The sequence below is a fragment of the Varroa destructor genome, unplaced genomic scaffold, assembly GCF_002443255.2.
Source record: "Varroa destructor unplaced genomic scaffold, Vdes_3.0 BEIS01000004.1, whole genome shotgun sequence".
NCBI classification, from domain to species: domain Eukaryota; kingdom Metazoa; phylum Arthropoda; class Arachnida; order Mesostigmata; family Varroidae; genus Varroa; species Varroa destructor.
In genome coordinates, this window is record NW_019211457.1 from 3,037,939 (window position 1) to 3,110,027 (window position 72,089).

The 72,089-nt window shown below is 40.1% G+C and overlaps 2 long non-coding RNA genes across 2 annotated transcripts; one reads left to right on the forward strand and one right to left on the reverse strand.

Moving 5' to 3' along the window:
• Positions 1 to 35,451: 35,451 nt before the first annotated feature.
• LOC147755742 (uncharacterized) lies at positions 35,452 to 42,403 on the reverse strand. The gene is made up of 3 exons (XR_015326995.1): positions 42,286 to 42,403; positions 37,129 to 37,178; positions 35,452 to 36,288 (listed from the first exon to the last, which is right to left on the reverse strand). It is a non-coding gene; the product is annotated as an uncharacterized LOC147755742 (long non-coding RNA).
• Positions 42,404 to 68,547: 26,144 nt separating this feature from the next.
• Positions 68,548 to 69,602, forward strand: LOC111249805 (uncharacterized). Its single transcript, XR_002673088.2, has 3 exons — positions 68,548 to 68,863; positions 69,015 to 69,143; positions 69,468 to 69,602. It is a non-coding gene; the product is annotated as an uncharacterized LOC111249805 (long non-coding RNA).
• Positions 69,603 to 72,089: the final 2,487 nt, after the last annotated feature.

Here is a 72,089-nt window from a genome sequence, read left to right on the forward strand (position 1 = left end):
TAATTACGAAAAAAACTTGATGAAGTTATTGCAAAAGCTGAGTAAGTTGAGCAACATGTAAGTAGCCACGGTATCCCCAAGATACCAAGCATCCATTACTAAACCGTACTAAATCATTTGAAGAAATCTGATTACAAAAAAAGAAAGCTCGATATTTGCGTGTCACACGGATTGACGCGGCCAAATTCATTCGATTATATTTCCCTCTACAAAAACGCAACGAAATTGTCCCATTTCAAGAACGGTGTATCACTGGCAATGGAAAATGGAGTACATACAACAATAGTGTGTAGATGAAAAAAAATCTATGGCAAAGCGCAGGCTAACGCCAAAGGAGGTGATACTATGTGTTTAGTGGGGTCGGAAAAGAATCCTACACTATAGATTACTGCCACTTGATTCGGACCTCTACTCTCAACAATTAATAAGATTACAACAGGTCATTGAAAAATCTTGACCAGAACTACTGAACAAAAAAGGAGTTGTCTTTCCTGTCAAACCACATGCGTCTTTGCCCACCCGGCAAAAATTGAAAGAGCTTAAATGGGAAACTTTAATGCATATGCCAGGATAGGTTCACTATCATACTATATTTCAGTCCCTGTGAAACCTCCTCAACGGTGTTAATTTAGCTTGAAGGGACGCAAAACCTCCTGTCTGAATTTTTCAGCCAGAAACCACAAAAGTTCCACAGTGGTGGGATTATGGTATTACCTGAAAATGGCAAAAGGTTATTAATTAAAATGGCGCATACTTAGTTCAGTAATCTTATTTCGAAATATAAAAAATGCTTTACTCTTAGCCTAGAAACGGTCAATACATTTTCAACAACTTCGCACATATAATTATTTATGTGAAGTTGACCTGACGTTTCTAGGAGGCCGAGTAAACATCGAATATTTTGAAAATGGGAGCTAGGCACTTCTCAGCATGGAAGCATTTCATGTAATCACCCGCTGATATTTCCTCCTTTATAGAATATAAACGCAACTTGGGCTCCCGTAAACTCTCCTATATGACCATTTTATTAAGCAGTACAAAAAAAGATGGCCGATAAAGAGACCCAGAGTTTCATCTGGAAAGGTTGGTCTTGAGCCTGGAGTAAAGAGGTGCATGCAAGACAAATAGGCATTTAAGTTTAAGATATTCAGTACACAATTTTTATACTTTGCGTGCTTTGCCGAGCTGAAAATTTCCATTAATTAACTAAATAACACATGTGTTTGTAATTATCGTGATTTCTTACATGTGAACGGTATTACTATAATCAGATTAGGAATTAAAACTGGATACTTCATTAAGATATTTTAGGTTTTATGTTGATTTTTTCATTACTATGGCAAAGCTCAATTAAACTGACAATAAATCTGGATTATACCGCCAACTCTCAACCAATCCTCTGTTGGCTGCCCATATTAATAACTTTATCCAACAGGCGTCTCTTTACCCTCATACTCAATAATTTAAAGGATACCCTTTTCTGATTAAAACAGCTAACTATTTAACTCGTCTTGTACACAACAACAGAAGCCCTGGACATTGCCATGAACACATTTACTAGAGGTAACTTCCTTAGAACGAAATCGATGAGAAATAAAGGTGTGCATGGCCAAAAATGACTTCTGCGGTACATACTTAATCATGTCTAGAAACACTCCTTTAAAAATTATAACTACAAACCCAACAGTGAAATTCAACATAACATTGCCATGCTTAAGAGATGTCCATTCAAACCTTGGGTTTTCCTACCAAGGATGAGTTCGAAGCGTAACATCAACTGTAGCACTCGTGGCACAGTTGCAATTACGGATTAATTTTTACTGGAAAATGTATACGACTACAATTTCTTGACGATATCGTACAACCATTTTTACGCCGTCAGAACAATAATATGATATGCGATCACAAAAATGTTGACGGTTTCCGAGGAAACTTTTTCTATTATCTTAAATAGCGCTAGTAAACTGAATATGCACTACGTTGATCGATGACCTTCTGCGCCACAATCCCATCACTGAGAAACTTCTGTGATTTTTCAGCGAAACAAGTGATTACAGATGATTTGTATATCTTGTTATTGAAACTTATTAAATTAGTACTGTTAAAGGGGTTCTTGAGAAACAAAAACGGACGATCGTTTGGCGGTTCAGAACCCGGCCACAGAGCGAACGGATTAAAATCTCTCATCTCAATTGTCTGAATTTTTTCAATAGCTAAAAGACTATGCGATCTGGAATTGTGATGGTGGATGTTTCTAGCTTACTAATTTCGGTCGAGTCTTTCAATGCCTAACTGTAACCCTGTTAGTATCCTGACGGTAGAGCTCCAAATCAGTCGCTTTGCTAGACGGCAGCATTTTACAGTACACGATAGGTTTCCAATCTCACCGAACATATAGGGTTACCTTCTTTGGCGTTAATCTGGACTCCACCACAGATTGACCTTTCTTCTTAACAAAATCTATTTCATGCACTATTATCATATATGATAGCCCCATAATCAGAGATGACTCGATCCTGTTTTGTTTCTATGGAATTTCACAGTTAGAAATACAATTTTTTTTTGGGGGTCAATTCGTCATCAAGCTTCAACATCGAGCTTTTTTTTAGATCATTGAAAAGCCTGACGATGCCAAAACCATTCAGATGTTGCTTTTGCCCAACCGTTGCTATAACTTGATCAACCTTTTTTTCGCAATTGGTCCACCGTTACAACGATCAGCTTCCACAGCCAGAACAAAGGAGACAATATCTTTTTAAGCCGGTTCCTCCAACAACGCCAGAAACAGCAGAAATTTTCTATGAGTTGAAGCAGCATGATCAAATCCATTTCTAAATAGAGACAATCCGATAATTTTAGCACATTGACTGTAGTCAAATTTCAGCTGTAAATAATATCGACGCCGGCACGATCTGCGATTCTAAGGCCATCTTGCTAGAAAATTGTCAATACTTTTTAACAACGCAATATTTCGTCATGAAGTAATAGACCCTTAATAGGCCAACACAAGTTGGTCCCTCCACTTGCGAACTCTGACTACACGGACTAAACGGCTTGAGTGGCTTCTAAACTGTTAGATAATGTGGTTATTTTCCTACGGTAACAGCCAACTGTCATCTTAATTTTGGACCTCTACGAATCGATAGGGTAGAAGTAAACGACGAATGCGTGTTGCTTCCAAAACGTGGATAGCCAAAGGTGGACACGCTCGATGCTAGCTCACTTGGTATTTTTTTTCAAATATGAACGATTCGCCGTAGGAATTGAAAAGTAATCGACGAGCTTTGGCTGTAGCTTCTTTTCTTTTTTTCATTTCGAGCCTACGCTCTATTGAACCGCACCTCATATTGAGTTGAAGTAATCCTGTAAAAGCTCGTGTGAAAACACCAAGTGACACGTAATAATTGAATCTGCTTAAAAAAAATGTTACAGAGTTTTTTTTAAAAACGATTCGGGAAAAACAGCACATGTATGCAATATTATCCCACCGGCTACTTTAGGCCGCTTTTGAATTCAGATACAGCTTTCGATGTGTGCGGTGATCAGTGTTATATTTTTTTTGGCCTTCGTCACGCTTGTTTGATGTCTACTGAATCAAATCTAGCTCACTGCCCCAATTCATTTTGTGTAAGTGACCTTCACTCCATATCGAGAAATATCCAGAAAACTTCATAGGTAGCAGCAGTCAATCTCTTGATACGCTTCGCAACAATGGGTTAATACGATTGGGGTCGAAGTCCTGACGAACACAGCCAATGGCTATTTTGGTAAAAACTAATGCAGGCTCCACACCGAACTACGAATAGAAACACTCAACTGCTGCCAGGCACACATATTACTTCTAAGCGAATGCTTCGGTAACTGAAGAGTCTTAATAGGATAGTGGAGAAACCAATGAACGAACCCAGCGTTAGTATTGATAAGTAACATCGATATGGATCCTGTGATATGGGTTGATTACTTGGAGGGAACACTAAGACGGGTCTTGACCACTCCAGCTGTACTGATCACTGCCGGAACGCTTGTGTTCTCGCATTGGTATAGACGTGCATTACGACGCTGTATTAGGGCCTTGGTATGTCTATATGCCATTGAGTAAACGTTGATAATAATGTGTAAAATAAGAAGGTTTTTTTGTTGATAGGACTTACGAAGATGAAAAAAACCACAAACAATCGTTATTATCATCATCGTTTTGTTATTATAACAATGCATATGTTAGTAGATGGTTAAAGCTTTAGCTTTGAATAATGTCTACCAGGACTCGAGTTGAGGTTTAACAATTTTAATTCATTGAAATTTCTTGAGTCCCAACACAGACCGTTGCAAATACAATGATCTAGGAAGATCACCTTTTTTTTTTTTTTTTTCCGGGTGATATATAAAGAAGTAGCGGAAAGAGAAAGGTATAGGTTACTAAGTAGATACTTGCTACACTTTTTAGTCTTTATAGGGAAAATCCTTTCTAATAAATCTAAAATAAAGGTTACTGTTAACTACCCTAAGGTTTTCCAAAGGATCGGATTAGCTTCTTCGTAAAAATGAATGTCGCACAGCATCATTATATCCATAATAAGCGGGTTGAATAAAGGGTTAGTAAAAGAAACACTGATAAATATAATCCTGATCTTCTCGAAAAAATAAAGCTTCTTTTGTCTAAACTAGGAGAACAATGATTTTCTAAACTAATTGAATCGTTACCGAGGTTAGAACTAGCTACGGGAGGCATTCAATGCAGTGACAAAGAACTCGATCGGGATAAAATGATTCCATTACAAATAGATTTGTTAATGATTGCGGGCTAGAAAACGTGTTGATGTTTTTTACCTCTTTGAGCAAGTTCGGCTTATTTAATACAGACAAGTATCGGCATAACTAAACTATATCTAAGCTTCATTATACCGGTAAGGTACAGAGAGTCCTAGATCTGCTATGATAAATGCAACGGTACAAACAAATGACAAATCTTCAAAAAACGTTTTATGAAACGCATTAAACTAATGTTCAGAGCCTCTTCAGCGAATGAAGCTCGGATTATTAAAATATATTTTAACAGTAGGACGCATATCAGTTCAACTATAAAGCTAGCATTCGCTGGAGAAGAACCAGACAAGGGATACTTATGTAAACTTGCTATAGAGATAGATTATGCGGACCCGTCGATTCTGTCCTACACCTGACTGGCTATTGATTGAACTAGTTTGATTTGTCGGTGTTATACCTAACCTAAAATAAGCTTCAACATACACTAAAAGATACCCAGCTACGATTATCCTGCCCCAGTTGACATGCCGCTCTTTGCAACTATTTCATGAGCTACCCTAACACGGGCCAATGTTATTTTCCTTACGTTTAGTCTAACGTGAACTATAGTTTGATTCTGGATCAATGACTATACATTTATCTTATTACAGTAGTCCTGAGATCCATAGTATCGAATCCGCTACATCGTGGCAGCTATTCCGTCACAGTAATTCCATATTTATGATTCAGTCATTCTACTAGTTACGTTCATTGCGTTCTCTAATAGGAGCGTTCTAGTAGGTCCGCCGCCGTTGTCAAATCAGCGCGTTTCAATATTTGATTTTTGTTATATCTGACCTGTTGCATTCATTCTATTACCCTGTTGTAGGCACCCGGTTACAGTAATCATAAATGTCTGATTGGGCCTGTTTATTACTTTGTATTTATGGCCTTACTACAGCATATTCTCTTGCCTTATTCTATTACCCGGTTCGAATAGTGATTATTTTCCTTGGAGTCATAAATAACACTTTTCCATTGTTACTTCGTAACATTGAATCATCTAAAGAAAGAGCAATTGAGCTCGATTTTAAGACTGCCAACATGAACCAACAAATTTTACTACACCTCTACGTAAAACGTAAATTTTCGGCGGTGCACGCAGCGTCGCTCTGGAACTTTGGCTAACTTAAACCCCTTACCCTTCTACCTCCACTTATTAGCTATCGTCCTTTGGGGTGTCCCTGTAAACTCGATATCCTGTTGCATTTAGTTTGCCCGTTCAACTTACCTAAATGAGGGTTACGCTTTTAAGAAAAAAGGATTATGCTTTCAGAAAAGATACGTGCACAGTTAAAAAATACATATCCTATATATCGCATAAAATACAGTCAATAATTTACCCCTAGATTGTATAAAAATTGCGAGCCAAAATAATTCTCCAAAAACTATTTTGCCTATATTGTATGGCTTGAAAGGCAAGCAGCTTTCTAATAGAAATATTTAATAGATTCTTAATGGTTATCAAATATATCGCCACAGAGGTCAAGATGCCAAAATTTACATATCTCTTCACACGAAAAACAAACTATAATCCGAAAAAAAAGAATCGAGAAGTATGAAACATACGTCATGAATAGTTGATATCTCATAAGTGACCTTGTAAATGTACTGAACCGGCACCCTATCCTCCAATAGAAGAGACAAGCTGCCCGCGAGAGATAACGATTCGCGCACCTGCAAACTATGAAATTGCAAGGGTTCTATTACAAATCATTTCGATAAAAATCATAATTTTACCGCGAAATTGTAAAAAAGCATCGATAATCAGTCTCCAAATCCTATGTTTCCAAATATAAGCTTTTAAAAGAGCGCCAATGATTACTAAGCAAATAGCGAAAAGTGACCATATTGGCCAGAAGAAAAAACCTCCACTGATAAGGGATACTCGTTCAATGAACGGCATCTGATGGGAAGCTACTTCGGAGATCGACCTCTAGCGAAACACAAAAAAATTAACAGACACAGTTTCAGCCGCTATAATGATTTCCCCATTGAGACGCTAGTGCATCTGCAACATATAGAGATTCATTAGCGGTTACTTTTAGAAGCTGCGTATGCTGTATTTTGATGCAATTCAAGAAAGCAGACTTCCTCCCGCTTGCGAGTCCTTGAAGTGCGGAGTCAACTTGAACTAGTCGGGACCCTCAAATAGCATGTTTGCTAGGTATTTTCGTACTTATCTTCGTCTCAAATGTTTTCTGTTGTTTAACAACATCTTGTTGTGCTCTTGGGTTGCTGAGGTTTCGCGTGCATGATTATTGTTGCATTTTTATAATCGCTATCTGCTCTTTTACACATATCGCTAATTACAGGTCTCTCTTTTTCCAACCGGCTATAAATCTACCCTTGCCAGCTTAGACTGATTTATAGACGTGCATCTAGCTGCAATTATTTGTGCGCCTATGCAACCGTAATAGCGTATAGTAAATAGAATAAACTGCTGGCAGAGGCCCAGTGCGAGTTTTGCATTTCATCAGATCCTTCAGTGTCCACCGTGGGGCAAAGTACATCGCATAATCAAGGGTTTCATTTCTTAGAGTTGAAATAGAATTACACTGCTTTTTAATGCTCGGACCAACTGTGAATAGCTTTCACGGATTGTGGGATTGTGAAAGAAGGTATTAGATAGAATAGCGCCATTTTATCTTCGCATAGCCTTTTTCATTGATATTCCTAAACATAGATATCAGGGACATCATATCTCAATGTAGACCGAATTGAGATACTTCCTTATGCTTTGTTTCTAAGAGTGTACTCAAAACAAAGTCGATATTTCGAAGAAATTCTGCGTGCCGAAAATCTCATTCGTAACGGTCGTGGGTACTCTTTATAACAAGCACCGTTTGCCACGGGAACAGCTTCGCTCCACGACGTGAACCACAGCGCTAGCTGTTGTTAGAATGTTTGTTTCCTTTTTATTTCGCAGAAAAACTTAATAATAACCTAACAAATGATATTCGTAGGTAAAAACTCGTCAAAACGTCGCTCGAATACGCTGCATGCGAAAACTTCTAATGGAATTAAATTTCAGGCTGATAAGGTGCTAAAGAGCTCAGAGAATTGACCCTAAAAGCAAACTTCAACGACCTAACTGACAACTGACAGTTGTCTCTCCAAAATGGATGCTAATTTCTGCATTATAAATCCAGGGGTATAAAAATGGCTATGTGAGCCATTATGATGCATTTTGCACCTTTTAAATTTGGACTCTATTGAGGATCTTCCGGTTTGCCATATGGAATTCTTCCTCAGCTTTTTCAGAAGCCGCACGGAACTAACGACAGTAACGTAAATCATCAATTTCAGGCAAAAAATGAAGCTGTTGGTCTTAGTGGGGGGCTCGTCCGGTGCGAAACAATTGGATAATAACGCGTTACGATACAACACAGTCTAATTATATAAATAGATAAATCGCTCGTCAAAGTTTGTTCCAGTTTTAATGCCCTACACTGGGACATTAGGATGAAGGTTTTGTGATGCGATATTTAGTTTTAGAAACTTTGTGTGTATGGAATATACAACACTCTATGTATGTATATATATATACATATATATATGTGTGTGATACATGATAAAGCTACTCAAACATGGAATATCGACTGGCCTTCTTTTGACCTGACGCGCCCAACGTTTCATTTCCATTAGCTCTCACGAAACACGACTCTAATGCAGTATTCACTACGAAAATTCTACTATCACAAACAAGGACACATCTGAAACAAATTCGATACTGTGGGTTGAATTTTTACAGCGTATCCAGCAGTTTCACTCTGGAAGTTTAAATAGTTTTTCTGATTGCATGGGTTGCTAACTCCGAGGTATATAGAGCGAGAATTAACTCGGTTTACTAAGACGTTCGCCTCTGTAGTAAAGCGTCTATGGGTTAGGTCGCAGGGATAACGGGACGAAGCTGTGGGGGCCTGTTGCTGGTTAAAGCACCCTTGGTTTGCGGAGAGAGTAAATACGATAAAAAGTTGAAAAAAAAAATGTTCTTACTCATTTAGACGTAGTCGTGCACGTTCATTAATGGTGGCTTACACCTGGATTAATGACTATTCAACTGCCAAGGCCTATGGAGGGGGCTTGGACAAGCTGTATAAGTCTACTAAAAATAGAAGCAGCATTGAAGACGTTCTTGTACGATAACCCCAGTTGAGCTTCCTGGTTAGTTTTTACCTACGGCCAGTCACGCAAAAATTTATCACACAAGCTCTGTAGTTTCATTATAGTAAATCTACTATATTAACATGCGTTTTAGAAGGAACTGTGCCGATATAGCGTGCTCCATCCTTACAAATCTACGCTAAATGCAAAGCGTTTATAAAGGTGAATACCTGATAAAATCCATGTTCACTTGAATAACTACGTGAACAAAACATAACGCCGCGTTTTGGCCTCAAGGGACTCGCAGCTGATAACGAAAAACCTTGTCCGCCGCAAGAAAATGACAGTTAAGCGCGCTAGGATCCGCCCACGACGTGCTTGCGGTAGCACGGAAGTGTAATTCTCAAAAGCTTTCTCTGATAAACTTAGGAGAAGCCGAAATTGTGTTCCATACAAAAACTCGAAAAATAGAATAGAACTTAATTTGTTCCTCCTTTTTCCTGTTGAGTGTAAATAAATGGAAAGGAGATTGCAGGACAGCTTCTATGGCTTTGATCTGCGTCCCTAGATGTTTTACTAGAAGCTGATTCAATATGAAATGTGTAGAATTGGTTCACGGTATGAGCATGATATTAGCTGTGCACTGAAATCGTGAGTTTACAATGAATAGAGATAGACTAAGCAGCGTTGATCCCGCACGTCCGTGACATCAATATCGGCAAACTTTCACAGGGTGAATGACTTGTACTCCTATTAATTGGACGTGCCCCAACGCGTCTAATAACGGTGGGCATTGCAAGCTGAGTGCTCACGTCGATTGGTCCTAAGCGATATCTTCGCAGGTACATAGTGTCTGATCATAACGAAGACAGCCATATTCGGTTAGCCACTTACCACCCGACTGCGAAGCCGCACGATGCGACCTTCGATCACAGCGCCACCTAGATTACATCATGCTGGGGTTACATACATCTGCATTTTCCCGAATGTCCAGAGGTGCGAAATATTATTTGAACCGACAATGAAAAGGTCGATCGACATTGAAGGTGTCTGTTTTTGAGTTTAACATGTAACGCCGACGAAAGTTGTCCCACATCCATCTCAGCTACTAAATGTGCGTGCACAGGTGCACTTCACTAGTACCTGGCGTGACTGCCAGACTCGCAGCCCAGATAATCGAATGTTTGTTTCATTCAGTTCAATTGATCTAAGCTGAAGTAGGAGCCAACGGGAGCCGGGCGGATCGAGGGACAATCGGCAGATACACTTCACCAAATTTTAGCTCAGGAAAAGCCGCGGACAACCGGGTGACGGCTTCCAGTTTTATTTCCGAAGCCTCTGATTTGTACCTACACACAACGTAATTTGTCGACGGCTCGAAATAGGCGGGTTTAACGGAGACGCCTAATTGACTAACCCGATCTTTGAAGAGCAACAAAAACCGTAATGAGGATATCTGAATAATACATGGACAGGTAGCTGTTCCGAAGTGTCATATAATACACACGACGGTACGTACGTCGGCGGGAAGAAAGCCATTAAAAGGACCACCGAAAAATATGACTTTATCTCGACTAAATATACAGTGTCTATCGACTTTACTAAAGTTATCTTGCTTGTCTTTTAGTTAATTGCTAGCGTGTACTGCTAAAATATCCAACAGAATATTAAGCAAAGGACTATTGATTTAACCAACATTTTACACTTTGGGATCCTCTACCAATCCAGAACTACTACTTCATCCTTCGACAAACACATCATCATGCCATATTTCTAGTTAAAGCACTTAATGTACCAGTTAATTTCCCTTCGCTTCTAGCAGAGACGTAGGCAAACAGGTATAGACGAAATAGAACAACAGAACGGGAGTCACTATATTTTTGTCAGCTATCAGAAATTGAATATAACTGATGAATCGTATACTCGTCTCGTTTTATGGCCTTGTTCTGTTTTTCCTATAGAACAAGACACAACTATCGTAACTGAAGGTTAAGCCTGATATCACCGATATGAAGGTATAAAAACTTTCCCGTCTGTTCATGTCGCCTTCTAACAAGAGAATCCATACAAATGTGCATTTCCACTATTCAACCACTAGACCGCCAGCCAAAAGGGCCACCACTTCTTTGCTTCTTACATAGACTATGCCGCCTCTCTTGTTAGTTTTACCGTTACGTGTACGGCTCCATAGTGTCAGTATGTTGTTAGATCTGCACACAAGGTGGTAGTCTAGCCTTTGTTGTGTAGGATCGATGTTGGGACGCTGTGTAATAGAAAGCCTCAGAGTGAAAAGGAGACGTGCGGGGAAAAGGGTTCAGGGAAGGGCAAGGGGGTGCGACGACCATATTGAAATGTACCGAAGGAACGACGAAAAACAGGATTTCTGATTCCGACAGAGGGTGGAACTTGCTTCTGTTGCTGTTACGGTTCTGCTGCACTGAGCTGCGCTAGTGGCCACAGTCGTGTTATCAGTGGATATCACTGCGTACTGAAAGCTATTACGGCAGCTGCTGCCGTTCACTGCTCACGTCCACGTCCGGCCGCACGGCGACGACTGTATGGAATCGGCAAAGAGCTAGAAGGAAGGCTCTGAGCAGGCAGATCGCGAAAGGCAGCAGGCCATTTTTTCCGTCATCATTTTCTTATTTTGCCAAAAGCCATAGGCGTTCATCACGGTGCTACCACTGTCGATGTAATGTCTGTTTGCTGGACGCATTGCATTTCCCTATTCTAGACCCTGTGCCTTTTTCATATCTTCCATAATTTACCCGTTTCCTTACCGCCTTTCGAAATTTCTCTTTATCTATTGATTCCCTTGTAAACAACTCGTCGATACATTTGGTTTCCGAGCTACCTTCGTTTGGTATCGGAGCTAGTACGGTTAATGATGTAGAAGCCAAAGAAAGGGCCAAGCAGTATTTAACAAAATCTGCTAATTGCATACCCAGGTATTCTTTAATACAATAGAAAAGCATCAAGAGCAGCCAGTAGCAACTTTGATGACTGAGATAAATTTTGATTTGAGACCTGCGCATGCCATGCCATGCCATGAGAATCGATAACAAGCAACCACAAACGAGTTCAGAGAGCCGTCACGAAGCCTTGTATCTCGTTGTGTACTTTGCCGTCAATGTGTGCACTCCTCAATACCCGGTGGTGTCCCGATGGGCGGATCGCACTTTTACCAAGGTTCCCTAGCACAAGCCGCGCACACAGCTTATACAATTAAAAAATTTCTAATTGGTTCAGGCAACATCCACCTTCTGAAGCAACCAGGTAGCTCGAGTCCTCATGAATCGATCTGCCATTCTACGTTATCATCTCCGGACCAAATGTTTCAATCATTGCAACGATATTCCAATTGCGCTAATAGTTCGATCATAATATTAAGCAAGCTATACCATTGTGGACCTTATACGATTGCTGAATGGACTACCGATAAATCTCAAATCAAACCCAATATTAGAATCACGCTTTACACTTAGAACACTCAGTTTATGTGCGGTCTAGCCATTCAACCTTTGACTGTATTAAACTCTGGTTATAATTAAACGTTCTATTAGGCAGAACTTCCTTGTGCAATTAACTGCTGTCTCCTGACGGCGCGCAATGAATGGTTCGATTTTTCAGACGACAAACGTTTGTTGAACATTCGTTACGAGAAGTACTTAGTCAGGCGACCATATAATTCTCCATCCTTATCACGAAATAAAATTGTGAGTCAGGTTGGGTCGGGCCACTTTGTTCGTCACGACTGATCAACCCATCAACTGGATCTTATTGTAACGCAGTACCCATCCGACAGATGACGTCTATGAGCGCAAAAAGCGAATGATCATATGTGTACCAACCTAAGCCCCATTAAACAATTCCACACTGTCTAGTTATTGGCAAATACTACGGCGTTATTTTCATCATATACTCGAATTTTCTTACTATCCAAAAGAAGGTCCTGACCACTGGTGTGTCATACCAACAATTTGAATGAACAATAAGAAATTAGATACAGGTTTTTAAAGATAGAAGAGAAGATCTAAGTTAACACGCTGAAACCGTCGGTAATACGCGAGCGAATCCCACAGAGAAAATTGAATCTCAACTTGAAGAACTTAATATTTCAGCTTGTTTGATCTTGCTCTTTGTCTACTCATTTGGTATTATCGATCAGACATCAATTATTAGGTCAGAGAACAATCTGTGCTACAGAAGTAAAAGTAGCCAACTAATCCGAAAAGAAAACACAATGAAGGCCAGCATTAGCGGAAAGAAGTGAACCGAAAAACTCTTTCAAGCAAAACAGATTTCAACAATCGGTTATATTCAATTTTTGAGATAAATCGTAAAAATGCAGAATTTCATTGATTCATGATTTTTTTTTACTAACTACGGAAGATTTTTTCACCCGAATAAATTAAGGTATGTATTTTAGTCAGATAAGTCTTTCGAAAGCGTATTTCTAGACTGAAGTGTGAGGGCGAGAGAAGGGTCAGGCTATAATTGACCCACCGACAAAATCCTCTTAATACAACCCCGGTGCGAGACGCTTACTGATTATATTTTAGCGGGTATTTTGGCACTTAATTCTGGCTGACTCGAAAAGGGTAGCAGTGGTTTGTTTGAACTGTTTGTGGTAGGACAGTTCAAGGTCATAAAGATGGCCTTCAAACGAACCCAGTATTTGTAGTATTCGCTAGTAGACGACATAATCCGGCTCAGACGATTTTTCGGAATAATTCGGTAACATGATGTTTTCAGTTTTATCATACGACGAGCTTTTCGATGAACTGCTAAAGAAAGGTACTCATTCATATTGTATCAGCAATATAGACAAACACTACCAGTTCCCCTTGCAGCGACCGTGAATAACTACCCTGTAAATGTGACGATTTTGTACAAATTCTCCTCCCATTGTGCCTAATGTACGCTTATCAATGTTAACATAAAGTACGCCATAAATAAACTACCCGAAGGCAAAATATTAGCGATTATTTTCGCCATATCCCGCAGACAGCCATGAAAGCATATGCGATTTATGCTGCGTCCTATAGGGTTTTGACCGTGTGCAGACCATGAGCAGCCGTCCTGGCTGGCAGTCGTCTTGGAAAATTGGATCGTAACCTTGTTGACATACCATTTCAGTTCAGATATCGGCAAATGTAAAAATTTAATTAGATGGATGCACCATCAGGACCAACAGCGAACAGCGTCACTGAACTAAAGTGTGTGTAGTACCGTGTCAGCAGGTCTATAGTTTGAGGGGACTCTAGTTAACTAGGTGGACAACGGAAGTCTGTGAGACTATATAAAGCCTTTCTTCCTCAACGGGTCCGCAAGTTCTACGAAGAAGGGCAGATAGATGGACACGACGATACGATCCACCGTTAAGAAATTGTTGTGTGCCTATTTCATGATCGTAATACCGCAACCACTGAACGATAGTATCTTGAAAAAACCTGCGATAAAAAATGAATAGTTGGCACACTCGTAAACGTATTGGCTAGCATTCGGCATATATGGTAAGTTAGCAGCCTTTTCAAGTCACAAAAAGCTCTGGGAAAGCTGAACTTCGAAAATGGCAATAACCGGTAAAGATATCGAATCGTTTTAATCTATAATTCGCATGTCCTGTGAATGAACAAGATCGAAATTGCTCCTCTACACCGATCAACCTAACAGTACGCAGCCTTAATCAAGGAACTCACCCTGGCCCCTTTCGCTCCTTGAAAATCAGGCGGTATTAGTCTCTTGCAAACTTTGACCAGATAAGTTGAGGAGTTTTACGCATGATTCATGTAACACATATATATATAATATACATACCAGAAAAAAACGGCCAAATCCATTGGGTATCTATCACGAGTAGATAACTGAGGATCAAGAAATACTTCTATATGTGTTTGCGTTCAACAATAACAACAACAACAACCAAAAGGTTAGTATATCGTACAACAAAACAAAGACGCGTCAAAACAAGAAAGCCACATTATAGTCGTTCATGTTTTTTTTTTTATAATGCATCTATCCCTAGCTGCTTTCATGCATGTTTGCATAAATTATTTCGCCGTTCGTTCAATATTCAGTTCTATTTGAGCTTCGCGTACCCGAACGCGAGTTCCGACAAGATAAGGAAGCCTCTTGAACGATTCTTCCAAACGGAATTGTTATCCATTTTCAACAGGCGACAAGATGAATTAATAACTCCCTTCAAATGCGTTAATTATTTTCAGTCGCTGAACGGCAACGTACTGGCTACGTTTCGGTACAGCTGTGACTCATCGCAGTTTGATTTATTTAGAGTGTTTATCGCGGTCTTAACTTAATCGTATAACTTGTACAACAATGGTACTGCTGACGACTGGGCGTACAGCTCATGTGTTAATGATTAGGAAAGCCCCTATATCAGCGAGAAGATATGGGGGGCGGGGGGAGGGAGGGGGAGCAAGATGTAAGACTCACTGTGAGTTTTTCTCAAAGCAAGCACATCCATTGTTCTTGCCGTAGTGCCTTTATTCTGTGCTGACCACCTTACGTTAAACGTAAAATAGACAAAGTGCGCCAACAATAACATAATTCAATGCGCCAGAGACCGTCGATACTATCAGACCTATCATTAAGTTTGTTGTGAGTAGCTAACCTAATAGCCATTCGTTTTGCAGCCAGTTAAACGCGGCGCAGTTCAGGGTCGTGGCTTTCTATATCCATTGAGTAGATACTTGCTACATACAAACAAATAGGCAAAGCATCGTAGTGCCATGCTTGGCGCCATGTTCGAACAACGAAACAGAATCATCCCAATATCCCGGTGTCGCGTAGGTACAGATGGACATCGAACGCAATTAGTGTCACAGTTTTGTACCGTACTGCGGGTATAGACACCGTTGCTTCGGGTACCGCCCATCTACATTGCCATAGTGAAGCGTTTTATATACTGACAGTCGCATGCGTCAACAGACACCAGGAAATGCTGACGAGTATCACAAGTGATAGTTTGGCAGAAAAGGATCTCAAACACTGAGTCAGATGTGGATCATTCGAAGCGACAAACCAATTATTAAAGTGGCCTCATCTTGTTATTTTGTTTGTTGTACGAATACGTTTCTTTTTGTTAAGTCCACTACGATATTAAAGTAAACTGTCTCACAATAAACTTGTGCCAGTCAACTCGTGAGCGTCATAGAGACGGACCAAGGAAAACTCGAACTGCGGGACGAAATTTCTACAAAGACGCTTGGAGAGATACGCAATAGCATTAGGTCGAAGTAGGATAACTTCAACCTATAATATTTAGGTAACTGTCGTTACCACCCCCCGGAATACTGGTCATTATTTCCACTCCACGGGTTTACTTATGGCTATTGACAATTACTTAACTATATCGAATTATATATCGATTAGTCGAAGACTGATATACCAAATAATACCGAGAAAAATGTTTCGTTCCAAAAGCTACAAAACTGATCCATTTTGTAGCTTGTTAAGTGCTACTGCTAGAAAAGGCACAGCCATTTTACAGAGTACCAGAGCAATTGCAGTAATTGCATCTTCTAGGCTCAGGCCATATATTCAAAACCAATAAACATATACACGCACACACGTTTCTTTTCCCTTTCACCCTTCTTCTTTTTTCTTTTTACTTTTTACTCAGAACTGCCAGGATCATCGTCGTCGTCGTCGACTGTCGCCGCTGCCTAGCGGCCCACACCCGCTATAGAATCCTCTCGATGTTCCCACATGTGGCATTTACTCGGCGAGTACCTCTGAAGCCAAGAGGTGAGTCATTGGCAATCCGTTCTCGAATCTCGAAAGACTCGTTAACTGGAAGTGGAACAAGCCCAATTTCTGTTACGCGATCATGATGATACTAGAGCTGGAGCTGGAAGTACGCCTGACTGGGGAGATAGCGAAAACGAGATGCAGAAGGCAGCGGCGACACGTGTTTCAGCGTCGGAACGCTGAGACCCAATGCCGTCTACTTGATGATGCTCAAATTGCTGACGAGTGTACACCGAAGTCGCTAGAGCGACGCGCGCAATTGCTTTTCGCATCCACAGCCTTCAGTCAGAGTTGCATAGTCGACATGATTTGTAAATATCCATTCATGATAAATAAATGGATAGCAAGTGTTGACTTGGCAATACCATGTATTTCTAGGCATAGTTGTAGGGGACATCTGGTCATATAACAGTGATAATACGTACGCAATGGCGTTATAATGCTTGCGGAATCGTATTGTGCATAGTAACGTGCTGTGCGGGCGTGTACAGGTGCAACGAAAACGCTCTGAGAGGAAATATGTAATAATAATCAGATTACAATATATATATATATTGCAGGTAACGTCGCCAAAGGCACCAAGAGGCAGCCTTTTTAGTAAATAATTTCCTAACAGCATATTGAATGCCTTATTTAGGCAGGCGTGCAGTGAACGTGCACATTACTGACAGAAAAAAAATGTGCCATGGCTCGCTTGGACTTGAAGGATAAGTTAAGCAAAATAGCTAGTAACGTAGCAGGTTAAATAAAAGAAGAAATTCCAAGGGCTAACTTCCATGGAACTCTATGCATTACGATCGAGTTCTATTACTACTTAACGTAGAGACACTTTCTAGATTTTAGAAATATTGATACGAAGACACAGCCATTTTACACCGACTGTTCCTACAGAGAAAGAACGTGCTTCGATTCAGAGAGTGTTTATCTTGAATATAAATAAATCGCTGCACTTTTTTTATATTGATGGCCAGGTTTTACATCGAGGCAAAAATTGAGCATTTTAGTGTAAATTATTTATTTGTTTTTTGTTAAATTACAACCTTGCACACAGGCGTGTGTTGCCGATTGTGCGCCTTCTTCCTAACCATCTTTCTCAGCATAATTCCTAAGAAAAAGGACGCATTCAGTAAGTAGGGTCAATTGAACAATCGAGACCGGCGCAGTAGAAACAAGATAGTTTGGCTTTAATGTTGAAGGGCCATTTCCGATTGCCATTCACTTAGGACTGTCCGCCGATGCCAAATAGAGGCTTCTAGATGTTGTACTCGTACAGTTGTCGCTCAAACGATGCGCCCGCCATATGTCAATAGGAAGTGCAATAGCAGCTCAAATCGCAGAATAGCAAAGTTTGCTGCCGGAAGTCACGTAAATGCGTGACAAAGCCGTGCCTAGAGGCTGGGATGAATTTGTCCCAGAGGTCAGCGAAGCCTACGTTATGCCGTACGGAGACTTGTGCCGCTGTGCTTCCCCAATGAACCTGACTGTATTGTCAAGAACAAGTTTACACACGTGTATATGAACTCGCTGCCATTTCTGTTTCGGTAGTGGAAGAACAATCGTCGTATTCCTTATCTGATAGTAGGCCCAGACGGACGAATCACTAGGTTACAGGCTAATTTACCAAGAGGCATTTTAGGCCGACAATTATAGCCGCAAAACTATGTCATACCATGCACGTCACATGAGAAACCACATCTTTGTTTTGACCTAAAAACTAAATGAAATAAGATTATACGGAATAATCATTTACATTGATTGCCTTCGAACACGTGAACGATCAATCGTTCTTTTCGAGTACGGCAAATCAATCTGTACCATCTTGTACGGATAGTATATACTGTGAGTCTTTGTAATACGTATATCTGTGTCCGTATCGAAATTTCCCAACATAACCATATTTGGCGTCTGAAAAAGCCAAAGGTCGGTGGTTCAAGCCCTGCCAACAATATAAACCACGCGACGGATGTAGTTTAACAAAACAACTGAAATAAACTTTAGGTTTCACCTGTGCATCTTCCAAATCCGCGATAATATCTGTTGTCTACTGGCCTGTCTAACCTTCACTCACTGATTACGTCAAAGACACACAAACAAACGCGAACAAACGAGGTGAACCGTATGCTTTTGTAGTAGGAATATAAACGTGCTGTTTAAACTTCGTTTATGACCGACCAGGGGGACAGCTTTACCAGAATAGAGGTGCTACCATACTTAGTCCAGTCTCAGTTTCTGTGAAAAGGGTCTAGCTTTCACTGGTCTCTACAGGCAGGGCCACAGGCCCCTCACTTTGTTCGTCTCTGTGCTTCGTCCGGTGAAAAGACATATAGCGCCGCCGTAACAGCATTACCTATACCACACTTAGCTATTCTAGATAAGGTTGCTTTATCCAATACAACAGCGCTTGTTCCCGTGTCCCACTAGCACAGCGAAGGCGCTCATACACGATTCTGCAGGTGACGTTTATTTAGGAACTGTACCACAGCCGGCCGCATCGTCTTAGTACGAGCGCCGGCCAATCCCATCGGCTTCTACAGTGGTTTCTCCTGAACCAAATACTTCTCTGTATACGTATCCAAAGGACTATGTACAACAAAAGTCGTAAGTGCTAGGCCAGGGGGGCTTGCTTTTCCATCGTACGTTTTTTCTCTCTACGATCAACTCTTCCCTATCTGTTCTTCCTGGGCGTTCTCTGTGGCGTGTTTCATGTTTGTTCTTTATGAGATACAAGAAAGACGAAGTGTGAGCTTCGGTGCTAGCTACGTTGTGTTGTTGGACCAGGAATGTAGAGAAACATGGAAAAGTATATGGGAATGAGGGTGCTATGGAAGGGCGAAGGGGTTGGGTAAAACGGACAGATGTGCTTTGTCGTATGGTAGAGGTCGAGGGACAATAATCACTAACAAGCGAAAACGAAAGAAAGACCGAGACGATGGTCATTTAGTCGACATAAGGCTGTGACACCGGCCAGAGAGATGTCCATCGCTTTTTTTCTGCCCTCGCTGGCTTAAAGTTTCTGAGGTCCGGAACCGCGCACGCCTGCTCTCGGGGGTTGTGCTCAAGCAAGAAGTTGTTTATGGCATCAGCACAAATGTGAAAGTGTGCATCCTGACTCTTCTAAACAAACGTGTCGCCGCCGCCGCCGCCAAAAACCCGTTCCGACTCCCATCGGCTATTCCTGCTGCAAGACAGTTCTACTTCGCACAAGCTTAGAGCCAATTTTCGCTGTGGTCTCGCGCCCCTCAAAAAAGCAAAGCTGGTTAGCGGCAAGCAGCGCTTACAAACAAGCCAGACCACACAAACAACTGTGTTATCCCCTTTTCCTTCCGAGCCCTCGATTTTTGTGTCACAATCGATCCAAGTCAATTCCGATCCCAATCGTGCGTCAACCATGCTTAGGCTAAAGAGGAGGACGGTGGTCAGCTGCGGTGGATCTGCAACGGCGAAGGTTTTTTAGGAATTGTTTGGATGTTTATCAGAGGAAAGCCGGACCTTCACTCGACATCCTATGACCATGTGAACGAGGCAATGGCCATAACTCTAAGCATCCGCAGGGCGTTTGACTTTACTGAGGTAGCAAGCGTGTTCTACGGACAAACTGCTAGCGAGACGCAGACGCGATCGATAAGTGTTAGGACGCTTAAATAGACAAGGGAATCGCTCGTGCACAAATTGTACGTTGTCATAACCGATTAACCTAGAACAACATACAAAATATTCGTAATGGACTCAGGTAAAATACGCAGGGTACTAATGCAGCCCTGCGAAAAACGTGAAACGAGTAGGCCAGTGGCATGATTAAAGAATTTTGTTCCTTATGTATTTAAGTATTTTAAATTCACAGCTTGTTCTATCGAAACAGCATTCTATTTACGATTAGTTTAAAATGTTCTGAATTTTTACCACTTGGCCATCACTGAAGGTACATTGGCAAAGTTTTTATTCTCAGAACTGCTCCTTGATTTTTTGACAAAAACAGTTAAATATCATTTACATTTACAATAAATACGAAACAGCATGAGCTAAACATGTGTTAGAAGGAAGCTAACTCACTTTCTATCGGCTCTACCAGCCACCCTCCTAATTGGATCATCTATCGTTACGCAATGCCATCACTACGTATCTATTGAGCTATATAATTCATTTATACAATGCAAAACTACTGGGTAATCATAGCAGAAATGTGGCCAGCTGATAGGTATTAATAAAAAAAAAAAAAAAAAAAAAAACAGGATTTGCTAACTCAGTGGCGGAAAAGTGTAGTCAGAACAGCGTGTGTGCACCAATGGAGGAGACTGATAGCAGCGATTGGTTTCCAGAGTGTTATTATGTGGTGAAGCAGCTGTGGGTAGCTAGTTTATTCTTCACTTTTGAAATTTATACGAACCTGAGGTACTAACTATGTAAGCGATTGAATGTAACAATGAAAAGTGACTAGGGCCAAGAACGATTGGAAAAACCTTAGAAATTTACTATGACTATCGTATTTTTTTTCCGCTGTATATAGGAATCAAATTATATACTCGTCTATTGAAGCGAACGATTCAGTTCTAAGTACCTTGTTCATGTCACCATTGTCCAGGATCATCTCGGCAATATTATGACTAGACAAACCATTTTATTACTACTACTTAGAACAAATTATCATGTACTCTCTCTTGTTTACAAAACCTGTGTAAGTAAATTTTTTAGTGTACTTAGCGTATCGTTTGCAAACGTGGTCCAAAAACATTTCTGTCCTTTTCAAATCTGGCTAATTTATAAGGAGAACATGCTATTTGTCCTTTTCGTCCTTACGATTCTCACGCAAGATACGGTCTGCTTTTTCATCTATAGTTTAGTCGGACATGAAGATATTTAAAAATCTCGCTCGATATTTGTATATCTATCTGGTTGTGCCCATTTTCAGTAGGTACGAAATCTATCGCGATTCATTGAACCTTGCTTCTACCCGTTCTCGTTCAGTAAATTTTGACCTTATCAAAATACGGCCTTCAAACTCCGCGGCAATAGATACGCTTGAATATGCCTAAATCTTTCTATCTAATCTAAAGTTGATAGAGACAGAGAAAATGAAATTTCAAGATTGCCGTCACAATATATGGTATATTATGGCACAATATATATATATATGATGGTATCTAGTCGCAATTTAGAATAAGGTTCCTTGAACAACAGCAAAGCATGACACAATATTGATATTAGAATGAAATTCCCCTATCCACGAATAGCATAGCAATCTCTGTTTTACATCAACTAGAGACCATATAAATATGAAGATGACCAAAGTATGGGTCAATGATTGATGTAAATGTAAGTCGATTGATTATTTGTACTAGTGAATATTGTGACGAAGTGATTGATGGTGTAGACATGAAAAGTGTAGAGTTTTGCTTATTTGGGTATCTTGCAGCCACCATCATCACTATTGTCCAACGGGACAAATCCAAGATCTTACCTGATAAGGTACTCTATTGCCGCCTCAATCAAGTCATGATTTATCGACGCGCTATTCTCGCGCACGATTTGTTGTTCTTTATTTTAGTACTATAGAATGACAAAAGTATCAGGGATACAGTGGCTTTGACTATTGTTAATACTGAATAAATGTTCCAGTCTTACATCCTGTACGACTTCAGTTGATCTATTTTGCTATTGTTTACTCGTCGCCGAGCTGTTCGTGAAGGGGCACCGTATTTGGCGGCCGGTACCGCTGCTATCATCACTGTCTCTTGGCCACTATAGAAGCATGGAAAACTGCAAGCTGTTACAAAAGGCCGAGTAGTGAAATTGTCGCGGCGGTTGTGCTTTTCGTAGCACGCATAGCCAATGATGGTGTAGAAAAAAACAGGCGCGTTACGTAGACGTAAGGCCTTATGAAAGGCTGGAATACGTAAGCGAACAAAGTTGCAGGTATATTTATAGTCGAAGATGGAGAAAAAGTGGGAAGATGAAGTTCTATCCAACGCGCGAACAACAACATAACATTGGACGGGTTGAAGCCAAAAGGATATAGGCCTCGGGAGCATATATTACGCAGCTGAAAAAAGTAAAAAGCCTTAAATGTTTGTCCGTTGGAAATTTGTCGACGGCTACGATACAACTTGCCTTTGTCGCTCAGACCGTGCTATCTGTTCGATGAGGGATAAGTTTAATTAGCATTTTGCCACTGATTGTTCTTGAAGTTCGTTGATACGAATAGAAAGGAACTTCCGCTAAGTTAATCGTTGGGTAACTGAGCTATTAAGATCTGGCGTAGACTATGATACGAAATTTCTTGATACTCCTGTCTGATAGAACAACGCAGATTTGAGGCATACATAACTGTATGCCTGCTATACCTTGATAAAACGCTTAATCAGACAACCATCTGCTATATATAAGCTATCTAACGGCCACCATCGAATTATGCCTTTTATCCATACCGTTACAAACGGACGCGGTTGCGTATCTTCGATACGTTCATATCTAGACTACATTGAACTTCTGTTCCTCCACTTGTATCTTAGTTAAATTTGTTTTATTATTAAATTACTTGTTATTATTATCGTATTGTTATGGTAATTATAGTTAAATAAATATGTAATATTTAGCAGGCAGAGACAGTCCCGGTTGGTATTTAGAGGAACTCTTCCTGAGAGTCTCAAGGCTCAGGACTGCTAATACAATTGACGAAGCCATTGGTGGTTGTAATCGTAAATACTGGGTAAACAATGACCCGTTTTTGACCCTATTTACTAACAATAGACGCGCGATTCTACTGTAACCAACTAATCTCTTTGAACCTTTAAAGCCAAATTTCTACATCGATGACCTGCTTTTCCGATAGCCGATGAACAAAGACTTCAGTATCATCACGTGCTGTTTGTCTTAGTTCCATTATATTCGATCTTTCATTAATAAAATAAATTCGTTAATATCACACACCGTACGTATAACATTCTCTTTGAACAAATAACAACGAAGGTGAGCGAGACCGAAATAATTTGGACTACTTTTCGCGGGTCTGTTTACATCAAACAGATTTCTCAAATCTGCCTTTGCTCTAAAGCGAAGCTTCGACTTACTTGCCATTTTGCCACACGCCCGACTTAATTATATACGCAATTAATGATATGTACGTATATTACAAAGACCTTTCTACGTTCGTATTGCAGCCACCGTCCATAGGTATCCAGTTTAGTCTGTCTCAAAGCCGTTAAGTTCTAATTGAGTTGCTCATGGATCTACAAAATCGGCTCCCTGCCTCTCGACAGGAAGTAGCAGACCACTATGAAGAAACTAGGTGCAAGAACAAGGCTTGGTAAAACACTTGACCGTTGCGGAAGCCTTCATAGGAGATTTCGGTAAGGTCGTTTGCGAGCTATTTTAGCAAAGGAAAAAGAACAAAAAGACTAAAAGGACCAAATCAAGGGTCAAGCAGGTGGTCCACATAACAAACAAAGCCGCAGTTACAAAATGAGTAATTCTGTGGGGACCGACTGAGAGCTGTGTGTTCAATGATGCTAGTGGACTATCTTCCTTAAATTAAACATAAACATGGGTATGCTGGCTGTTCCTGAAACTACGATCAACCTTTTTGCCGTGCAGCGCCTACTGAAGGTTTGTGGCAAGAAGTTGAACAAGAACGCAAAAGAACCTCTGTTGATATTGTTTGCAAGGAAGGTACAGATAAGGTTGCCAGAGGCTATAGTTACGGTAGAACTGGATGTAAAGCCCGGTATATTTATTAGGTAAATCATTCGTACCGTATATGCATTTTAGATTATAGGAGATTTCCAGGTAAGTTACTTTCGGTGGCTAGCAGAGGTTGTTTAGTCTCTTCTGGTTCGTTGTGGAACGTTCGGTAAATTCAATAGACCGATATAATACTCGTGCATTCAGAAATATAGGTCATGGATAAAAGCAAAAAAAAAATGTGATCCGAAAACCGAGACGGACTAATATCAAGAAGCCAAACACGCAATAACGCATGTACTTTAAAAGTTTTCAAGCCGCGTTTTATTAACAGTATGTTATACCACTATAACTCATGTTAAAGTTTTCAAGAGAGGTGCTTATAGTAGAAGCAATAACGATCAATCCCTCGGGATTTGATCTCCGCAATTGAATTCCCAACAAATTCTAACTGCAAATTCGGATCCCAATTTATTTGTTTCAACTATCAAATAAAAATCACGAAAAACGTTAAAAGGGGTTACTTCGCCAAGGAATATTTAAAATGATAACACGACTTGTTTCCATTGAATATATAGATGTGTACATGTACATATATGACAATATACACATCTAATCATATATAATAACTATCTTTATTTTCTTTCGTGTATCATTAACTTAGCTTTTATATCTTTTCCTGCATCGAATAAGCATACTCGTACCCAAGCTGCAGTAGAATCTATCGGTCGTTCCGGTCCAAGTGTATTGAAAAGGAAAAAGACATTATACATTTAGTGCATTCTACGAGTTTATTCATGTGTATCATTTGTCCATGAGTAAAATTCTTTTCTATACAACCAACTCTCGATTTTTCTGATCTGAGCAAGGAAAAGTTCAGTGGAGGACACCGATGAAATGACGCTCATTTCTTGAGTAGACGCGACATTGGCACAATACGAAGACTGGCTGGTCTTCTGGGGTCGTAACAATCCCAGGGAATACAACAAGAGGCTTTCATTGCGGCCTGTTCTTCTATTCCCTATGGCGTCTGTGTGCAGCTACATGGTCATCGTCTCATTAGGGTTAGTAGTGTCGTAGCAGTCCGTCGAATCGTCTTCCTTAGCCCCCAAAGCGGTCGAGATTTGCTCATCTGACTGCTATCATACGATCCATTACTGTTTGCTTAGACGAAACCAAACCCTTTTCACAGTGATTCGTCACTCAAGTGCCAGCATTGTTGCTCCTCACTATGAATAGTGCTGGCTAACTTGGAGCGTTTGTGACGTCCTGTGACATTCGCTGCAACTGGCGCCTGTAGCATCGTGATAGTATTGTTACGTGCACCTGTCCGCCCGCATGCAGTCTTCTACTTTTAGATATATCCGTCTTGACGCCGTCGTATATGTGTATATAGGAGTCATTCTGTGCTGTTTACGCTGTTCCGTTCTGTTGTGACAGACAAGCGTTGTACGCATGCTGTAACGAAAGTATTAGGCCACTAGTGACCGACAGGAAAACAAAAAGATAGAGGAAAAACGGTCATAGTAGTTGTATTTAACACTGATTTGTATAGAAGATCACGCACCGGGATCTGAGGGGGCAGCGTCGACATGCTGAAAGAAAGGTAGAGAAGGAGCGGTTTTTGGAGTGAGGCCTTGCATTCGCAACGTTAACTGGCTCGGTCACAGTGAGTAACCGATATGATTACCAGTGAGACGAGAGCTGAGGGTAGGCTTTTAAATAGAAGTTACTGGAGATCTGGCACCAAAGCTTGGGTCCGTTTCGGAATATGAGCGGGCACGTTGTCAGGGTCATCCGCCTTATTCGGTTTGAACGGAGCCACCGAACGACATAGGCCGACCTTGCGGGACAACATCAAGTTTCCTGCCCACCATGCAGGCTGCATGTGGGCCCTGCAGGAAAGGCCTTTGGTTGTGGGTAAGCTGCTGCAAATCAAGGTGGCTAGCCGCTATAGCACAACGAGCGACGGACGAAGAGGATGATATGGAGAATTGACAAATATGGTTAAAATGACACACCTACGCTGCCAGAAGTAATATTGATGGATGTTATATTGTGTACGTCAGTCGCCTACCTGGCCTGGTTTTTCTCTTTGCGAAGACTCTGCTTTGATTCTATCTATGACTACGAGCGTCGTTAAGCGCTGCTCGGAGTAGACAATGAGAAGGGCGTACGTAGGCGGGAAAAGTTACGCAACCATCGGCAACGACATTAGGAAAATAATAACAACAAAAACACTGATGGTGTGTCCAACAAGAAAATAACTAACTGGCGTTATAATTCAATGGCGGAAAAAAAGAAAATGAGCATAGGGACTCGGCCATCACAGCCGAAAAAGATAGAGAGAATCGTAAACGAATTTTGAGTTTATTTTTTTCAAATGGCTTGTTTCGTTCTTCACGTTATCGCATTACGTCAGTACTATGATTGGTTTTAATGGCTGGTAGGTAGCATACATTATTGATTGAACAATCGGATAGTATATATATATATACCGTGCCGAAATTAAAAGAAACTGTATATGGCAATTTATAGGTCAAATTATACCGCCATATTTTAATGAGGCCGGAATGATACGCAGGGAGGATGAATATATTGGCATATTGGCAACGAGGCAGAGTGCGCGCTTCGCGGCCTCCATGGTAACAGCGAGACGACTTTAGCATCTAAAGCTATGAAACACCTCAAGTAGAAGGTTAATCAAGCACTAACTAAAAACTTTTTTATTGCATTTCTTTTAAAGTTTTAAAACAACTTCCAAAAAAAAAAGGTTTTATTGCCTGCAGGATGGAAAAGAAAGTCGATCTAAAGTGAATCGACGAATTTGCCAGTAAAAATAGCTCGTGTTTCCCCCCATGGATCTATATACTTGTATAGAGAATTCCATTTTTGTGACTAACAAACAGATTCGACTGGCGAAGTAAAAAGACGAGTACTGATGTCCTCTAATTGAGTTTTATTGAATTTTCGGATTTTACATTTAAATATATCATGGAGCCGAAACTTTTGCTGGAACGCATGCAAACACTACGAGAAAAGTAGACCTAGCGTCATGGTGTTAACGTACTTAAATCGTTAACATACTTTGCATGCGACCGTACTTTCGCTAACGTGTGGGATCTATTTACGACGGAGTGTCAGAGATTTGACTAGGAAATGTGTGTCGATCTGAGACACACCTCAGCATCTGTGTGCTTTGTTTATATGCCCCAACTAACATTTACAATAGCATCGAAAACTCTGTACTCCTCGTGAAGTTTTCATTTCGCCCAAGCGAGCACCCTGCGGCGAGCCGATGCTATGTTGTATGCGGTGTGATAGTGGGCATTTTAGCACGAGCAGTGAGAACAAACCTACCTTTATGAATATACGGTCATACTTATTATTTTCGTACTGGCGATGTTTCCTTTCTGTGATAGATGCAATCAGAGCCTTTAAGCCGGATCGAATTTAGATGCGGTATTGATATCGGTTACAAGGTCGAACGAAGGCCGCGAGTAGGAAGAAACTAATTTAAATAATGACGTAATACTTTTTGACATTATGCCTGATTTGTCCAATAGAAAGTCAGCAGGGGGTTCATGTCATGGTAAAAAGCGGTTTCCCATTTTTTGTCTCTGGTAAATTTACTAAAAAAAATATACACTAATACATAATATTATAACTATTACATACATTATTATATAATAATCATATTATAATATTTAATACTAATACATATATAATAATACAAATCTTTTCACAGAATAACCTAGAAGCATATAAGCTACAACAAGACGTAACAGTGTTTTTCTTAAGGACGCAAATGTTATCAAAAAAGCCCAACTTTTACTTACTGCATAGCGTCCCATGGTAAACAGGCCCGAGAGTTGTTTTCGTTAAACAAAGAAAGTTACGTTATTAAATCTTATTATTACTAAACAAAGTTACTTTTTGTCACCCAGTAGATGGATCCCTCTATGGGACCGCGATATCCACGCGTACTCCCCAGCACATTTATGCTTTTTTCCTGTTATTGGGTAGCAGCTCGGTGGGTGCAGGTCGACTGAAGAACGAAGTGTTCAGTTGTATGGAGAGATAGTCGAGTCCATAGCTCGGAAGCGACTGCGCTAATTTCCTACATCGCTCTGTGGTTACAGACTTCTCATGCGAGGAAACCTTTCTGGCGGCCGTCTGAGGTCGTATTGGCTTTTCCTGGAACACTACGAATGTTGTATGTTTGCCATAGCTAACCATCCAACTGTGATGATGTATCACTGAATAGCGAAAGATCATCAAAACAAGAATTACTTTCGTTAGAAAAATGCTATTTAACATAGTTTTGTATCGAATCCTTTTGTGAAGCCCTTCAAAATATAACTAATAACAAAATAGGCGAAAGTACGGTTTGGTATTATACTGTTTCCTCAGCTTTGACATACCTTCCTTTGCTTTTTTGAGTGAGAAAAATCGAACGACTCTATTGAAGATCGACTATCTAACGATTTTAATTTGTAGTAAGCTTTTTTTTCTTTTTGAAAAAAGGTGCTCTTTTAGTATTCAATATTTTATATATGTATACTTTTTACATCTATTCGCTATAAATCAATATTTTTAGTATTACGTTAAATTTTACTGGAATCATGTTACTCTTAACTGTTAAATAGCACAAAAGATGATACTCCAATAGGTATCAGTCACGACATTAGAAGATTACTTACTCGAACTATTTCTGACGCAGATAGATCAAGGTACCTCAAGAAGCCCTATCTACATATCTAGGTCTTTGGTTTTTAGCCGACCCTAGGTCTCGAGTGCTGCATATTTAGTTTGCAGCCCTCAATTCTTTTGGAGGTCACTACGATGAAGGTCGCGGGGTGCTCAAGCTCGGCCTGGTAGACACGCATCCCCTATACTTTTGCTCTCTAGCATTGTTGGTATGAGGAAGCATTGATTCTCTCAAAAGAGACATCTCCCCTTCCAAACTAAACTAAATTTTGCGATTCGATATCTCACATTATGGCCGTCATTCTATGTACATAGATACTAAAATCGATCTTTGTAGAGCCCGCAAATCTCCGAAGATCTTCGCCCTAGTTCTTTATTTGATTAAGAACGCAGCAATTTCCTTGCCTCCATTTTAGAAAAAGTTCTTTTGCCGAAATCTATCTATCATCCTATAATTTCTTAAATAAATTTAGCTTCTATTAAAAAACATATATTTGGCGTTGCTTTCTTATTCAACCTCTATTTGCAGCTAACCTTGAAAGTTTATACCCCTTAGGAGATTGTGGGCACGATTCCCTGATGGTACGTGCAATAGTTAAGTTATTCGTTTCGAAAAGAAGCTTTGGAAGCGACGCAAGAGCTAAGGCAAGCGGCCTCCGGCTCTACGTAAGTGTTTACGCGGGATGTACACCGAAGAACGTACATGTTCTTATTCTTTATTTGTTTAATCTCACCTACGGTATCGTATATGTTCAGCGATTCCTGCTGGTTTCATTTAAATGACCAGATGTATCGACAACTACATTCATACAAAGACGGATGAGTAAGAAGATAGGGGTATAACGCCACATAGGACTTGGCACCAGTGGCGCAGTAGAAAACTCCACACGACGATGCACCGGCACACGACTAATGAGGACTCTGCTCGTAATCTCTGGAAGCTTTGATTTAAAGTAATATTAGAACCAGTTTTAAACAAAGGTTCAAAGATACTGGGTTAAGGTTAAGTAGATAAAGATCTTATAGTACTACACGATTTCTCTTTGATCTGTTTTTTAGCTCTTCACATTTCAAAAAAGCGTGCATAAGTAATCATCTCCTATTCTTTCTAGCTTACGCTGAAACAACTTTATAGAAGAGAGCAATCTTCCCTTTCGTAATGTATTATAGAGGGTGGGGCAAAAATTTTTTGACTAAATAAATCTACCTGCGAATTGTATTCCTTATTGTCATCATCATTTGCATACGTTTAACTGTTTAGCAAACGTTTAACCGCCAAGTGACCTTCTTTCAAGCTGCCATGAGATTCTTGCCACACCTTGTATAATGTGTCAAAAGAAAAGATAAAATTCTTTTATCCTATAGTGTTATAGTTATAGTAAAAGGAAGATAGCACATGTGTTAGCGATTCGTTATTTCAAGCCAAGACTGTATAAATTTTGTACGTGATTTTGGAGCCAGCGGCTTCTCAAGCAGCGTAAAAATTTATTCGACGATATAGCAATAATGGCGTAGGGGGTAATGGAGGTGCAAGGAACAGGAAGTAAGTTATCACTGATGGTTTGAACAAAACAGCATCCGATCTGATAAGTGAGTACTCTTTTGTTATTGAATCCTTATACAAATCGAGCAAAAACTAATACCAATTAGCTGACTTTTATTAAAACACAAAGTCTATATCATAGCTAAAAATCATAAATAAAAAAAATAATCGAAGCTCCAAGCCAAATCGACCTGGCGAAACCGACTTAATAAGGTGACGTTCTCCGAAAACACTCTACAGGACAGGTAAGCGACATTGGGCAGAAATTTTCCTAAATGCTTTCCTTTGAACGCCCCAATCTTAAATGGTCCTTTATATATATATATATATATATATATATATATATATATGTATGTATGGATCACGAAAACGTTCTGTCATACGAACCTTGTTTGTAGGATGAGGACTAGGCAGATGCCCGTTAATTTTCTCGGTTCGTAACACTTTCATTTGTCACCGTATTTGCTAAGCGATTGTAATAGTCGGACCACTTGAAGCTACTATGCCGATATATTTATGGTGATTGAGCGTGTGCTTTTATGTAAAGATACAATGTTTCTACGAGCACTGCCGGTGTTATTTAGTCTCATGAACTTCAGTGTCACCGACATTCATTCGTGCGCACAAAGGGAAAAACAGCTCAGCTGTTTATTGAAACACTACTGTGAGAATGTTGAATGCAGACTCAAAATCTAGAAGACGTTCCTTCCTAAATTGTAGAGGCTTTTTAAGGCTATGCGTGACAATATCGTCACGCAGGTTACCAGTGGGGCATGTTTCCGCTGAGGTTTAACTTCATCGGCTTGATTTTAATAAATAAACGTCATCCGCTTTGGATGAATGTGGTAATATCACTACGTTGTTTGCCTATCGTTTTAATATGTATATACATTTAAATATTGTTTAGTGTCCTATTATTAATTTATAATACGGCTTATATTATTAGCTATTACTTTGTACCGGAAACGCGGTTGCGTACTTCTTCTGATATGTTCTCCGCCTTGCTTAGAACTGTAGGCATTAAACGTTATTCCGTCGTCCGGTGCGGTGGGTTCTTCTTGGAAGGTTCGCATCGTTGAAATATGGATTGCTTTCTGCCAGGCTCCAGAATCTCCGATATTATCCGCTAATTATAGTCGATACTGATATAGGGTAGGACAGGTTTGGAGGCCGATGCCATTCAAAGGTGCACTCGAATCGTTCGTCTAAGTATTGACCTTCATACGGTGCAAACGTACCAAATGCAATTTGATATGGATCGTTCAAATATATCCCAGGTGGAGACGCTCTAGTGAGACAGGAAGGACGATTCCTAAACTTCAAATGAAAAGAATCAGGTTAGGCAAAAACTTTCAGGTTTTCCTACCGCATTTCACTCTGAAGAACATCGTGCATTGTAATAGTTCGTTTCGCTTCTTAGTACCGGAATATCAATGCGTGCATGTATTGCGCCATTGATGACTAACACTGGAGATACAAAACGCTGTTTCGGCATGATCAATGATCCTATCATAAGTCGGCGATTCGAATATGAAGACAGGTGTGATTCTACCGAGTGCGGCCGCTCGACGAAGACACAGGTTGGAGTTAATATGTTTTTTCTTTTTTTTTTTTTTTTTTGATAATTACATATTAGTACGCAGATTCACAGTTACTTGTCGTTGTGTACCGCAGCTTGCAGCTGGTTTCTAGTAGCGCGCTGAATGGTTAGCCTAGATTTTCATATCATTGTGATCTTCGGTCAGTGTAAGTATATTTATCTATACATCTCGTATACGATTAAAATTGTTCGTCTCTTCGACCTAAACCTAAATGGATTCTATAAAATGGTCCTAATCGGTGATGGGATGATAGTGCTAAATCCGGGCTACATGGCAATGCATTAAATTGTTTTTATACAAGTTCTCTCAACTTTCATCGGGTAGCTAAAGATCAATGTGGTTCGACATTGTTCCGGTTTTTAATGCCTTGCTATAATCGTGTTAACTGTGACCAGTAAATTCGGATCATTTGTTTTTCCAGATGGCACCAACCCATAATGGGCGATGACTTTCCGATCCCACTAACCGTATGGCCTAATCTTCTTCTGAGTCAATCTGGACTTTGCCACAGATTGTGAAGCAATTATTTTTTCGTTTGTGCATTGTTATTGTGTGTGATCTATTATTCATCACTCGTGATCAATCGCTTTATAAATGATGAAACGTTTCTGTAGATTTTCGCAGACAAAGATCCGATCGATTTTTTGCCTCGATTCGTATGTTACACAAATATGGAGCTTCCCGTTGCACTCAGCTGTCTTTTAAAATTCTTTGGTGTAGACGATGTAATGGCTACCCATGTATGGGTCTTGCTTAACTTAATCACATCGGAATTTCTAGGGCGAAAACGACGAAAAAGTTTTCGCTTCGTCCTTACCCCACTTGGACCATAAACAGGACACTTTTTCTTTTTATAGCTGGACACTGCTAATCGCAATACAATTGTAAAATATAGCAAATTTTTACAATAGTTTCACTCATATTTAAAGTGCTCTATGTAAAGTCTAAATTAAGGCGTCCCACAATTTTACCTCAAATCTCAATGTTAAAATGATAGCTGAACGCCTATTACCTATAATATATGATATAGTTGCAGGAACATCTATGGTGATGGTAGGTGAAAGCAAATTTTCGACTGTGGAGTGATACGCTTTTCAGAATCTGGTCAGCTGAGCTCGATTTCGTACACATCCGCCTACCCGAGACTTTATAGCGATAACTGCCCTCGTTTCATTGGCTCAACGTCAAGTTTTGTAAAATGAAGGTTCTTCATGCCCACTTTAATTATATCAGGGACTGACTCTAAACGTCTTCTCATAAGATCCGTCCGATCGAGTAGATTACCATCGAGTTATCCAACATCGAATAAGGTCAGTATATAGGTAAAAGGCGAAATAATGGCAAATGTACATTACAAAGTGTTGGCTTTTGGGTCAGTTCCACATGATATTGTTGGTTATGACAAGATTTAATGTCTGCCCAACTACTCTTCGGGTCCAACTTGTGGGTGAAAACACTCGTTTCGGCTATTTTGCCCCAGTAAATGCTTTAAAACCTTTTGATATGCCTATATTGTTTGAATAGAGTACCGATATATGTATAATTGTTCGAAATAGTAACTAGTTTAATTGTAATAAATTTCCTTACGCCTCAGCGGGCCTAAACGATCGACTGGTTTGTACAGGTAACAGATAAATGTGAATTGAATTCCAAATTAAAATTAATGCTAGAATTTTAACACGTTCAGAAGTTCCAAATCTCAGGTTTCCAATGACAGCAACGCCGATCCGACACCATCTCGCTAGAAAGACGGTCAATACTTTTTCGACAATCCATTTCCCCACATTACGTTGGAACAGTTCCAATAGCTTTCAATCATATCTGACAGATTTCAGCTTCATAATGACTGAAAGTAACAGTGTACTCGTTTCCGCCAGAACTAAATCGCTGATTCCATCAATCTGAACTGTTGTCTGCAGTAGGAGTCCAGCGTTATGACAGATGGAACGTGTAGCTGAAACGCTGCCGTGTCAAACTATTGATATCAACGATCGCCAGATTTATTGGAAGAATTAGGAAGGAACTCTAATCTCTTAAATATACCAAATAAAACCTGTGATAGTTCTTCCATAATATGCCAGATGGGACTCGAGGCTAGTCCTTTAGTTTGAAACCACCATGTCCTATTGGCCTGGGGAACTGCCTTGAGTGCCCCAGATTACTAAATATGTAAGGTCGACGGCGCAAATTGTTCGACATGCATGCATGAACAAGATAACGAGTACCTAGACGCGCTTATCCGAGTAAGAGAAGTAGGAAGAATGGAAAAGGTGAAAACCCTAACCCTTTTCACCACTAATACGCACAAAATCAAGCTGATTTCGGAAAATGTAATATGTAATTGTGAACTGCGTATCTAACATATATTCTCCAGTTGTTTCGCAGATCTGAGAGTTGCCTATGGTTAACTGTCTGTGGGCGACAGATTAGTTATCTTTTAACTCAAACCCAATTGAACTTCCTCGAGAGACCTTAAAAACCCGTAATGTGCCCTTATCATTAATGAATCGATCTAGGCCAGGATTACAGACGATCACACGATATAGGAACACCGTTGTTTTTTTTTGCCTGTATATAAAATAAGCGTATTATTAATGTGGATTGAGACCTTAATCAATGAGTCGGGCAAAGAAACGAAAGCTAGCACTATAAGCTATAGATTTATCTACGTAATCAGTACGCTGGGTTGTCTGATGCTGCGTGATCTGAATCATATTACCTGAATAGCTAGCGGATTCTGCGAAGTTACTAGCGAATTATGACGATCGCAACGTTTCGCTAGTCCGGCACGCTTTTTTAATGTATTTGAGGGTTCATCTTTGTTACAGCAAGCCTTCCAGGGGTTTGCAGAATTTGAAGAGTTTATTTTGTTGTGTTTGGTTGTGGTCCAAAGTTAGCATTAACGGTAATCAATCAAATAGATCCTTAACATATGTTACACTTAGGTATTTTTGATTCTAATAGGCACGTGGAAGCGTTAATTCGGGGCCTTCCTTATTGCTCCTATTTTAAGGTAATGTTCTAAGCCTGAAACACTAACAAGCGTAAAGCATATATATATATATATATATATATATATATATATATACATATATTGAAATAACGCAGTAATACTCGCACATGTGAGATTTTTCATCCCTTATTTTTATTTAGCGATAATAACGGAAATGACTATTTTAATATGTTACTGGAACATGCCGTAACATTCTGCCGTGCTACCTATCGTAATCTTAAGCTGTCTAGATCGTTCGCGCTCTGCCTTAGAATGTCCGCTCTGTACGTCGACTGCAAAAGCCGCACTCGTCGACGCTTGGGCGTACGGACCAATAGTCTTCGTAAACATACCCTCGGACCCTATGAGCTCAGGCAACGTTACACTAAGCCGCCATCTTATACGTTCCACAACAGGCTTGTGTTCACTTCCCTCATTGACGAGAACGTGCCCGTAACATCTGGCCCAGCGTAAAATCTAACGCTGACTTTGTTCAAACAAGGGTACGCTCATTGCATTTTGCTAATGTTACCCCCTTTCTCCTTTGGCGGTGCGCACTAATACGAATTTCGCATCTGAATTAGATCCTAACGTATTAAATGGCTGTTTTTAGCGTTGTGATGCTTGGCTTGGAAACAATTTTGCCCAGCACAAAGAGCACAATTGCGATCTTCTGCGCGCGTTGCTTAAATCTGCAGTGGCTTGGATTCAGTTACGTAACGGTGCGTCTGGCAGTCGCATGCAAGCTTTACAAGAGCCGTGGAGTCATACGGCGGTGCCTCACGAAACCACCTGCCCTGGGCCAATGCCACCCGTTCGACGTCCCTTTTCTTCCCACAGCTGAATAGAACCAGTGCGGTGCAAATAATCAATCTCGAACATATGCTAAATTGATAAGTTTGAGGCACCTGCTGTTGTCGCTGAGGTTTTTTTTTTCGAATCATTTCTAAATTTAGTAAGAAATACTAGCTTCGGCGACAACTGAAGCTCTTAACCGTAGCCTTGGAAATTGATCGATGATTTCGTCCATCCTCGATTCGAGTCTTCTCGTTTTTCTCGGTGCCATCAATCGTAGCAGTGATGCACTGTAACGGCATTGATCCAAACTATTTACGTTATACCACGCCCTTACATTGTATTAGTGACGGGAATATTTAGCATCAAATATATGATTAATATGCATCGTACAAAATACATATATACAGATGTTATACATTATGGGGTAAGAACTCTATTGCAAACATACAATTGTGCGAGAACACAATTAGACATTGCTTTGAAAACCATTTACCAAAATTATTGATGATTTAATACATTTTCGAATTAAAAATGCCTCTCCATTGTGGCGCTGCCCCTTTTCTCTCTACAACTTGCCCTGTATTTATACATCGGTGTTTGTTGCCAGTCTGTTTAAACGAATGCTATGTGAAGAAGAACTTGATCATAGACTGCACGAATATTTGTATGGAGTTATGTTATCTAACAGTCATGATCAAAAGGTACAATATAATCGCCTGTGAGCAGTATACATAGAAATTGGTTCATAAGTGAGCTGAACTAATCAGGGTGCAGTCCCTATCGAATTGCTAGCCCGAAGGGCAATGTAAGATCGACATTGTATGCTTGTGACGTACTCTGGGAAGTGCAGTTCGCTAACCCAGCATCGTATATTGAATCTCTGTCTCTCTCTCTCTCTCTCTCTCTCTCTCTCTCTCTCTCTCTGTAAACGTCGTACTAGAATCCTCTCTTGACCTCCGGTTTGCCTTAAGGTATACTAACGTCTTCTCACTAAGATTGCTCCTCGTAGCGACGATACACCTCTAATCGCCTCTAGTATATCTGTTATCCTATATTAACTAGCTAACATGGGCTTGCCCGTTTTTGCAATAACCTGCTGAGGGTTATATATGGGTAGTGTCGAATACCTTGTCAACGAACTTTCTCCCTTACGGAGGACCCGACGCTCATGCTTTGCCTGGAACCAGTTAACATCGAATCATGCCTTATGACCTTTTCCTAGGTACATACATATCATCTGAACTATTTAAATCGTAATACCTTTAAATACTAATATAGACAAACATTGCTATCACTGCATTAGGTGATACTGATCGAAGTTCTACTACAAAAATATGGGATTTATATAGCAAATCTATACTGGAACAATATACTGCTAATTTATTTCAATGACTGAGTTCGGTTCCAGAAAAGGATATAAAAACTGAGATTTGGCAAATGCCTCCTCTTCATCGACCGCCATCTAATAGCACCGCTCCTTTATATCGCCCCAAGGGCAGATACATCCAACGCTTGTTACTGATTCTCCTCTGTTCAAGGTCGGCTTTAAGTAGCATCAGTCTCTTTGATAAGGACAGTTTCGATTAAGTGAAGGGCTCAGCCTATCCTTTTTGATATCCCAACCGCAAGACGGACAGATGAACGATTAATGTTCACTACCCATAGTAAGCTAAATGTTAGATTTGATTTCGGACGTTAGTTTACGGCCATTACAGCTAAAGATACCATTAAATCGACAAAAAAAAGAATGAAGAACCCTGTGGCAGGCGTTATTTCCCGATGAAAGAATGTCGGTGCCAAAAAGTTTTCGTTTCTACAATGATTCTTTAAAGAAAACACATTTTTGTATTTAAACCATCTATAATGTGGTCTGATATCAAGCATAATTATGAGTGGCGACACCTATTGAAATCAGCACCCCATTGTTTCCAGAATCATTGGATGCTCAATGACTTGTCGGTATCGAAATATAATAAACATAGTAAAAACAAAAAACAAGATCAGACTAGCAATCTTATTACCAGATTTCCCTAGGAAAACTTTTATTTTCCTTAAGCTTAGAGTAAGTCAAATATATCAGAGCATTTAATTTATTCTTAGCTATTCAGCTTGTGTTCTATTTTCTCTAACCAATTCTCTCCAACCGAACGGAAAAGTGTTGCGGTTATCTATTTTATAGCGACCTTTATGCCAGAGTAGGCACAATAGCCGCACCAGGGTCTCGATCCTGGTTTTCCAGAAAAGACTTCTTCGTCCTCTCTGATTCGACTGCACCCAGCCATGACGAAATGCTACTTTATCCTCGTTCTACGTATCGAAATACATTCTTGCAAAGGCAACGCTAGTCTCGATTTGATTTTTTGGTACAATTTACATTTCCGTATCTTCACAACACACTTGCCTCAGACCGGCCGGCGTAATAAGCAAATGTGATAAGCAGAAAACAGGAGGTTTTGGCACAACGCCATTTTGGATAGAAGGAAAAATATAAATGTGTTACAGGCATGTACAGCCAAATAAACTTCTATCTATATAGTTCTCCACCGGGAAGCACTAAACCTTCTCTGTGAGTCAAATCAACCAGGAACTCCGCCTATAGCTCATATAAAGATATTACAAACACAATCAGATACACAATAATTACTGAGAAATAAGAAAACACCAAAATCTGCGAACATTTTTCATATGTTTGTATACTATCTTAATGATTTCGCCTATTCGTAGTTCGGACCCCTTCAACTTATCTACAGTGATAGGTCGTGCCGTTCCAATTGCCGGAGTTTACCATCTAAAACAGAAAATACAGATTATACTTTTTCGTTTGCAAGGTAACAACGCCGTCAGCATCAACGAGTAGTACACATGCGTAATACCAAAGCGTCCAGCTATGCTTTGGCACGACGCGCTACTTCTCTCATCCTCACTGCAGAAACCTTTCTGAAGGTTTTTTTTTTTTAGATATTAACCTTTTGGCACGTTTTTTTTTTTTGACATAACAAAACACCTTAATTCCGTCGATTAAAGAAATTCAAAGCCAACCTTCTCTCTCTATCTCTCCCTCTCTCTCTCTCTCTCTCTCTTTGTATATTTTTTTGCACGATTAGTACGATTAGTTGTTTACACGCTTACAGCGGATATCGTAACGTTGGTGAAGTACATGTTGGCTTTCAAGCGGTGTCAATAATGTACTTCGTTCATGTTTGTGGCCTTGGCACCGATGGCGGCTGCAAACAGGCAGACCGACTGGTGAAACTACGAAATATTTGAAACCATCCAGACAAGCACGGCGGAAAAGCAAGGAGATTAACTGGAGGGAACAGCTGGGAATTACTAGAATCCATCTGAGCTAATTTGAAAAACAAAATGTTCTTTACACAACAGCGCTGTAAGCACAGGATAGATCAGGAGGCAAAAACGAGATCTGGCGAAAATTATTAGCAAATTCAGCTGTTGAAGCGAAGCAATACAGACGAATAGCGCTGATGGCTCATTGGGAATCGGTTCTTCTGCGGGACATTATCTCTGGGCGTAGTCTCGTCGGAGGGCAAGCAAACCCGCTCGCCTAGATCGGTTTTGGTCGTAAGTAGTATTTACAGAGGGAAAACGTGTCGGAGAAACTCATCAGACAGTAGAAGAAAAAGGGCAAACTTTAGAGCGAGAAATGTAGCGCGGCACTCCAACAATTCTAATGGAGCTGAATTGGGCGTTTCAATGAAAATAAGCGAAATTGCAAAGGAATTGCCGACGAATAGACGGAATCATCGTCATACGTATTGCTGCTAGACGTAACTCAATAGGTTGTATTACCGTTGTGGTAAAAATATACAATTTTATTTCATAGATACAATATAGTGATTTGGAGACCTTTTTTATTAGGAGCAGATCTTTCTGATTCGGAGAAAATTAATGCATTAAATATAATGAGGAATGTGGCTTTAGTTTCAAGATAATAATTCTGTCAGTATGTTACAGCAAAGCGGGAACTTGGAAGCCAGGTTAGTGTTCTATCGATGCAGATATTTGCTGATAAAATGAAGTACTTCGAGTTTTACGCTTATTACTTCAACCTGTTAGGCATTGGTTGAGACGGCTAGCTAGAGAAGAACTAACGCTGGGTCACCACGTGCTCCTAAATTTCGGAAGCAAATTTAAATAAAGGACTGCTGCAGTTTCAATTTTATTTACTTTATTCTTAGTTGCGATGACACTACAGACAAAGATTATCTAGACCGCTGTAGAAGGATAAACAGCGAATTTTTGCGAAATAAACCGGGTCCGAATCGCTTGGCTAGCAGCAAAAACGAGTTTGTTATGGTGAGCTGCGGAACATATGCGACATCCGCTGCATATATTTGTACCATATGACGGAAAGCGAACTTGCAGAGATGTTTATTGCTTTTGCAATACACAGATCTGGCTCTTAATTTACAGACTGCTTTTGTGGATCGTCTAACTGCGCATCCATCGACAAAGCAGCACTTAAAGGTACCATACGATAATTCGTGCATGAGACGGGTGCACGCTGGGATATAGCCACCACTGCTCTGTGAAATATTGGTCATCGAGAAGGGAATACATGCAAGATTGTAACTACATTTATTTATTTATTCTAAAACAGCCGTTCGTATTTAGACCCACAGAGGTGTGTATGTATGTATGTACATTTAGAGGTTTTAGCGGCTTGCACATCTGCTAAGCCGCCTGACGGTCGGTCGGTCGGTCGGTCGGTATTGTGAACGCGACCAATACCATAGCCAGAAGAATGTTCCTTATCTGTTATCGGCTTGCCTTTAAGCTGTGGCCGCTCTTGTTATTTGATTTAGAATGAAATTTGAATTAGGCCACTGTTCAGACGACTTGCCTAATTCAATAAATACACTTGCAGAAGCCGAGAGAACTTGTATTGGTACGGAACTGTAAGTTAAGCTAGCAAAATAAGATTATATTTTAAGTAAAAACAGCAGTAGCGTTGTGTTTTTAATCATATTTCTATTGGAGAACATTAGTAATGGCAGAGAAAGGTGACGCAGATCGATTCCGGCTTTTATAATACTCGGGGGGAGCCGCTGAGGCAACACCGCTGAGGACGGACAAAATGCAGGACATAACTACAGGTTTCGCGCTGCAGGGGTTTTACTGTCTTTTGCGTAGCAGTAAATTTTCATTTGTCTGAAGCTGCGTGCATCTATACGAAATATACTACAATATACCCTGACTAACACGCGGTGTCATGAGTGGCAGGATCCTGGTTATGCAGCTTTTATTCAGGTACACCAATATTAAAGCCCCGAAAATATAAAACTTTAGAAACCAAACAGTATTCGAATTTTGGCTTTCTCAAATTCATACGTTCACACCATACCAATTGTAATTTTATAAACAAAAATAATTAGGATATACTCTAATACCGTTAGGTGTCCAGCCAAGTAATAGGCTGCAGGCAATATTGCCGAAGGTATCTCAGGCTAGCTCTTTATAGAAGATGTACAGGCTTACAGAATCAAATGCGTCGCTTAAATCAAGTACAACTTCCAAAGTCATTCCCATTGTACATTGGTCACTTAAGTCTCTCAGATAATTAAAAGGTTTCGTACATATTCCCAAAGCCAAAGCGTTTACTAGGCTGAATACGCGACCGCAAAGCGAACTCTTTAAAAAAATTGTTGTCAAAGTGAGAAAATCTGTTAGTCAATATCACCTTTCTGGCCATCACCTTCGTTGAAAGGAAATATTACGCAGTACGCTTTTTAAGCCTTGATAAGCAAATCCAGTGCTTGGTAGCTTTACAATGAGGAAAAGCCACAGACGGGCAGGCCCATACACTGGGAACTATGCTTGAAGTAGTCGCTTACCATGATGTATGTTCTACGTACCGTAGGGGTAGCCGACATACAGCAACAGTGAAACGAACAAGGAAGCTAGTGTATCCCTTCAAACGACTGTAGCCTACGACAGTGAGATCATTGTCACATAACTAAAGTTTATCTTATCACTTTGTTCTGCGATAATCGATAACACCGTTCCGATAAACAATAATGTTCGCATAACTTGTTGATCGATAACGATCATAGATAGATGTTCTTCTTTTCATTTGAATCGATTTGATGTACGTTTCTCAACTTTTATCTATCTACTAAAATCTAGGAAGAAAATAGCATTTTATATATGAAAATTTCCAAATAATTTAATCAAATCCTGCTAGAAATCTTGGACCAGAATAAAAATACAAGGGTGACCGTAGAATTCATTAGCTAACATGTAGTAAAATAAAGAGGTATACATACAGGATAAAATTTAGATAGACTTAGTTCGGCTAGTCGTTGTAGCATATATGAATGAACGATCCAGAGGATATTCCTATTGCGGATCACAGTTAAGTTTCGTTGAGGGTTCTTGTTCTATGAATGTGTATCGAATGAAGAAGACACTATGCCACCGCACTTCTTTTAGCAAAGCGAATATATCGCTAAAAAGGCTAAAAGAGTAAAAAGAAGAAGAAGCTAAAAAGGTAGTGGCGCTCTCCAAGTGGCTGGAAGATGAATACCACTTCTAAAGTACACCAGCTCATATTAGTACAGGGTTAGGTGTTTAAGAATACATGCGTGTGCTGAATAGGGCACGTATGGCCATCAAACAGCCGAGATTTGAACCTGCGTGTACAAAGCACTATTGGGTTACGGGTTACAATTAACGGTTCTCGTCGTAACGATATCGGCCCGGTCGCTCGCACATTTGTGAAGAAGGCGTCTGCACATTTGCAAAAGGAGCATTTGAAACGATCCTCTGAACTGCCTACGTCCTCCATTAAAGCTTTAGTTGCTGATAATTTTATTGAACTGTCAAAAATTACACTTCTAGCACATGCAAACGGACTTCGTTTGAATGTCTATTTTTTTTTTTTATTTAAGTACAGTATTCAATACAATTCATGATGAAAAATTGGATTCAGGTTCCCTGGCCTGTATATATATATATATTAGGTTGGAGAGAAGGTTTCCAGGCCCTTAAAAACCTTATTTTTTTTTTGCTTCCATTTAGTTGTTGTTTATTTCTGATATGCTGTTTGAAAGCACTTTTCCTGCTCTGTCAGCGTGCGATGGTGATTTTGTAATGTCAATGCAATTTCAACTTAAACAAACTCTTTGATGGATGTTCTAGGAGGAAAAAGTGCGTTTCCCTATATTATAAATTTCCTCGATAATCACCTTAGGTTCTTGAGTTTACACAGAAACTCGAAGTTCGGATACCTCATGAATGTTAAAGCCAACAAGGAAATACGGCTTAACGCTGCATCTCAGTGTCTCGTCCGTTATCGAACACTAAGCGACTACAATAACTGATCTTTGCACAAAATTGTCTCCGATGATCCGAAGTGGGGTGTTTCTGTTAACAAGAACCAGAGATCGGAGTCGATTGCTCCAGTAAAGGAGTCAAGGAATTTTCTAAATCTGCATCTAAAAAAGATCCTGGCTTGCTTTTGGCGGAATTGCGAAGGTCTGATTCATCAAAAATTCCTTCCTATAAACCTGGCCATTGATCGGCACATTTGGTTGGCCCAGTTGTACCGAATCAACTAGGTCGTTTAGGAGAAAAGATCGGACAAACGAGATCAGGTTATCCCGTGACCACATTCGGCAAACATCGTCAATTCTCTCCTGGACAACTTCGCATGGGAGTTTTCGTTTTACCTTTCGTATACTCCAGACCTTGCGCTGACATGTTTCTATTTTTTTTTTTTCACTCATTGTTAAATTAAATCAGGAACTGCACATTTGACAGCTAAAGGTGTCTCGAATCTTAGATAGACAAATCTTTCACCACCAACCGACCTGGAGGTCCCTGATAAGAAGGGATAAATAAATTGATTGACAAGAGATACATAACATATTCTCATAGGAGTAGACAATCGGGTTTCTTTTATCCAGTAAATAGCTAACTTTCTTTACTACATGATGTATTTGGTTGATGAAAAAGTACTTTAATGTAAAAATTGAAGCACATCTTTTAATAGTTTAAAATAATAATATTAAACTAAATGTGCGCTATATTTTGATCGATGACCTTCTGCCATTTTCCTGATGAGAGGATAATTCCTGTTGTAGTTGAAGTTTTATGCTTTCTGGGCAAAAAAAAAAAAGAATTACATTTGCCTCTCTTCGCTGAAACTAAATTAATATCATTAAAAGAGTTCTGAGGGAGCAAATAATAGACTGACGCTGCAAGGTTTTTATTATACGACAAATACATTAGAATTATGTATCTCTCAATTTTTCCTGGTAGCTAAGTATATATGTGGTCTGATACTTTCATGGTGAAAGACGGTGTTTTTTCAGTCCGCTAGTTCTAGTTGATTTTCTCCAATGGTTTATTGTGTTTTTACTAGCTCTTGACAGTAGAGAGGCTCGAGCCAATCGTCTCGCCAGACGGTAGGAACTCATAACGCTCGATTCCTTTCTAATTTAATTCATGGCATGTCACAGATTGTAGAATATACTATAATAATTATTATTATACCAATTCATTTATTATCACCAGTAGTCAATCGTTTGGTTGTGTTTTTTTAGTTGTGTCAATTTGGTTATGTTTCTGTAGAGGGTCTGATTCAACATTTTATCGAGTTATTCCGTCGTTGGTCGACCATCACAAAGAGTAGGTGTCACACCGAAATTTCCGGAACGAAAATGACAGAATCATCTTCGAGCCCTTTTTTCTGATACCGCATTTTAACCATTAACGGCAAAAAAAAAACGTATGAATATGGGCAGCGTGTACGTCTTTATCATAATAAAAATTGTAATTTACACCGAATTTTCGCAGATCTACTGCTGCCAAATCTTAGTCTTCAAATGCCGAACTGATACACACCCACACACACACATATATATACATATATATATATATATAGAGAGAGAGAGAGAGAGAGGGAAAGAGACATGAAAAACTATTTGATAAACATCAGTAACCGCCTTGTTTTTAACTATGATATAACGTAGGTAAAAGCAAGTTTCGGCCAATATTTACATTCTGACTGTATTGTATAGTGAGGGAGACGATGATATAATGCAATACCTTATCAGAATCCGTTCTTTCGCTTAAGCTCGTACATATATGCTCACACGAGACGTTAGAGCAATAACTGACCTCGTCTCATTGGTTTGACATTACGTCTAATAGAATAGAGGCTCTATCAGTTCTACTTCAATTACATCAAAGCTTGTTTCGTTTAAATAGAAAACGGCACGGCTGACTCATAGTAACTTGCCGCGAGATTCGTGCCATAAGGTAGGACGTTTTAAGCTCATTCTTGAAGAATAGGTCCAACACAAAATTATGACAAATTTACGATATAAAACGTTGGCTCTTGGGCTCAGTTCTACAAGATGTTGCCAGTTATGGCAAGACCTGGTGTCTTCCCACTTATTTTTTAGGTCAAGTTAATGGGTACAGACATTAGGTCCATCTAACCTTCTCGAAGTAACTTCTCGGTTGATTTAGTTTAAATAGATGAATAATTGATATAGGTACTTTTGTTCTTTAGAATCTCCTGTAATAAATACACTATTTTTATTATTCGAATGTCCTAAAAAGTCGGCAGTGATTCATAGGATAGAATAGCGCGGTCTAGTATGATTTAGCGCACATTTGAATGGCGAGCTTCTGTCAGAACTTTGTCCCACTCTTCACAAATCGGACTACGTATACATAAGCCACTGATAAGAATTGAACCTTATTAAATAAGGCGTCGTACTATTATCATCTAACGGACATGTTTCGTTGCTTATATCAACCACAGAACACCTCCATTGTATATTCTCTGAGTGCTGATGGTTATTCTACAAGCCTAAAGGTTACATATCACGTTCATGTTACTTTTTAAGGTTCCTGTTAGGCTTAGGAACAACGCGATTAGGCTATTTATGGTTAAATCGCTTATTCGTTTGTGTTTATTACACTAATATATAAACAGGTACTTGTTTGCATTATTGTTGCAATTGAATTAGAACAATAAGAATAAACTAAACCTGAAAGTAATTAATAGACGCAGAGCAATTAGGGCTTCTAAGAAAATACAAATTACTTTGGCTTCTATCAAAATTATGTTTAGTCGACACAAGCTTGTAAGCTTTGTCAAAAACAGACATACAAGTGGGCAAAGTAACTAATACGGCTTTATTGCAGAGGGTATCACAAAAGCATGACACCAGATACAATACCTAAGTAGAATGATGGAAACAACAGGGAACTCTATCAGTAGCAAATAGCTGTTCTATCCTCTCCTGTATTCAGCCGTTCCTTCGTGTTTACCACATTTTTTAATGGATCACTGTAATGTTTGTCGGCTCTTCGTTGCTTCCCAATAGCAGTAGAAACACTAAAGATACACTCGTTCAGCAGATGTTTCTATAAAGCGGTACGCTACCACAGATATTTTGTAAGGGACGCAAGATGCTACCGAATCGGCAATGTGCTGCCTATAGACGGGTGGCCTTTATGTGAAGCCATTTGCGAAAACAACCCAGGGATGTTGGAGCGTAAAGTAAACTTGTCCAACCGGTTTACCGTGTCTGACACTTGTTAAATGCGCCCCATTGTTACTCACCCACGATTCTTCCATCTTCCTTCAATCCCTAACTTTCGCTCCTTTTTCTCCCCAGCTCTTCGTTAAATAGAGAACCAGACGTGTGCGTGCTAGGACATCTTTATCACGCGTCGTTTTTCACATTTAAATTGTATGACTCTCCCAGTATCCTCAGCACCCTGTTAGCCTCACAGATACCTAGATCTATGTTTTTATTTCAACTAATCTTGCTCACAACGCCACATGAGGCAAGGACAGCTTGGTTTCCGAAATCGCAGTGGTTCTCTCAGATTTAGAAGCTATGATATTGCCAACATTCGACATCAACAATGCAGCAGCAGGCTAATGCTTGCTCTACCACGCGCGCACTTTCTGGACGTCGGACTCGTCCTTCTTGTCGACTTTCTTGTTTTTAAAAATGGCCAAAAGTCTGAGGGATTGCCCAATTTCATTAGAGTTAGGTCAAGGTTCTGTCTCAGTTTGAATATTTCCATATCAGTGACAGAAATTTACGACCGAGTTTTCCCTTCTAGTTCTTCCAGAGCAGCGCTGTTCGACACCAGAGGTTCTTAAGGGCTCAGCCACCACCCGACAACCAAGTAGGTACTTAGCCTTTCAATTCATCTTGCTTTCGTATTGGTCCGCGCTTTCGTAGATTCCATGGCATCAAACTCTTGATATGGCCCCACTCCATGCTACTAAGTGTTCAGTAGTGGAAGTCCTTTTATGTGGAATTGCCAGTTGCATTGCGGACAAGTCGTCTGGCCTTCGCTACCTAACGCTAGCTTTAGTTCTTGTTCACCGGTTCAACAACGCAACTTGTCAATGGCGGAGTGAAAAGCTCAAACGGGGTTTCTAGTGACTGGTTTTTACCAGGCGAGTCGATTTAGGACTGACAAAACTGGAGCTCTGATAATGTGAAAGCGCGCGTCGCTCCAAAGTTGACTGTCGAGGCTTGTTCACAACAGACTTTTGACTCAACGCAACGTTGCGACAGCGGAGCAACCGTACGCGATTGCCGTCGCATTGGTAACAAAGGCGACGTTCATCTGTCATCTGGCCGAACTCGACTTCCCTTAAATCGATATCTGCCGTATCCATTTGTGCCCTTCTGTCCGCACAGGTTACAGTGCAAGGTCTAACTTCCTTTATCTTGCGCACAGTGACGCGAGAGAGTGATGCGGAAGTATGTGTCCCTTGGACGCTTGCTTGCCACGAAGGAATGAAAACGCGCCAAGATTGCGGATGTAATTTTGAAACGAACGTCAGCAACACAGGGTGAAGACAACCACACTTTTGACGGTAAATATTAACCATACCTACTCCTTACCACCTGCTGCGTAACTGAAAATCATCGAATAGGCCATGCCACTCTACAGTTGTTAAGTCGAAGTGGCAAGGTATTTGCAAATCCATCGGAGCTGTTTATAGGTTCCACGCATTGGCCTAGCCTACCTAGATTCTGGTGTAGGAGAACACCGATGACGTCTTGGTAACTCGTAGGTTATGCATTAGCTGTGCCTCAAAGTTGTCCGTTTCGAATCATTTCGACCTCATCTTCATGGGGTAACGAAGCTAGTTAACTCAGCAAAATTTCTACAACTTGTTTGTATTGGTGTGCCTTTAGTCTACCAAAAGATTATAACTATACACAATAAAAAGGTGCTGAAAGGCTTTAGGGACATGTTAAGATAAGTGCGATGGCGCTAGTTCCTAAATACGAATATTGTGTCATTCGATGAAGCTTTCGCTCGGTTACAATGCCAAATGTATGAGGTCGTCTGCAGCTTCCTTGTCCAGGCCAACCTTGTCAAATTTATTTTGTTACTCTACTAAAGTATTAGCGTTTTCTTAAAACAGTGACTACTGGTTTTGCTTTACATATAGGTTACCATTTATATCAAAATATTATAATATAATATAAAGTATTATATCGAAATGTATAAAATAAAATTCCTATACACACGTATTTTAACGACGTGAGTAAAAAATAATACCAGACTTTTTTGCCTTGTTCATTTCAACTCATCTCTATGTTACTTACAATATGATTCCGAATTTCGGTATTTTTAAGTAATGGTACATTTGTTACGGTATGCTGGCTTATTAAATTATCAAAAATCTCCATTATAGCTCATTACTATATGATTTGGTAGTCCAGCATTTTCTTATGTTGTTTGCCATTACGAAATGGATGTCCCCATAGTTTTGTCCACTGCGGATATCCATACTAGATGTTGATACTATCGTACAACCGTAGACTTCTGTTAACAGACCTTCTGTTTCAGGCAGGCACTACTTAAATCCCAGTAGGACCACTGCAATCGATTCCACCGAAGCCATTAAAATGAACTGCCCCTTCATGAAATCTCTTTACTCTACTTGCTTGATCACCTTTACCGTGTGTATGAAGGGTAATGCCCCTGTCGTAAAATATTTTCACGCTGTCGAAATGATACAATGCAATGTAATACTTGTAAATTATCCATCTATGACAAAGTCTAGCGTCCAGGCTAAGCATTAATCCTGCTCTATGCAGAGCCCCGTCACTCAGTCTTTGGACAAGACCGGCGTTCGTTACCTAAATGAATGAAGCTACATACCTGCAAGATTTAGTAGGAGACCCCCTCTGACCATGTCCAAGATCAGTTTATATCCACTAGCACGAAGTAATACACGTTGGACTACTTACCTTTTAAACGAGTCCCAGCTAAAGATGCGCAAGCTCATTTCCTTTGACTAAGGTGGTAAGTAAAGCAGCACCCACAAGACTGCAGCTGGACAAGCAAATTTCTAGGCGTCGGTTGAGGAAAAGGCTTGACAACCTATCAGAGGACATATCCTATTATTTTTATCGTTAAAATAGTCAAATGTATGAACTCAAGTGAATGCACGCTAGTACCCAACTCTATGTACATGTAATTCAGAATATACACGGAAAAATTTTAGGGTTGTCGCTGGCCCTGGCGTAGCGTCAGAAAAATTACAGGGTGTTATGATTGTCATGAGGCCCTTTGAAAATTTGAATAACAAGCCACTGCCTCTAATCTCTGTATAGGCTACTGTAGATAAGCTTTATAGCTCTGTATAGGTTTTAGTAAAGGTGAAAAGAAATAAAAAAAAAACTTATGGGAACATTCAAGAGTGCTTTGTGTTAAAGTTTCCCTTCATCTACCAGAAAGCAACGTACAAAGTTATATATAAAAAAGAAAAAAAAAAAGCTGTGAATCCGCCTTGATCAATAAACTGAACGGTCCTACGTACCTAGTGTAGTATGGTGTGTATTGTTGTTGAGTGTCCGTCAAGTGGGAGACACAATTTTCCTTCGAAGGCGGTACCCAAAAGAAACCAAGCCAAGATTCTGCCGAAGATAGGTTTAAATTAACGGTTCCATTGTTTTCAATACTTCAGTATTTTTCTTATCCATATTTTGCAACACTAGTATTAACTGCTTAGCAAAATTCTTTTTGCTTTAACAATTTTCTGTAAGATGCAGATATAATAATATCTGGCCATTGCGCCACGGTGGAACTGCCTTTCTGGATGTTTCGCGTACCCTAAACTTAATCTAGCACGTGAAAAGCGACGCAATACGGAATACCTGAAAATAGGCGTCCACAGGTTAATGGAAAAAGGCTAAGTACCCGTCTGTCGATAGTTTGTTTTCCTATCCTATTCGAAATAGAATGCAATAAATAACTGGATGTTCGTAGAGAAACTCCTCACAGACGAAAAGAAGTGTTTATCCTTTGCTCACCGTGCCACTTAGGCAACGAAAATTACTTCTGAAATGAGACTATGTAGAATGAGTCACTTAGATATGTGACGACATCATGATCGACTTTGGCCTTGAGCCGAAGTACGCGCCTTGTGTCAGGCTAAACAACATTACGGTAACGCTGGCATGTGCTTTAATGAAACTGTAGAGCGTTTTTTGCCAAATCAAAACTACTCACCGATGGAAACAACGCTACCCATAAATCGATCGATCGCTGAGTTAGAACCCATTAATATTGCCTAACTGATTGGTGTATTTTTAGATCGCGTATGTTTTTAACGGCCAGATATTTTGCAGTCATCCGTATGTATGAGTCGATTAGAATTGTTTCTTTAAAAATTCGTGTTTCCAGTGATTAGAAATGAGTTGCGTACGTATCCATAGCAAATTCATAGTGCAGTAGCAGCGTAAAAGTTTTTGATTGTAAGTTCTGAGCCACGTGAAGCGTTCAGTCTCGTTCGAAAAGGCATATTTGAACTATACCATCGTTGCCTGGTGTGGGCAGACAAACAGCCCTTAAGCCATAAATCGCCTGTACCAATCCTACTGCAAGGCCCGTTTTTATCGAAAGCTTAGTAAAGCAGTTGTAAAGAGTACTACTTCAGAATGGTTTGGGAAACAGTTCCAAGATTATTCTACAGAAGAGATCAGTACTCTTCTCAGGTATACAAGTATGCGTCTTAATAGTAGATACGAACGGGGTATCGTGCGCGAACTTCTTCGTAAAACACCTGGGCAGATACATTAAGACGCATTGTCGGTGGCGGGTCCTTCGGGGAGCTATGTATTTTGAATTATTTATTATTATAATTATTTTGAATTAAACGCATTTAGTACACCGTTGATGAGTACCGCTTATCTATGGCCTCTCAAGTTTTATAGACAACTAAGAAAGGTACTGGCAAACAGACACAGAATATTATCATGCATATGGAGTGTTAAGGTTTAAGTGACGGGCGCAATGGCCGTCTTAAAAAGTAAAAAACGAAATTAGGACGGATACACTTTGACGAAAAGAGTCGATTCGATGACAAATAATAAATCGCAAAACAAAGTTGCACCAGGAAAAAAAGTTTAAAAAGACACCAGGTACAACGATAAGGTACACCTAAATACGAAGTCTCGTCAGGCTTTCACTTCGTCTCATCTTCGAGAAATCGTTTTTGTTAGCTGCACGTTCGAATGAGGAAACGAGAAGGACGAACCAACAAAAGAAAAAGCATGATCCACATAAGAGCTGCCGAAGAGAAAAACAAACTATATAGAAATTGATGAGGTTGGCGCTGGGAAACGCCGAACGATTTATGCCATCCGATGACACATGCTATGAACACCTGTTTGAAATACTCAGGGGACAAGTACGGGCAGTTAGTAAGCAACGTATATATATATATATAGCTGAAAATAGAGATTGTAACACAACAAAGTAGAGATTAAGAAGAGTGCGGTGCGGTGAAGACTACGGACGTCGACTTGAGCATGCTTATGGTGTACCATAGTGATGATTATGGTTGTAATAATATACTCACAATAATAAGGCACAATTATCATCGTAATTGTTCAACCTGCCCTTTGTGGGGTATAGATTGACAGCTTATGACAAGTCTACGTTTGAGATTTTGAACGCTGCTATAGTTACGCAGCCTCTTAACACCTTCACGAATTGAATTTTATACCGACAACATTTCAATTGAGACCTTCTGCTGGATATCCTTCGTTCCAGCTGGAGAGGCTATTCCTATCAAACTTTTTATTATCCTCGTGTACATACACTCACCTTTGGCTTTGATTTTTCAACGTTATCATCCTGCTTCCATTCAAGCTATCCCCAAGGAGAAATATACAGAGCAGTCTTGCCATTTTACTTGGTATTTCTTCTTCGTTTTGTCGTACCTTCAAGTTTCATGTCATTGAAACTTTCTAAGTTGTTGCTGCTTCGTCAGTTCCTTCTCTCCTACAGTGTACCTGTGGCCCCCTCCGATTCCATGATTTGTTTGCGTTCGTTCCATTTCCATCAAGTTTTTTTTCTATTCTGCAATATACTGAAGCTTCGTTTTTCCTCGACGGCGTTTCTCGTTCCTTTTATTCACTACTTGTCGGAGGTGAATTTATCCTGTCACGATACGTGTTTGCTCGGTAAATATCTGACAGCGGGTGACGGCGTTCTCATCCTAGAGCAGGACGGGTGTTATGATCTGCGTTTAAGCATCCAGCGGAGCCAGGAGTGCAGGGAAAGCGGAGTACCGTTTTTGCATCCAGAAGTCCTTCGGCTGGTTTTCGGTAAAATTTCAAAAACTCTGCTTTTGCTTTTATGGAGGCTTTATACCAAACGCGTCTTTGGGGTTAGATGCTGATTGAGCTTAATACGTCACTCTTTCACAAGCGATGCTGGAAATAGATTGCGTGGCGGATTTTTAAGTATTTGCTTCTGGCTGTAATATTTCAATGTTGATGTCTGCAGGATTAAACGTGTGATGCCTTGAGACCTACTTTGTGTAGCTGGTTCCTAGACAATTGCAGTGTGTTCGAGCGGCTTGGGATTTCTATCTATCTAGAAATTATAATGACAAAAGCAGTGCGTATATTTAATAGATCGAGACGTAACTTTGTTTTATAGCTCAAGTAAAATGTTAACTTGAGAAAGCTTCACTTCGATTGTTAAAGATGTGTTTACGTATATAGATTTGACCAGTATGACTGACTGTAATCGTCAGATTTGCATATATTTGAATGTTAAAAAAAGCATACACTCTGCTGTATGTATATATATATATATATATATATATATATATATATATATAGTGGTTTGTCTAGATTCAAACAAATTCCTAGAAAAGTTTATTATAACAAGCATTCATTCGCTAATCTCAATGCTCAAAATTACAAACCGATTATGGGTGACAGGAGTGTTTTGTCATCAGGATTTGGGTGCAGGTCAGCGAATATCTTATTCCTTCATGCAGCATGAACCTGCCATGGATATTTTCAAGTATTTTTCGACGAGAACATCTTTCTCGTTTAGAAAAAAAAAGCAACAAAAAGTGCAATCGGTGGCTTGTTCCAGGATATGCCTTTTGTAAGACGAAATCTCCGACCAATGCGTATATTCTGAGTGTGATGTCCAATAAAGGATATGTCACGCCGTTATCCAGCTTCCGCGAGGACTGGCTATATAGGAATATGAGCATGTCCTGAAATTAGTACCATGGTCGTTCTGCGAGCCAGATTTAGACGTGTACTATATATGGAACTAAACCGAATAAGAATTCAACAAATCTTGACATGATAACGTCTTGCTTGCTTAATTGTGCTGTCAAGGGTTGCAAAGAGAACATTGGAAACGAGTTGGGGGACGGTTTAGAGTTCAGATCAAGAAAATAGCCAGGGTTACATTGAGTGGAGCTTGCATCAAATAAACGTGTTCGTGAGAAATGACAGCTTAAAAATATGAAATATTTCCTTTTCTTCAAATAGAAGCATCTTTCAAGCGAAGTCCCAAGCAGACCACCCTCGCGTATTGCTAACCCAAGTCCGTCATTGGCGTATATTGCATAACGCATGCGTTCGAATAACGAAGACATGCATACAAATATTGTGGCGCCGGTCTCTAATTTTAAACATTTGGAAAACATAACAAGATGCTAACGTACAGAGCGTTTTAAAAACTATTTTTGCCCCCCTCCTTGCATACACTGAAATGATCAATATGAAGAATGGTAATACACAGACGGCCAATTACTCTTTTAATATGGCGCGATATCATGTGCCGACTCACGAATAAGCTATGTCTATCTGTACCTACATGTACGACCAGGATGAGTGAGGATGCAATGTTATAGTGAGCTTTAGAAAACCTTGTAAATAACCTTAGGCCTATGCCAAATATATGTAGAGAGCTGCACAAAGTAATGTCTGAAGAGAAAATACTGCGAACACTTCCTACAGGGTTTCTTGCCTTGCTGAAAACTAATAATAAACATTCATGCGTTCAATGACATATCAAAATGTACATGAAACGGAATTACTGACAAATAGGACTCCTATTAACGGACTCGATTCAATTAGCAGTATAGAATGATGGCTGGCCTTTCAGCTTGGGTGCTTACGAAAGGCATAAACGTTCCTATTTCGAACGTTTTGATATTAAGATGATATATCGATATCTCAAAAAAATATAGCTAAGCAGATACGAACCCCGTTTCGTATTTTTTTTTTGTAGAACTCGACATATGTATCGACAATTCTCGATGGCACCATCTAGTTGTAACTTATATGTGAGCTTCGAAGATATATGCCTGTTACGGATCCGTGCGTTTTCAAGGAGACCCCGAAGATTCCACCGAACATTATTAAAACATCCGTGAACAGCCTTGGACATCTTAGCGATGCGCAGAACTTCGACAGCGAAAGATCGCAAAGAGAAATACAACAGGACACAGCTCAAGGACCGGATCTGCCAACAAGTCTCTCCGTGACAAGCAGTCCTACTGGTTTGCTTGCTTCATAACAACACAACGCCGATGGCGGACACTAAGCCTCCGAGTTTTTTAAGCCTCCTGTTTCCTTTAACACCCCGGTAAAAAAAACTCAAAACTAAAGCACATTATGTCTTCCAGCATTCACTCTTTGCTTGGCTGGTTACTACTGAGTCTTTTTTTTTATTTTCTACCAAGTTTTTCTAATCAGAAAGGAAAGGCTTGATCTCGTCTGTAGTGGATAACTTTCAGAGGTTGCTCTCACAGTGCCATCAGCCTCATTCCAAGTGCCTTACGTAGCTATAGCCAAGCTTTAACTCGCCTGCGAGGCAACGCTATCGCGGCCAGCTGACGAGAACAACGAATCTGAAAGTCTGAAGCCTGCTTACCTTGCCCGTCTTGTCCATTGTGTATAATGAGCTAAACGGAACCAAGTGTTATGATCTTTTAGAGTGGCAACGACAACAGAACCCATAGGTTTGAAAATCAAGTTCCCTCAGTAGCTACCCATTGCCCACGCTTCCACTGTTGTGTCAGAGTCAATGACCAGAGAAAGACAGGCGTTTGCCAGTCTGCCGCTCTTAGCCTAATTCCCGGTTATGCACGGAGTATGCCTGACATCAAGAATATGGAAAGAGTGACTGCCAGTTAAGGCCATCCAAGTCGCGGACCCCGTTCTGACTTTCTTTTCCGCCCCTGACAAGTCTTAGTAAACTACCTTGCGCCAGCCTATACGCCTTTAAGTCCCGTCAGACATCCATTTCCTGAATGCCTCCGTTTTACCTCTAACCAACTCCGTCTTCACTCTCCAACGCTAATGACCTTTTCTTCGGGGGGTGTGCCCATTCGAACTGCTCGAGGAAGCAGAAACCGAGCCCTAAACCAGGGGCTCCCTACAAGCCATGTGCTGCCGCTTTCTCAATAAGCGTCATATGTTCTTGGATGATAATAATGAGAAGGACGGGCTTTCTTCGCGAGCCCGTGGGCACAAAAAGTCGAGAGGATCATATTTCATACTTTATTTGCCTCCTAGCGTCCCCCTTTTGCTCTCTTCATCATTTTTTAGACGATCCCTTTTATATATGCCCGACAAGCTTGTTCACCTTTCAAGGTAGCGTGTTTTGGGGTGGGCTGACTATTGTAACGATTTAATAGACTTTCTCTTCAATAGCGAACGGATGAAAAAGAAAGACGAGGATGTACGGCGTTTAAGACGGCGGAAAGGAAAAAGCGTATGCGTTTTCTACTGGTCAGCGGAGCTTTGCAAATGCGTATGTGTTATTATGCTCGAAAAGAACTTACCGAAGCCTCTCGATCGAAGTTTTCGATCGGAACGGATTTTGAAAAAAACGAGTAATCAAAGAGACGATCTTATGTACTGGTAGAGGTAGAGGTTCGCGGCATGCCGATTAATAATAATTTGTTCTACAGTATTATATATATATATATACATATATATATATATATATATATATATATATATATATATATATAATAGTAGTTATAGTATAACGAGCCCAGAACGCTGCAATGAAATGCCCAAGCTGGACCTGACTTAGGTTCAAGCCTGTGATGTATCTAGCAGTTGACAACAGTGTTCTGTTACTAAGCCAGAACATCAAAATGGTCTCAAGCATTAATGTATTTCAAGAAATACAATAGTAGCGTCAACATAGTAATAATGTAGACATATAAAATTGTTCGATGAAACTTCGGGGTACTGTGGGGGGGGATGAGGGTGAAACTAAGCAGTTGAAACCAGTAGTGTAAAGCCATGCTTGGAAGATGTAAGAACTCGCTAACGTTTTCTTAGTGGTAATTTAGGAAGTTAGTGAGGCTTTGAGTATTGATCGATTTGGCGTATAAAAGAAATCACTTGCGCAGATTCTAGGAAAAAGTTCTTTCTTTGCCGTCGTTTACCATACAACAAGCGTAATAAATAAAAAAGTGCACAATATACGCATTCTCATAGCGCTCAAAGATTACGGAAATAAACGTATCGACTGCAGGCATCTAAAAACACGAAAAAGACCATGGTTGGATATGCGCATCATAAGACCATCGTCTTCGATAAAGAAATCCAACTCACATCTAAAGGCTTCTAGATCTTATGTGAGATTTGGGATCCACAGGGCTTCGATCTTCTATCTACCCTATTTAGAACAATGGAAAGGGCAAAAAGTTACTCGTGGCATTTTACCGGAAACTAAAAATCTAACGAGAAAGATAAATCTTGCCGCAAATCTTCATCACAAACGATACGCATCGCTGCATACCCAACTGCACCAAAAGTAAGTTCTTCTTTTAAAACATTTCTGCATGGTAAAATGGGTGCAACTTTAACGATGCTAATGGAGAATTATCCTCGCCACGCTGCAGGATTCCAGAACTTTAGGGTCAACGATCTTGTTTATATGATACATTTCATTTATCAACAAGGCCTGCATCAATGACCTCGAACTACCGTGAGTAGATCCGATCAAAATAATACGTAAATTCCAGTACACCTGGATGCGCTCCGATAGCCAGCCTTCTTGCAGAACGTTAGTAATAACACACCCCATAGGTCAGAACTTGATCTATTTAGCGTTGCTGATTCAGACAAGCGTCCCTCTGAAGCAATTCGTTCATGAAGGATTACCTGATCAAAGCAACTCGACCAAACGTCTAGAAAACCTAATAATGTTCTCCACATTATTTAGAAGAGAAAACGACAATGCGGCGAACGGCCAAGAACAACCAATGTCGCGTTAACAAAAGTCAATTTTCTTAACACTCACAAAGCCACGTTAGTTTATAACACACTATGTACTTAATAGCGTCCATAGGAGTACGTACGACCATGGTACTGTGTTGATATTTCCTCAGTCGTTCGCACAATAAAAAAAAAACGTAATTATCTCGCTGGGTATGCAGATGTGTGAACTTATGCTAAAAATGCATGTTAAGATTCTTTTTTTTTCCTATGACAGTTTTCTATAATTTATATATATGCTTTTTTTATCCTCGATATCTTCCCGGCAATATTATGACCCTAATATACCTTGGACCTTATGACATCTGCCCGGTGAAACCTATATGGCATAGAGCGCTTAAACGGGCTCGTATCGAATTTGTATCTACTATAGAGTCCAGAGAACTGATTTTAATAACATACCAGTCTAGTTTCAATTACTTGAGACCATGACATATCTATGGTCAATAGGACAGACCCGAGTCGATAGTTTTTTTGTTTCGTTAATCGTCAGAGCCTTGTATGATTGTAATTTCACAGTGAGCCATACTATCATTCCTTCAAATGACAAGGGGCTAATACGGCATGATTGAAAGGGACATACTAACAGACGGTAAGGGCAACCTTTCAACGTTAGCACTCATAATGTCAGACGAAGAAGTTCCATTAGCATGTATAGCTCATAACCGGCCCCTAGGCTTAACGCCATTGGCACGCCTATTTAATCATGACGGAACATCGAAACTGTTTTGTAATTCATACGATAGAAATTTGCGGTACACGAAGATATTGTCACAAACTAGTGAACATTGTCCTGAGCGAGAAGGTGAGACGTGACAACGAGGTCCACTTTTGTGTCGCCATCTGCTCGTGAGTGTAACTGCTCCAAATCTGCATACTCAATGCATCAGTGTTTCTAAAATCAGGTTTTAGTTATAAATTGAAGTCTTTTTTTCAGGCCTATTCATGTCTGCCTGTCAAATATTTTAAAAGCTTCTGCATATACGCTTATATTGCGTTCATTCTTTATCATACTGTGTTTGAAAGTTATATATTCTTATTTTCAATCATTCTTGTTAATGATTTTCTTTAATTTAAACTTTTCATATTTAGAGCTGGAACATACCGGCTTTGTCATTTAACAATAACCGTACTACCGTTTCTTTGGGCCTACATTACACGTGTATAAAATTGAACAGTTACAAGTATTAGTGCTCGTCTCGCGGTATATATAATGCGTGTTTTTATAGCAGCATAATCCAAGCAAAGAGGTGTTTGTCTTCTCACCACCTTCATTCCCGTGACCTTTACTAATAACGAGCTAGTTTTACGGCTTGGAAACAACATGTTAGATCGTCGAGTGGGTGCGTGTCAGCCGATAGAAGGGTGAAACGGTCCCGGCTTGTTCGATCACTTTGAGCTGAGACCTGACAAGCAGACGAAGTAAAATTTACTATTTTTCCCTTCAGGCGCACAGAAGAATTTAAGCGGGGCTCAAGGAAGGGGGGTGCCAACGATAGCAAAACGGTTAAGAAAAATACAGATCGAACAAGAAAAAAAATAAGGGAATCGAGCAATGACTGACTTTCTGCCGACAATCGTCGAACAAACTTGAGAAGAAAACTCCTCAGCTTCTCTACTGCCTTGATCAGGTCCTGTTTGTTCTCGCGGCTTGGTTCTACTTAACCCGAATAAGGAAACGAGGCGGTTTTACAAATAACCAGCTAGAACAAAAAAAAAGATATAAAAAGCTCGAAAGGACCAACACGAGTTCAATGAGATAGAAGGAAGTGAGGATCTATGAGCAGCCTTACTTCGGGGATTTGTGTTTTAGGAGTTCGCAGTTGAGAAACCGGAAGGATCATCTGATGGGGAAGGTAAAGTCGTAGTTGGAAAGCTTCATTAATGAGAAAGCATCTAATTAGAAAGATATCGAAAACTCCACAACACGATTGTTTAAAATGGAATGAGCTTACCTGTCCTAGTTCATTAATTTTATACAAACATAACCATTCAAGTATGATATATTAATTTTATTTTTTCGCATTATAATCAAATCCAAGTTATACTATGAGTGAGTAGCAGATCTGGTGTGTTGTCTTCGGCAGCCATGGTCTGCTATTGTTAACTCAAAATGAAGCAATGAATCAATCTTGACAATCAGATTTCGCTTGCATGACAAACAATTTTATGCATTTACTGTACAGTACACTGTTTTTTTTTATAACTTCATTATTTTTTTATTGACATCAGAGTGGCAGTATCTCTTTTGTGTAAATTCATGCTTTAACATATCTAAAAAAAAATTCAGTAATGATACCCAAAATCAAAATATTATACCTAAAACTTACTCAGAATTTATAGATCGTTCGGGCCTATACGTAACTTTTTTGCTATACACGCAGTTTTTGAGTAGCCACGATAACTATTATACCTGAACTATATTCAACCGGATAACGAACTTATTTGATCATAGTAAAACATGTTAAATTTTCGACCAATATTAAGGCCAGTATCGCAGCGGTATGCACTTATATAAGCTAAATATCAGTTACTTTAAACACCTCGTACTGGTAATGTATAAACATTGTTTTTTAGCGACTGACACAAACTACGAGGTTTTGCTGAGAAATATCTATCTAACAGTCTGTCTAATGTCTATGTCTGCAAGATCGTGATCGAGTGGTCCTCCTATTTATCTTTTCGGTGCTTCACGTCTTTATTTGTATTAAACGATTGACTTCCTATAGCGTTAAGATGAGCAGTGTTACTCGTTGCTGGCTGTTCGTATCTGCCTTTCTTTATCTTCTATCTTTAACTACAGCGCTTGTCTTTGCATCCGTCTTTATCTAGTTCGGGGCGGCTGTGTACTGTAAAGCTCCCGTGAGTTTGATGTATTCAACACAGATGCTTCATGGTATCATCGAGTCTGCTTTGCAAAACGTTGAGCCATATTGGTCTCAATTGAATTAGTATTGGTAACGTAAGACGAGCAACTCTCGAAGGAATAGGAGCTTCAGGAGCTCGAACAGCTGGCACAGACAGTAAACCTTTCTCCATTATTGGTGTCTTCCTCAAGCCTCCGCTCCAAAAAGCCGCCAGGCTTCTAACCCCCAGTCCCCCCCCCCCCCCCCAAAGACACTGCTATGAGCTGACTTCGTACAGACTCATGCCAGACTTCCGTGCTTTGCCTATGCGTATGTATTCTCGAGGCATCTAATCGCAGATGGAGTCGCCTTCACGCGATCTCACCTTCTATATTCAATCGCCGAATTCCTCCCTTAGCCCGATTCCTCTTAAACGCTTCCGCTGCCACCTGCTTTCCCGTTTACATACGTATCGCGTGCAATCTCGTCGAAAACAGCTAGTCAGTCGGATCCTTCCACTAGATGTGAGCGCAGTCCTCTCCGTTATACTTGTACCCTACTCTATTCTACTAGTCTTCCAGCCTGTCGAAGTAACTAGAGTCTGGCGGCATAATAGTAATGCTAAGAAAGGTACCGTATGACAGGCCGATTTTCCCTCTATCCTAATGTCTATGCGAAACATCATGGTGTCTAATTTACTGACCACTGGATTGCAAACCTGCTTTGTGCTCCTGTTGTCTCTCTTATTAGCTCATACAAAGTACAGCATCCGTCCTGCCCCCTAATAAAGAAGAAATTGCTTGAAGCAACGACCTTCTTAAATAAATAAAGTACTTTCATGTCGACAGAATATTCGATCGACCTTTTTTAAATCCGTTTGATCATTAGGGAACTGTACTGGTTGCCCAACGAAAAATATTTTTTACTCGTAAATATTTGAATTTTGCTGAGGGGCTAAATTATATCATCAGTCATTTGCAGTGTCGCATCGCTAGGCAACCTTTGAATGCTATGAAATGACGGATAAGGCGAGTGGTTAACGCTGATATAGCGGTCTCCATCGTTCAAAGCTTGCAGAACTATCAGAAAAAGACCATTTCGCATGATATTGTTTGATATTTAAACAAATATACTTCCAGGATCTATTTGTATTATTATAAAGGGTAAACAACTGAAATAATTCAATGACAATGTAGCGGTAACTTGTCTGCCTCTCACTGACACATAGAAGTCTACGCTTGAATTCACGCATAGGCACATTTCACATACGTACTGGGAACCAGCCGATCGAACCGATGTCTAATTTTTCTTGCTATTAGATTGTTGCTTTAATGAATCGCTAAAGCGTAAATTGAGCCAAACCTAAATTGTATCCATTGGCTTCAAAATGGTCATCAATTGAAGCGTGCGATGACCAGTAGATTGCACCGCAAGTTTCTTTGCTGAATTCTATATATATATATATATATATATAACCTTAGGACGACGAACAAAAAGACGGTGAGAGCCTCACAAAAGGCAGTTATACTAGCAGTCAGTTTCGACAGATTGTCCCTTATAGGTATATCCGCGCTACCATTTAATTACATTGCTCACCTGTGGGGCCTATTGTACAATACGTGAATTTCAGTTATGAGTGTTTCGTAGGTAGCTTGAAGGGAAATAATTCTACTGAAGAATATACTTCAGCCCATATAAATAATTCGATTAGCCACACTGTGACACGACCATATTTTAATGCCAGCTAAATGTCATAACTATTAGCTGAGTGCCAGGGATAAGTTCGCTACTGCAAACGCGCTATCTTTCGCGATAGTTGACGCCCTGCATCCGCTTTGCCCTTGACCAATTTTGGCTATGTACCCATTGCCCTTCGAGCGCAGCAGTTTTCACCAGCCCTGAAGTACAATTTTATGCCGCATCAGGTGCCCGTGGAACGTAGAAGACACGCAACAGCCTTTTCCGTTTCGAAATTGTTTTTCTGGTCCATACATTTTTATTTTTACGAACCACTCGTATCCACCCGTAGCCGCTGAGCGATTTGCGCAGATAAGCAGAGCAATAGCAAGGATCACTGATGCTGCTGGGATTACTGTTGCTACCATTAGTGGTACAAAGGCTTTAGACCCAGGGGAGTGATGGTGATAATGGGCTAACAAACCTTGCTGATCAGACATCTCAGGTTTTTGATAGCGATTTTATCAACCATTGTCAATCAGTCAACCAACCACGTTTTGCTCTCCTTTCAGATATACATGCAATTATAACACTTAAAAGATAGGTAATGTTCAACACAGTTCTGGTAGATTTCAGCTTATTATTAATCTGTGATGAAAATGTTTAAGAGCCCTGTTCATATATGTAATGAAAAGTACTGAAATATTACGTTGAAAAAATTTTTTTTCGCTCTTTTAAAGTCGTGGCCTTAAATATACTAAGAGTGCATTTACGGTTTCTGCGATTTAAGTTGTTTACTCTACTTGACGGAAGTAAGCCACATTAAAAAAATTATCTTTTTGCAATTTTTTTAAAACAAACATTATCACTTTTTTCAATAATGATTTTTTTTCTGCAGATGATCGTTACTTGCCTATTAAAAACAATCTTCGCTGTTCCCATAAATCGTGTTTAGCATATATGTTGTTCGTGGTACTAGAAGCAGCGAGTTCCCTCGGTGTTTTTTACTCGTAAGTTCTAAGTAAAGCTATTATGAAACCATTACACATTTCTTTTAGTCATTAACAGATATTTGAACTGGAGTTAATGTCGCTATATTTCGCAGGACTGAAAGTTGACCACTGGCTAATGCAAGGAACTCGACGGGAGTTTATAAGATGATGATACCTACCCCTGGAACTTATCTGCGAAAGTATCCCGTTCTCATTCGAGTGTTCATCGACGCCCTAATTTACTTCAAAATTTTTGATTTCTTCACCATCTACCTTTCAACATTCTGTGTATAGTCCTTGAGCATACGTCATATAATCTTATACGTTTTTGAAGTTGTTGACAAACTGACGCGGTATTTCGCTAAGTGATATCCAATATGTTGGTCTCTGAGTGATATATCGGTCCATAAAATGTCTTCGTTTGGTTTATCTTCTGTCATTGTCTTCTATATAGATCAGGCGCTCTATAGACGTATTCGTATGTATGGTCAAATATTCAGTACTTGGTCTAAAAGTCCCTCAACGTTCTGGCATGATCTTTAACATTGTTTTCTTAATATCCGGGTAGCACCTTCAGTTAATTGTATTTACGAGACAATTGTGCCAAACTCTGCAGGCCTTTTGCACTTCTTTCTTATTTTTTAAATGTCCCACCTTAAGAGCAAAAAATTATCAGATCGTTTTTCTTCCCAGAATCAAAGATCGTGCTTTGTTCCCCCTTTTTCCTCAGAAAGGCCCTCAGAATAGGTATAACCGTGTAAAACTTTCGCTTGAGGATCGACCACACACATTCGTCTTAATATATCCCTGCATCGTTGTAGCGCCTGCTTTTCTCAGCTGCAGTGTTCTGTTGCCAGATTCTGGGACCCGGAGCGAAAAGGGGCATCGAGAGGCCGCTGTCAGACCGGGTTCTGTATCCCACGCTGCCTAACCATTGTTCGTTAGAATGAGTGAATAGCTAATCCTCAGCCACATAGAAGAGGGAGCCGCCGCCTACGTTGTTTGCCTTACGACCATCACGTCTCATATCAGAACTTCTATTCTTCTTTATAGTTGCTCTACGGCCACTTTCCGCTTCCAGCACAGTCTGCAGTAGTAACGCTGCTACTCGTGTACCGCTTGTGGCGTTTATCTTCGGAATAACGTATGGACCGCAATGCGCGAAACGGCCTTCACAACAACAATAGTTCCTTCAATTATTATTATCGGTATAATGATAAGGAAAATAGCCCTGGTGAGATGATTGTTAATTATTTACTACGTCTGTTTTAATTTTCTTAAGAAAGTAAATCGCTCTGATGAAATGTGGGTTTGGACAGATGTCAGGGTAGATATTTTACATAGGCTCACTTTATAAAACAGTGTCTGTATGTATCTACTGCTGTACGCATGACTGTTAAGTAAACCAAAAACACCGCTTTCATAAAGTAGCAAAGAGATTAGTCACTTGCTATGTGTACACAGAGGTGGCTAATGATAGCTTTACTGAATTCATTAATAGACGCGGTAAATTTCAATCAAATAAGGAAATTCTCTAAAAAAATGCCCATACATATAAGCTTGTTCTCGTAGTACGGCCATACGTAACATACGGCCACGTAATTAAGTGCGCAGTCCATTTAAAAAGATTGCGTCCGGTTACCGGCTATGCGACCTTCGGTACTAAAGCGTTTTCTGCAATAAAAAAAAAAATAGAAAAAAAAAGTCGTTCAATAGATTCTCTTTTTTGGAACAAGGCCCAACTTTTTTAACCCGCCGCATCCCTTCACGGTTATTATTTACTGTATTATTCCCAGATGATGAATTGATATTCCTCTGCTTCGAATGAACAATACGTCCCGGGCCACGCACTTTTTCAAATTTTTGTGCAGCCCTTTTTGTGCCTCTTCTTTGTCGCCGCAGTGACCACTGGCGCCATGGTAAGTTTTTTTTTCTTCATATTAGCACTCATTACTATAGGCGAAGAATTTTGAGTACAAGTACGCTTGACTGCGTCGCAGACCACAGTATCGGATCTCCAGCCATGTAATTTGCTGCCATCACCACTTTTCAAGAATGAGACACATCCCTAATTAGAACTATGATCTGGAGTAGTTGCCGGTGACGACGCTTTATCGAAAGCTTCTTTTCCGCTCCCTTTTTCATTTGATAACGTTTTCCCTATAGCGAATGTGAATGCATAAACGCATGACCGTGTGGGCAAGCGGAAACGGAATAAGGAAACATGGCCGCGTCCCATACGTTTTGTCCTAACTTTTTAAATAGGTTGTCTGCACTTGTCCGCCAAGAGAAAGACAAAGGCCAAAAATCTACTGCAAGATTATGAGTGCGTGTTTTTTGTAGATATATACTTTATAAGCCGTACAGTAAGGCTTCAACCCGCTCAACTACTTTTTGCCTTAGACAAGAAAAGCATTTCATCTTGCAATTCACCCTGTGCAGCTGAAGTACTATCGCGCTTACTTTGGGAGGACCTGTCAGTGAAGTCTAGGTTATATATATATATATGCATGGCACATTTATTCTACCAACAAGAGTATCCGTAATACGGGCAGACGACTAAGAAATAACTAAACAATTTCAAACTATGCTATCGCGTTTTCTGTGCGTCCCTAATTTTATACTCGAACAACAGTTAGCTAGGGATCTTTGATCATCGGCGTTGTCATCTGTTTTATCATTGTTGTATAATTCGAATCAATATGGTGATGTACGATAGAAGCTGTGCTAATGATTATCAACCAATTGAGATGTAACAGACTGCCGAATCTGTGGCAGCAGCAGCAGCAGCGGCGGCGGCGGGCGAAGTGGCTCCTTAAACGGTCCTATAAAGATACGTTTCCGTCTGATAATAGCTTTTTCAAGATCGCGTTTTCTCCATAGCTGACTGTGTGCGCGTGTATACGACAGTGTACATAAAACTGTACACGGAACATACGCGAGCTTTGCCTCTAAACTTCTTGCACTTCTATAATTTCTAACCTTCCCTGTTACGTTGAAAAAGGTACCGTAAAATGGGACGGCATATCTAATGTTCGCCCATTTTTCACCCTTCTTAACCCTCACATTTGAAGACAATGTATACTTTGGATCAAATGCAGTATGGGGTTATATGCTGACGCTTGTGACTCACACTGGTACGCTAGTTATGTTTGCAGATGTTCAAAAGGGAACACGTGTAGGGAGGATGTCGAGGAACGAATTGCTTGAGAAACGGTATATTCTGGGAGTGCACAGGAACTTGCGAAATTGTAAGGACGCTGGAGTCTCTAGGGAGAAACTGCTAGATATCACAACGGAGAGATAGTCTGCTGACAGAATGAGAAGACCCTGTGCGGGTTTGTTTCCTATCGATACATTAGAGCATACGTTCGTTCATAGAGAAAGTTCGTTTGGAAGATAATGGAGTTCCACTAGCGATGGTGACGCATTTATCCATCGCTTCTGTGAGACTTCCACCGTTTTTGCTGCGGATTCTGCCACCGCTGGTGCTACCCCCCACTGTGTTCACTGTTAGCGTTACTGAGCCACCCGTTTTATTATCATAGATATCTCCGGTCGACCGTAGAAAATTAATCGCCCACAAAGCTAGCCAGTCGCCCTGCGGACTGCCATATGCGCAGACCCCCATGCGGTCTTTTGGAGAGGCGAAGCGGAAAGCGGCTTTCTTTGTTTTTTTATACCCATGGGTTGAACTTTGAATTGGGAATTGAACAAAAGATGGGGCATTCCGTAGCAAGTATGAAAATGTCTGCATTTACAATAGCAATAAGCGCAATAACGAGAAGTGAAAAGGAGACAAAAGACGGTTGTGAAAATAACTAAATACATAATGCGTGTGTGTTGAAATGGGAACCTGCACAAGCAAGGCTTGTGATAATACCTGTACTTGGCAAGGCTTTCCAAATTACCGATAACGTCATGCTGGAAACGTTCTGAGACTACTACATAAGAATAGGAAATTCATTGTATATAACTTGAACTTTAATTAAGAAGTGACCTAATCTACTGTCAAAAAAACACATGCACAACAACTGTAAAATAATAGTTTAGTTTTTTTTTTAAATGGAACAGACTTTTGTCAAGTTAAATCAGATGACTATATTTAAACGATGGTTAAACAGTTATCTACAAGTTAAGTATGTATCCTAGAAGTTACTGGCGCTGTCAAACCATAATAACCAAGCAGTGAGTAAAAATTTTCTATGGGCATTAAAAAAAACTGTTGCCAGGAATTGAAAGCAGGCCTAAGTAAACAAACTTTTTGCTAAATCGGAATGAGCTATTATAAAATGAGAGCTCTTTGCTGGAAACGTCAAGATAGCGCTCTTTCGTGTGGCCAGGTTGTTTTACTGAACACAAATATAACAAAATGCACGAGGGGCTGTATTGCACAACACAATATACGTTATTGAGCAGGTCGGATAAATATAGAAGGCTTGGCATTTTGGTCTCAAAGCAAGCCTCGCATCATGGACCTGATAAGGGACTCTCCACTGAAACACTACAACCGTCGTTCACACGTTTAAACTCATTGCTGATTGTTGTACAATCAGTGCCATGCCAGTTAAGGCCTATTAAATACTGTGTAATGCCTAGTAAATCTAGTCCTTATTGCTTAATTTAGCACCGGAACAATCCGTTTTGCAGGGCCATTAACCTGTTCTGACGGTTCTTTGACACGTGTCAAAATGAAGCATAGGCATATTGAATGAATTCTGGATGTCCTGTGGAAACATAAACAGGGTTGATAGATTTGAGAATATAATATACAAAATGAACATGTTATACATATATCTATGCTTTGATTGAAGATCAACGAAGACCAAAAAATAAGTACCATATCGATGTGGAAATGGCATTCCTGTGATATACGTACGTTTTTAATACACTAACATGAATCACGTAGTAACAATTTTTTTTTTCTGTAGAAACTGCCTCCCGATTTTCTAACAGGCCACCCAGCTGACCTCGTTATCAAGGTGAAACATGCAATATTTCTGTTAAAACAATCTAGGTACTCCGATTGCCCCGAATGACAGTTAATATAGTCTTCCTGAGTTAGCTCAGCTAGCTCGACCGTTGGGAGATCATGAAAAAATTAAATTAATGTATCGGTTATTATCAATTAAGGCGAATCGGTGTCGTTGTTTGCTTGTGAACGCAGATGCCCCATTTGGCGTGTATTGCACCATTTCGTCGTCATGTGTCTTCTTAGCATCAACGCCCAAAACGATCAAACACCATCTACTATGATTAGTAATGCACAGGCAGCAATTTAAAGGCTTGTTTAAAATTTTGCGAGGTTGCAAAATCTTCATAGTTACCAAACCATTATATTTTCATCCGAGTAGCCCATCCGCGTATCCGTCTCGTTTATGGAATAGCCCGTGTCTCGTAAGTTCATAATATTCAGAAGCTAATTCTGCATATGCTTAAAAGTGTAAACACGCCTACAATTATTGCTACGTTATATTTTTTGCCATTATAACTTGTTAGCTAATGTGGAATCGTATGCGGAACTGTAGTCCGTTTTAGAAACACTAAATCTGCTCAGTATCAGAGAAGATGGACGTTAGATTGATGGCTCTTATAAACGACCTATGAGAAATAACGATCTGGCGGTCCTTCAGCTCGCGTTAGTCCAACGATGAACGCACACTGGGATCTTTCTAAGGATTACAATGTGTGGCCTGGTAGCACGGAGCACCCCTGGCCCAGCCCTCAGATCTTATCCTTCACCGTCTCTGCTCGCTGCTGGTAAGTGGAATCATTCGTCGCAGATTATGTAAATTTCACTTGTGTGTAAATCCAATACGTTCGTGAGCTGCATGATTTAGGCCAGCGATGCAGGTAAAATTTAATTCGTCGCCGTTTGGGCGTAATTCTTGATAATGACGACATTTGTTAGGTTGGCCGTTCTATAAGCAGCAGTACATGGTAGAGACGGCGTTGTAAGACTCAACAACGTTTAACGTCATTTAAACGTTTGAAAACTTCAACGGTTACGCCGTATTCGTATTAGACGATGATGTATTTGGTGAGTACGGTTTTTGCATACAATGCTGGTCTTGCTAAATATATAGTTTGTGTCTTACTGTTACTCAGAACCATCTTTATCTGCTTGATGCTGTAAACAAGTACGGAGTTTTTTATTGTTATTTTGTCATAAGGGAAACTGAATTTTGCGTAAACATTATCATTTAATAGTTCCGAAATGTCCATATTCTGAGTTTAAATAACATGTACATATATAGGATAGCATCATATGGGGCTATATCGGATAGCTAAATATTTTTTTACATTTTATCGAACTTTTTTAAACGATATAGAAGCAAATAACAAGGTTATTTTTCTACTTCAGGCAAACTGAAAGTAAGTTATGTGTTGTAAGAGCCCTTATACTGAGTTATATTACGAATGAGCCAGGGCGAAAAGGAATTACACAGGCCACTACGTTTCACGCGTATGTGAAACCCGATGCCAACTTTACAAGGAAATTAAGGGAGCTAAGTGGCTTCAGATTGTAAGTCGGTTTAAGTTAAAAATACAGATATGTATATATATATATATATATATATATATATATATATGTTAAACGATGGTACCTTGTTTTCGCATTCGTTTTACCACGTATAGTTGTTATCAACAACGCGTTACATATAATTGTTTTTAGGGGAAGGTAAGTTTGACAACTTTACTGACATGCTGTATCGACCGGATGGAGCAGTATTGTCAACACATACATCACATTGCGGATAACCATGATTGTAGCTCAAAATTCACTGAGGCTCATTATTTATGCCAGAATCACGCATAACTACATTAGTTATACCAGTTTTAGTGTAGCTTGACAAGTTGCCGGAAAGGCCCGGTGAGACTTGTTACCCTCGTACGCTTCTTTCATGTCCCTTAGGAAAGCCTCAAAGGTATCGGTAGTCCCAGTCGGTCCCTCAGGAAGCTTTTCTCCTAGATGAAGATATGAAATTCTTTCTTTTATCGTCGTCTATGGGCATAGTAGGCCAGTGGACGATTAAATCAGGCCTCCGTTCCTGAAAATTTTTTAAAGAAGCTTTATTGGATGGTGCTCACGCTGCTAGCATAGCTTTGAACGTCGCCTGGCTGGCTCATGGCCAGCCCAAACCATACCCTACGCGAATCTGGAATTAACATAAAACAGTCAACACAACAGCTTCCTTCAGGAGCCAATTGTCAGGCACAATATTATCTAGCTCCTACAGGTCAAACGGAAAAATTAGCGGCACATGACAACTTCCGCGGCCAGACGTGCCGCGTCCATCGTTCATAGCCTGCGTCAAAGCGTCTTCTACGAATCGATTTGTGCTATCCTCACCCACAGTTCACACTAAGTATTGTTGTCGATTTTTCGATTAAATATATATACAGACGTTTTGGAAGTCTCACAAAGGCATTCATCTTAAACTGGTGTTACTGGACCAAAGTTCTTGCAAGGAGCATGTAAATAAATTTAGCGTTTTTTCGCGGAGCGAGCGAATCCCTACCGAGATAATGAACTTTTAAGATTGCCTGGGTCGACAGTGCACCTCATTGCAAATGAGCGTACGGTTGCAGAATAAGCAGAAGCTGACTTCAATCTGCACAACGGAAAGCCCATGACATAGAAAAACAGTGCTGACCCAAAAGTTGTCGCCATCTAAATGGACGTATGTGACCATCATTCGGGATCAGCCTGTTCGTTAGTGAAGCAATTTAAATCCGACGACGGCAGCCATGTTACGGCCTGTTCGACAAATACACTGGACACGTTATAAAAACCAGGCAGATCCTCTCCGAGGAAAGTAAAGCCAAAATATTTGATCGCTGTCGTTTGCTCCTCAGTTCTCTCAGGAGTAAAACATCAGGCCGTTTTCTATTCCTCCCCAGCCAAAAAAAAATTATTTTCGATGCCAAAATTAACCGCAAAGATGACTACTAATTTGCTTATCCAACGTGCCTTTTGCAGGTCAAATAAAATTTATAGCCAGCAATTATGCGTGCTATCCAATAAAAAAAATGAATGAAGCGTCTTTTGCGAACTGTCACGCAGTGGGTCACGTATTTGAACTTCGCTGGCATTGTCTTCCAGCAACATGATTGAGTACGTCCACCCCACGGTTTTACTATATCATAATCTTTTATTTCGAAGGTCTAAACGATAAGCCAGTGATAGAGCTTCATGCTTATAAGCATACTGGGATTATCCTCAGACACGCTTAAAGCATGTGATGATAATCGTAGCCAAAATAATTAATCTTAGTCCTCCAAAATCGAAATATGTAGATTTTTCGAGTCTAAATTTTCCTTCAACGCGTACCCTTTTCTTTATACCTAGATCTTTTAGAAATCCCCCATGTAGATCTAGAAACGATTTAAGGTAAGATTTCGCAGTGTTAATTTTCTTATATATAATAAGAATGTAATATATATTCTTTCCCTTCGTATAGCACAATGCATACTGACTGAGCTTAAAATCAGTAAAACTAGGCTAAATAAAGCGTTACACTGCACATACGTAGATTGCTAAGGTCACATGGATATCGCATTCAAGGTCTTATCTCCCCACCCCCCTCTTTCTGTTCTCCTATTTTGTTTCCATAGGCGCGTTACTTTGTGCACAACTAATTGTAAGATACAGTGTCTTCTCTACCAGCATCTCCTTCGATGGCATGTGACATGACTACATAGGTGCGCGACCTCAGTTACCCGCCTACGTCAAAAAGAGAACATACATACTGCCGGCATGCAGTCTTCGCCCCTAGCTCTATGGCCTGTCTAAACCATTTCGGTCATCTCTTTGTCTATCTTGCACCGTCACGCGCTTTCTTCTACCTTTCTTTGCGAAACCGGCCAAGACCCCCCGAGAACGCTTTCAACATCCATCTCAGAGATGGTCGTTAGTTATTCTCCACGACTTGGGGGTTGTTTCCTGCCGACGGACGTATCATCAGCTTCACTTGCCAGCTTG